General features: G+C 36.7%; 1 protein-coding gene across 2 annotated transcripts; it reads right to left on the bottom strand.

Annotated features, from left to right (window-relative positions):
* Positions 1 to 21,646: 21,646 nt before the first annotated feature.
* On the bottom strand, positions 21,647 to 32,372 carry LOC127085418 (uncharacterized). Of its 2 annotated transcripts, none has more exons than XM_051025934.1 (18): positions 32,066 to 32,372; positions 30,154 to 30,252; positions 29,121 to 29,203; positions 28,905 to 28,989; positions 28,723 to 28,809; positions 27,075 to 27,136; positions 26,739 to 26,932; positions 26,594 to 26,654; positions 25,992 to 26,169; positions 24,354 to 24,392; positions 24,184 to 24,245; positions 24,056 to 24,092; positions 23,543 to 23,592; positions 23,385 to 23,454; positions 22,551 to 22,626; positions 22,331 to 22,410; positions 22,165 to 22,233; positions 21,647 to 21,990 (listed from the first exon to the last, which is right to left on the bottom strand). In XM_051025934.1, the coding sequence occupies exons 1-18, from the start codon at positions 32,129 to 32,131 to the stop codon at positions 21,970 to 21,972; spliced, it is 1,419 nt and encodes a 472-aa protein (XP_050881891.1). In that variant the 5' UTR covers positions 32,132 to 32,372; the 3' UTR covers positions 21,647 to 21,969. The 2 variants fall into 2 exon arrangements, with proteins under 2 accessions (XP_050881891.1, XP_050881890.1); XM_051025933.1 differs by having other exon boundaries at positions 21,647 to 21,916; positions 32,066 to 32,371.
* Between the last annotated feature and the right edge of the window lie 39,717 nt (positions 32,373 to 72,089).

The following is a 72,089-nucleotide window of genomic DNA, read 5'->3' as shown; positions in this document are numbered from 1 at the left end:
AGATTTTTGTCGGAATGCTTGACTCCATTCTTTCGAATGAATCTATTATATCTCCTTACAAACAGTCCCATTTCCTCATCATCCGAGTCTTTGTCACTACTTGAATCATTGTCGCTTTGCTCTTTTCGTGAGGACTTAGAGCTAGAGGCCACAAGAGCTATTGGCTTCTTCTCTCCCTCTTTGTCTCTTTTCTTCTCTTTTTCCTTCTTACTTTTGTTCTCATATTTTTCAAGACTTTCCAATGCTTGCTGATGTTCTTCCAGCTTTCCAAACAAGGTTGTAATCGTAAGTCTTGTTAGATCGTTGGCTTCCTTGATTGCTGTAACTTTAGGTTGCCACTCCCTGCTAAGACACCTGAGAATTTTATTAGTAGCAATTTCATTGGAAATAGGTTTTCCAAGAGCATTCAATCGGTTAGTTAGATGAGTGAATCTCTTTTGCATGTCGGAGATGGATTCTCCTTGTTTCATGCGAAAGAGCTCAAACTCTTGATTGAGTGTGTTAATGCGGGACTGTTTTACTTCAGTAGTACCCTCATGGGCAACTTCTAAAGCGTCCCACATTTCTTTAGCTGTCGTGCAATGGGATACTCGATAATACTCATCAACACCAAGTGCTGAAATTAACATGTTTCGAGCTCTCCAATCACACGACCACTTTTTCTCATCTTTCTCATTCCAATCGTCTTCTGGTTTAGGTACTATGGCGCCAGCTGCATTAGTCATAGTAATTTGAAACGGACCGCTTTCAATGGCAGCCCATACTAACCTATCCACAGAATTTATATGAACTCGCATGCAGTCTTTCCAGTAGCCATAATTTTCACCGTTGAAAATAGGCGCTCTATTATACGCCCCCTTTGGTTCAGAATCCATACTGTTACAGGCAGCCACAGAGCACCAGCGAACCGGCGCTCTGATACCACTTGTTAGACGGTGTGGCTAGTGATCGAGAGGGGGGGTGAATAGATCACCTCTTTTAAATTTAACGGATTTGAAATTTTATCAGAGTTTTCAAAGTTGGCGGAAAAATCAGTCCCGAATCGACTTCCGTCTATTCTGAACCGCTACTAGAAAGCCGGACACACAAGTTTAATTGCTGGATTTTAATGAGAATGACAGAACCAATTCACACCAGAATTTTAACTAATTGAATGCACTTATCATTAAAGTCTATTTCCAATGAATAAAATCTAGCTAACCGTTTTATCAAACAGTTGGTGTGTATGTGATCGATGATAAACAGCAATGGAGTTTGATTAAAGTTTTCTTGCCACTGCTGTCTTGAAAAAGAAACAATCACCACACACTAACTGAAATTGCGAAAACAGTTTGAAAAACGTAAAGAGGAGTAAGGTAAGAGTACGATACGCAGAGATTTGGTAAGGAAGTTCCCCACGTCGTCCTCGCGTGTGGGTACGTCTCCCTCTCAATTTCAAATGAAATTGAGAACTTTGATTATCAATTATTGCCGAATCCGTTGATACAAGGTTATGATACAAAGACAGAATTCTAAACTCTAAGAACCTCTTCTTGTATGAACCTTCACTTGATCTGAGCACGATCAAGATTTTCCTGCACGAAATTGCAAACAATTCACCGGTTCCACGACCTGCTTGCGAAATCCCCCGATCTCCAAACGCAACGCTGCGGCTGAATATGTTCTGCAAACGTGACTCCCAAACCCTCAAGAACACTCCAGTTCTTGAAGGACAAACCAGTAGGTTTTTCCTAGAAACCCCCTTCAATCTTCGACTCAGCTAGATCCTCGATCGTTCCACTGCAAACCACAGCTAGATCCTTGATCGTACCACTGAACGTTATCTCGATGCTTCTTTAATCCAAAGAGCAAGAATGGTTATGTGTAAATGTTCTTGAAGAAAAGTGATTGAGAAGATGAAGAAGATGAAGTCTCTTTCAGGTTTCTAATTGCTCTCAAACAATTGCTCCAACACTGCTTTTGATCTGTGTTCAATTGTTTTCCCTCAATGAATTCGTGTTTTTGCACTGCTGTTGTAACCTGTCTTTTATATGCTGCAAAACAGTTGCTGTTATAACATGAAACAGCTTTATGTATTGATGCATAAGGGTGTGTATCGATGCATACTGTAAGTTATGTGAATTTTTGGTGAAATTTATTAATCATGTATCGATGCATAATTTGTGTGTATCGATGCATGTGATTATCTCACTGGTATGTATCGATGCCTAATGCGCATGTATTGATACACAGGCTGTTTCAATTGGTCATGTATCGATGCAGGGATCGTGTGTATCGATGCATAGAGTTTTTTGTCTTCCATGTATTGATGCATGACTCGTATGCATCGATGCATACTGAACAGAAAGGTTTTGTGATTTATCACATGCTGTATGTATCGATGCAGAGGCTTTATGTATCGATGCTTACTGACATAAAATGCATTTTAATTGTTATTTAAAGGGAAGTATCAATGTAGGTTTATATGTACAGTTATGCAACAATAGAGTGGGATGAAAAACATAATAAAACACACATGTATCATGTAATGCAATGCACAACCAACATTTGGATGATGATCACACAATTTGCTATCATTAAAAATTAATTCAAGGTAAAGAATTCTCTCACAATTGTTCAAGAACAAGGTGACCAAGCTGAAGCATGGAGGATCGAACATTCCAATCTAGCCGAGTTCGCCAACAACTTAGTGCGAAACATTCTTAGGATGTTCAAAAGAGTCGATGGCGTGGCAAACTTCCATAACACTCCCCAAGAAGTACTCAAGTTTATCAGGCTATGTGATGTCATGTTGAAAGAATTTAAGGCCCACTTGAAGAGGGTCATATTGGCACCACTCTAGTTTTAATTTTCTGTTGAGAATTTTTCTTTCCGTTTTTTTATTTTTTTTATGTATTGTTATAATTGGGGCATCACCCCCGTATGAACCTTTACTTTAGATTTATGAATAAAGTTATTTCTATGATATTTACAATCGTATTCATATTCCTAAAAAGGTGCGACAATGGATTTTGAATATTCCCTAAAGAAATAAAAACAAAATATGTTTGCATACATTATCATGCATTCATGCACACTTTCTTTCATATGCATTGAAAAGAAAAGAAAATCATTTTTCCTCATACTTTCCCAGTATCTTTGAACGTGACAACATGACTCTCCAAACTCGAACTCAACGTAAGAAGGCCATGGAGCAACTTGAACAAAACCAGACAACACTTAGTGTAGACATAGACTCGGTCAAAGGAAATATGGAGGAAATGAAGGACAAGATGGATCAACTCACCAGGGCTTACTTCTGACATCCAAGGGGTGAAGCTAAGGATGATGCCTTTCATCCTGAGGGGTCTACCCCAACTCTTGCTCACAATGGGGCATCTCGTCCCATACAAGTACCCATTCTGCAAGACAATTATATGGACCTAAGCCAACAATATGAGGAGGAAGATCCTAGGGGCATGGTCCAAGAAAGAAAACCAGTTGCTCACTCTACTACCATTATTGGGGAGACAAGAACTAAAGATAATATAAATTCCTAGAAGAGAGACTGAAAGTGATTGAAGGGTTCAGTATCTTTGGAGTTGAGGTTATGGGGATGTGCTTGGTGTCAGACGTCTCTATACCCCCAAAGTTCAAAACTCCTGACTTCGAGAAGTACAAGGGAGTCATTTGCCCAAGGAACCATATCAGGATGTTCGACAAAAAGATGGCTGCCTACGCAGCAAATTAGAAACTAATGATGCATAGCTTCCAAGACAGTCTAAGTGGGGCATCCCTAGATTGGTACATGCAGCTGGAAAGAACCCATGTCAAGACTTGGGAGGACCTAGCTAATGCCTTACTAAGACAATACAAATATAATCTAGATATGGCTCTCAATCGCATGCAACTTCATAATCTTTCCCAAAAGGACAGTGAATCCATCAAGGAGTATGCCCAAAGGTGGAGAGAATTGGCTTCCCGCGTACAACCTCAACTTTTGGAGAACGAGTTAGTTGACATATTCATGGGCACCCTGGAAGGCCCTTACTATAAAAAGATGATTGGTTCAGTATCCATCGGATTTGCTGATTTGGTAATAATTGGTGAAAGAATTGAGAATGGCTTAAAAAGTGGTAAGATTGGAAAAACATCCTCCAATCAACATAGTAACAAAAGGTACTCCAACAGTAACAATTCAAAGAAAGGTGAGGATTTGGACTCCTGAGGATTTTCCTTCAAATTAGTGTATTCACTTTTCATTTTCATGGAGGTTGGTGAAGGACCAGTCTGGTGAGATCCACCGGAGAAGAAGACCGGAGCTAGGACTCCGGTGGTGTGTTGGCACCCTTCCAACCATCTGATCATGTTTGAATGTTTTAATCATGGTCGTTAGTTCTTATTACCCACTTTGCTTCGCGTTTGACTCGGGTCCTTGGTGCACCTTAGCGCGTGGCCATCAAATCTACCATCTCAATTAATGAGGGAGATCTGACGGCCCTTGTTTTTTCAATTTATTTTATTAATTCTGATTTTATTTTTAATACCTTTATTTTGATTAATTCATAATAAATTCATTTTTAATCCAAAAAATATGGGACTTTCACCAAAAATCTTTAAATATTTTCCTCTCCCATATTTTGAATTAAAATCATTTTTTGGATTAATTTTGATATTATTATGAATTAATTAATTTTTAAGTTTTTTTAAATATTTTAAAATACTTCTGACTTTCCAAAAATTCTAAAAAACATTTCTAAGGTCTTTTGACCTTGTTTGACCTAGGATAAATCCCTTGGCCATTTATCTGGTGATATGAAGGGATTTGAGATTTTGTCCATTTAAAAATGCATTTTAATTCATTTTAAAATTGATTTTTTAATTGTTTAATTGTTTAAAAAATTTATTGAGCCATTTGATTGACCTTGTGATGTTTGACTTTTTGTTTGGCCTTGATCATGATTGATTTGAACTTTTATTTGACCAATACTATTGGATTTAGGGGGTTGATGAAATGTACATTTCATCCCTCAAAATGAATAGATAGTATTGGTCAGATGAATTTCCCCCTGTGATCAATTTGGGTTTCTATTTCCCCTTCCCTTTTCATCTTCATCCCTATTCTTCCTTAATTCCTCATTGACCAATGAATTCTTTTCATGTCTAATGTTAGCTGATTCATCAATGACATTGTGTCAGATGAATCAACATGAGCCTGACTGAGATAGGTCATTCCCACTTTATTTTTTTTTGTGGTATGTTTTAGGAGTTTGATTCTTTGTACCAAGTCTCTAAGATGCATTAACACCCATATTTTTATTTTCCGACCTCATATAGTTGTGACTTCTACTAAGTTCAATTACGATTGCTTAACATAAAGTTAAATTTGTCCCAAAATGCATAGCAATTCTTGTAAGTAAGATTGCAAGTCTCCCATTCTTCATGGCATTGTGTGCAAACTTGACATTTTTTTCCTTTCATGAGAGCTAGTGGCATACTTGTTGATTTATCCAAGTTGGGGCCCTTCTCATGGATGATGTCTTGGTTCATGTATTCAGACTTGTGAATGAATGGTTGAGTGTTCTCCAAAGAATGAATAAAAAAAATTAAACTCTTCACTAACCTTTGACTAACTCTTTATTAATATTGCTTTACTTTCAAGTCATTTACTTAATGCAATTTATTTTTAGTACCTTTATCATTCATTGCCATTTACATTTCATGCAACTTGTTTATGTTTCGGTCCTTTTCACTTTGCTCACTTGAGCCATATCTTGTGATTGTATATATTGTGTACTTCTGATTTTGTTTTGTTTATGGTCTTAGGACCTTAAAATACCTAATAACAACAAAACCCTAAAAAATATCTTGGTGGACTGTTGGATTTGATCTGAACTTTTAGACTTAGGATAAGAAACCTTCTTATGCTTTGAGGACTTGGCCAATGCCACTATCTGAGACTGGGTTATCTTTGACTGTGCCTTTCATCTGATGTAAACCTTGAGTGCTCCTGGTTCATCTGTCACTTTGTCTTTATGCTTGATTGTTATACTGTTATTATTGTTTATGTTTGATCATTACTTTTTCTGAGAATTGGCCAAGGAATATTTTCATCTGATACATTGGAAGACATAGAAGACTGCTAGTTATTGGAGTGCTTGCTTGGATATTATGGATATATTTGTTTGATGCCTTGGTCTTCATATGGTCTGCTTGGATGTTTACTTATGCTTGTTGCTTGCTCAAAAGTCTAAAGGAAAATGGGTTTCTATCTGACATTCTTGTCTTGTACATTGCATCCCATTGGTCAGATCTTTTCAACTCTTAACTTTTAATTTTTGTCTAGAGTAGTCTCTTCATCTCCTCCCACTTCTTTAATTTCAAAAATCTCTCCCTCTTTTCAAAACCTTCGTTGTTTGTGTTTTCAACTTAGACATGTTTTAACGATTAGAAACTTTGACCTTATGCCATTGAATTTTTAAAAATTTTCTTAAATCAAACTTGTAAACGAATTTAACCATATTGACTTTAATTTCAAAAAGACAAAGAGAACTAACAACCCCATTCAAATCTTTGGCCTTTTGTGCCCTTTATTTTAAACTTTTATTAAAACCAATTCACCAACTTCTTTAAAAAAATTACCATAAACTACGGAGTTTTTATCCCTCGTGTTTATGTTGGTACATAGGCATAAGACCGAAGGTCTTGTCAAACACAAGAATATAAGCAATGAATTCTTTTCTCACCCCCTCACTCTTTTTAGCAAACATCATTTTGAACAAAACATTTGCACACAAAAAGGGGCTCCTTAGGAGTACCTAGGACACTTTGGGTGCTAATACCTTTCCTCTTTGTAACCAACCCCCTTACCTGTAATCTCTGACATTTTATTAGTTTTGATTTGAAAACTTCTTATCTTTGGGTTTTATTCGTACTTTTTCCCTTTTCCTTTGGAAACAATAAAAGTGCGGTGGCAACTCTGGTTTTATTGACGTCAAGTTTATCTATAGCTTGATGGTCATGAATTTACTGCTACACATACCTACAGCATATACTCAGGTCTTGCCATACTTAATTCAAAATGGATTAGTAGAGATTAAACCTCTAGCATCTCCACCAAATCCGCTTCCCCGTGGTTACGATGTTAATGCCATGTGTGACTTCCATGTCGGATCACTAGGGCATACTACTGAGAAGTGTTTGACACTTAAGTTCACGGTACAAGACTTATTGGATCGCAAGATTATCTTTTTCACTCTATAGGGTCCAAATGTGAAGGGAAATCCAATGCCATGATAGTGGTCCAACTATAAACGCGGTAGAAGGACAAGACAACGCCGTTATGACCCAAATGGTAGATTGGATGAAGACTCCCATGTCAAAGATACATGAGAAACTTATCGACTACAAGGCATTCGAAGAGTTACATGCTAACTGTAAAATTTGCCTCGTCAATCCAGACACCTGCGAGAAGATGAAGGAGTGTCTTCAACAAATTATGAATGAAGGTTTGGTTCAAATCGGGTATATCAGGAAGTTAGAAGATGTCTCATTCATAGAATCGCAGGGACATACGCCTTTTGTGATCCCCTACCAGCAAGTGGAAACTCCAACACCATTTCAAATACCATTTCAAGTGTCGTCTCAGACATCAATACAAATATCGGTTCCAATTCCATCTCAAGTTCACTTTCAAATACCAGTAAAGTCAAAGGACCCTTTTGTCTTCCATGTTCCTGCATCGTTCCCCTTTGAAAGCACTAAGCATGTACTTTGGAATTACAACTCTATGGCATATGTAGGAGACAAACCTATAGTGCTAGAACCAGCAGTCACTAATATTGTTGGAATTGGGGGCATGACCCGGAGCAGGAAAGTGTTTTCTCCTGAGCTACAATTGAAAGAAAAGACACCTGAAAGTTCAAAAGAGAAGGAAGTTAAATCTTCCAAGAAGACCATACCTAAAGGAGAAGCCGAGGAATTCTTAAGGTTAATCAAAAATAGCAACTACAAGCTGGTAGACCAATTAATCTAGACACCATCCAAAATATCCATACTATCTCTATTGTTAAGCTTTGAAGCCCATAGAGAGTTCGTTTTGAAAATATTAAACAAAGCCCATGTTAATCACGACATAACGGTAAATCAATTTGATGATGTGGTGGATAATATCACCACTAGCAGTTGTTTGGGGTTTAGTAACGATGAATTACCACCAGAGGGACATGCTCATAACAAAGACTTACGCATATCCGTCAAATGCCAAGATAGTCTCCTATCAAGGGTACTGGTGGACACGGGATCATCTCTAAATGTCATGCCTAAAAATACTTTGGGAAAACTGAACAATGTAAGAACTTCCACGAATACTAGTACTTTGGTGGTCAAGGCTTTTAATGGTTCGAAGAGGATGGTAATTGGAGAAGTTGATTTACCAATAACTGTGGGACCTCATACCTTTATGGTCACTTTTCAACTGATGGACATCAATTCATCCTATAGTTGTCTCATAGGACGACCTTAGATCCATGTCGCAGGAGATGTAACTTCAACCTTACACCAGAGGTTGAAATTCATAATCGAAGATAAGCTAATAATCGTCGAAGGGGAGAAGGACTTGTTCGTTAGCCACCTTTCATCCTTCAGATGCATAGAAGCGGATGGAGAAACATTGGAAATACCTTTTCAATCCTTGGAGATTGTAGTAGTCAGTCAAAGAAAAGAAAATAAATATCCCCATGGGAGAAGATGTCCAAATTGATCGAGGGTAGAGATACCTAGGGTTGGGGCAAGTTGCTGGAGATACCAGAGAAAAAGGATCGACTCGGGCTGGGTTACAAACCACTAATGAAAGAATTCAGAAGATATACCAGAAGAAGCTTTATACACTTCAAGAAACCTTCCACATTGCGAGATATAGGGATAAAGATCAAGTGATTATGATTGAAGAAGAAGAAAAAGGGATGCCCGACTTGGTGTGTCATTATTCATCAAATATACCTCTCGGTAATTGGAAGGCCATCGAGATCCTGGAGATGATGTCCAGTTCGAAGTAATCTACTGTTTTTTTTAAATAATAATAAGTCCTTTGTTATGCCTAAGGCAAATGGACAAGCTTTTTAGGGGCCCCTTCGTTTCAATTACTTATTTATGAATAAAATTGCATTTTTGTTTTCAATCAAGATCCTTTCCGTTCATTTTAAATCTTCTTTACAAAAATGGCAATACCCTTCCATACTCTTTCATTTCTATCAAATTATCTAAAAAAAATAATAGATAAAAATCTTCCTCATGCAGATTAATGAATGAACCTATTGAAAATGACACTGCTATAATCCCTTATAACTTCGAGTTCCCAATTAACCAAGTGGAAGAAGGTGACTAGGATGATTGTGAACTGCTAGAAGAGTTAGCAAGACTGCTGAAGCGGGAGGACAAATAAATTCAACCTCATCACAAACTAGTGGATATGATCAATCCGGGGACGAAAGAAAACAAGAAAGAAGTTAAAGTCAATGCCTCTTTGAAAGATAAAGTCAAGAAAAGGTTGATCAAGCTCTTATATGAATACTAGGATGTGTTTGCTTGGTCATGCCATGGTTAGACACGATCATCGTCGTACACAAATTACCGCTCAAACCAGAATGTCCGCCAGTTAAGCAAAAATTAAGAAGAATCAGGCCAGACATGTCCCTCAAAATCAAGGAAGAGGTCAGAAAGCAACTCGATGTTGGGTTCTTAGCCGTTGCAAAATATCCAGAGTGGATGGCTAACATCGTTCTCATTCCAAAGAAGGATGGCAAGGTCAGAATGTGTGTAGATTATCGGGATTTGAATAGGTCAAGTCCTAAGGACGACTTTCCACTACTGCACATTGATGTACTGGTAGATAACACCGCTCAGTTCTCACTTTTCTCCTTCATGGATGGATTCTCAGGTTATAACCAGATAAAAATGGATCCTGCAGACATGGAGAAAATCACGTTTATCACTCCTTGGGGCACCTTCTGTTATAAGGTAATGCCTTTCGGATTGAAAAATGTTGGGGCAACATATCAAAGGGTCGTGGTGACCTTGTTCCATGACATGCTCCATAAAGAAATAGAAATCTACATTAATGATATGATTTCCAAATCACAGACCGAAGAGGATCACATAGTCAACCTATAAAAATAATTTGATCGTCTAAGAAAGTTCAAGTTACGTCTGAATCCAGCAAAATATACTTTTGGGGTCAGATCAGGAAAACTATTAGGGTTCATAGTCATCCAGAAGGGAATTGAAGTCGATCTCGATAAAGTGAAAGTTATCCAAGAGATGCCAGCTCCAAGGACAGAAAAGGAGGTTCGAGGATTTTTGGGGAGATTGAATTACATTGCTAGGTTCATCTCACATCTTACAGCTATGTATGAACCAATCTTCAAGTTACTCAAGAAAAATCAAGCCATCGAGTGGAATGAAGGTTGTCAAAAAGCCTTCGACAAAATCAAGGAATACCTACAAGAGCCACCTATCTTGGTACCACCAATTCCAAGGAGACCACTCGAAATGTACATAGCGGTACTTGACAACTCTATGGGATGTGTATTGGGACAACAAGATGAGATCGGAAAAAGGGAGCACACCATTTACTACCTAAGCAAGAAGTTTACCGATTGCGAATCCTGATATTCACTCCTGGAAAAGACTTGTTGTGCCCTAGTTTGGCCTGCTCGATGGCTCAAACAATATATGGTGTGTCATACCACTCAATTGATATCCCGAATGGATCCTATCAAGTATATCTTCGAGAATCCTACAGTAACAGTGAGAATAGCCTAATGGAAAATGTTGCTAACAGAATACGACATCCAGTATTTCACACAAAAAGCCATAAAAGGGAGTGTGTTAGCGGATTATCTCGCATATCAGCCAACAAAAGATTATCACCCTATACAGTTTGACTTTCCTAACGAATATATTATGGTAATAAAGGACTGCGAGACCCCAGGTCCCAATGAAGCACCTGAACCAGGATCGCGATGGAAATTGGTATTTGATGGTGCCTCAAATGCAACTGGACATGGAATTGGAGTCGTCATAACCTTCCCAACAGGATACCATATTCTTTCACAACTAGGTTATACTTTACTTATACAAATAACATGGCAGAATATGAGGTGTGCAACCTAGGGATTGGCAAAGCCATCGACTTAAGAATTAAGATCCTAGAAGTATATGGAGACTCAACTCTCATCATCAATCAAATCAAGGGAGAGTGGGGGATCCATAATGCTAAGTTAATCTGGTACCGAGACCGCGTTCGGAAAATGATCACTTACTTTGACGAAATTACCTTCCATTATATTCCTCGGAAGGAGAATCAACTAGCGCACGCCTTGGCTATGTTATCGTCCATGTTCAAGGTCAAATGGTACAACGAAGCACCAACTATAAGAATTCACTGGTTGGATGAGTCTGCCTATTGCATAGCCATAGAGGTAGAAGGGGATAATAAACCATGGTTTCATGACATCAAACAATTTCTTTAGAAACAAGAATGTCCTGCAAATGCCTCAAGTGGGGATAAGAAGACAATCAGAAGATTGGCCTCTCAATTTTTCCTTAATGGGGAGGTATTTTACAAGAGGAATCATGACATGGTCTTACTCAGATGCTTGGACGGGTATGAGAAAGACATGCTTATGAAAGAAATTCATGAAGGATCCTTTGGCGCTCATGCCAATGGGTATTCCATGGCCAAGAAAATTCTCCGGGCAGGGTACTACTGTAACACCCTTCTAAAATACCCCAATAATTAATTAAACACAAAATATAAATCAGAGTAGATATGCAATTTAAGGGTGTCACACTTGACACTTCACACCATTCACCAAAATAGTTTGTCATGCTCATTCAACAATCAAAATAAAATATTGCACAATTCGCAGCGGATATGCAAACCATGTAATCACCTTACATGTAAAACTGTTCAACAATCACAATTGAAAACAAGGTAAAACATCCCGTCCCGATGTTACATCTACCAGAGCATGACCCACTAAGGAACTACACTAGACTCCAAGCACTAGCTTCTACTCAATCACTGCTCGTTACCTGAAACATAGTTGTAAGGGTGAGTTCCTCAATCGATATAATAAGCATTATAAAATATCATGTAATGCTAAGTAATTTAACACATTTCATCACCCTAATCAGATCACACATTCGGTAACGGCAACACCAACTCATAATCACAATCATATTCAGCACAAACACAAAACACACGTATAATATTGGAATACATCCATTCATATTATACGCCATACATACATTATGCAATGAGACTCCATGCATGCGGTACCGACTATTCGTGAACATATAGTTCAACCTCACCGATCAAATCCAGATACGGCTACCAAGCTCACTAGTCCCACTCATTTGAGACCTAGTGACTCACATCACTAATTCCTCACCATGGGAATTAGCTACCACCCCAAGGGCTATGCTATGCACGCTAAATCACCTAGCATGCAAACATCAACAACAATCCACAATAATTCACTCACTAATTCCTCACCATGGGAATTAGCTACCACCATAAAGGCCATATTATGCACACTAAATCACCTAGCATGCAACCATCAACAATCCACAATGGACATATGCTCACACTCTAAGCCATAAACAGTCCATCCACAATTGCATACATAACCAATACATTCATAGCATTATGCATACCATCATACATCATCAGCATATTTATCACAGAATCATATTCATATCATGCCAAATAATAAATCACAGTATTAACACACTCTACTAATACCTATACTGCTCAAAACAACGGGAATTGACCCCTACTATATCATACACCAATATAGGCCAATCATCAAATATGTCCACAATATTTAAATATCAAATTTCCACTTTTCCAACAGTGTTAACCGGTTAACGCCCTGGGTTAACCGGTTAACGCAACACAGAACACGCTTCCTGGCACATTTTAACAGTGTTAACCGGTTAACACCCTGGGTTAACCGGTTAACGCAAGACAGACAGCAATTTCTCATAATTCATAACAGTGTTAACCGGTTAACACCCTGGGTTAACCGGTTAACGCAAGACAGAAAGCTGTTCCTGCGCTAACACGAACAGAATGCAGAATTACCCGCATTTTTTGCCGTTGGAGGACTTCCGGACCTCCGATTTCGATTCCGTAAACGGCTACACGTCCAGAAAATCACAACTCATCCAAATATAGATTCAATTACAGTTTTTAACATAACTTATTCATCATCATTTACAGCATTCCTCATCCCAATTAGGGTCAATTCAATGGCTTATTACTACCCATCACATGTTAATCCATAATACCCATTAAACGGCGATAAACCCCCCTTACCTGAGTTAATCCGGCAAATCCTTTAGCTTCAAGCTTTTCCCTTCTTCAACCCTCGTTCTCTTGTTCTTCCTCCTTGCCCTTTTCTCACTTTCTGTCGCTTCTCTGGTTTTCACGTGAAAAAACCTTTTTACCAAATGGAACTCTTTATATATATTCCAACTTATTATTCCAATAATAATAATAATTCCAAATAATATTCCAATTATTTAATTAAATTAATAAATATTCTATTAACTTAAATTAAATAATTATCATATTTTATCGGGGTGTTACAACTACTGGTTGACTATGGAGACCGACTAGTTCAAATATGTCACAAGTGTCAGATCTATGCGGATAAGGTACATGTGCCACCTACCCCCTTAAACGTTTTAACCGCTCAATGGTCGTTCTCCATGTGGGGTATAGACATAATCGGGATGATTGAGCCCAAAGCTGTGAACAGGCACCGATTTATTCTGGTTGCTATCAATTACTTCACCAAATGGGTGAAGTTGCTTCTTACACCAATGTGATAAGACAAGTGATTGCAATATTCATCAAGAAGGATATCATATGTCAATACAGGGTTCATAACAAGATTATCACGGATAATGGGTTGAATCTAAATAACAAAGTGATGGATGAGTTATGCGAGAATTTTAAAATTTAACACCACAGTTTGTCACCCTATCGACCAAAGATGAATGACGCAGTAGAAGCGGCCAACAAGAATATCAAAAAGATCATCCAGAAGATGGTGAAGACCTACAAGGACTGGAGTGAGATGCTCCCTTTTACACTACACGGCTACAAAACTTCCATCCGCACCTCGACAAGAGCAAGTCCTTTTTCTCTAGTATATGATATTGAAGTTGTGCTCCCTGTTGAAGTCGAAATCCCTTCATTAAGAGTCTTGATGGAGACCAAATTAGACGAAGCGGAATGGGTGAAAACCATGTTCAATCAATTAAACCTTATAGATGAGAAGCGCATGGTTGTGGTATATCACAGGCAGCTATATCAACGAAGGCTCAAGAAAGCATTCAACAAGAAAGTTCGTCATTGACATTTCGAAGAAGGAGATCTAGTGCTCAGGAAAATCCTACCCATCCATAAAGATACCCACGGAAAATGGACCCCAAACTACGAGGGACCATATGTCGTGAAGAAGGCCTTCTCTGGCGGGGCTCTTATTCTCACAACTATGGACGGAGTCGAGTTACCACGAGCTATAAACTCAGATGTAGTCAAGAAAACTGATAGGACAAGGAAGAAAACCGATTATGAAACTAACAAACAATGACCCAAAATGATATGGGTACCTAAAGTTAAGAACTAACCTTTTTCTTGCAGAAATGTTTTATAGTCTCAAATGCTAAATGGTAACTTGATAGCGATTGTTCAAAGCATATGATTGGAGACAAAACCTTATTCTCCACCTTCTTTCCCAAAGAAGGAGGATTGTCTCATAAGGAGATAATAATAAGGGGGAAATATAGGTTTTCGCACCATTAGTAAGTTCTCAAATCCTAGGATTGGGGAGGTCCTCTTAGTTAAATAACTTAAGCATAATTTTCTCATCATAAATCAAATTTGTGACAAAGGTAACAATGTAACATTTGATTTTTCTAGTTGCAGGGTCATAAAATAAAAATCAATTGAAACTCTATTTATTAGCTCAAGAAGTGAAAATACCTACACAGTAAATTTAATTAAAATACCTTCAAGTGATCTATATATCCTAAGCAACGAGGATGAATCTTGTTTATGACATAGGAGAAAAACACAGCTACGTGGACCACTTGAACAAGCTGATCCACAAAGATCTTCTAGATGGTCTGCAGTCAAAATTGTTTAAAAATAAAATAGATTAATTAATTTCGTGAGTAGACTATAATAGGGGAATTTTTTTTAAATAACCACTATTTTTAATTTAAATACTAAAATAACCAAATTTTCAAATTAATTACCAAAATAACCATCTTTCATTACTGATGCGCCAGCAACTGGCGCATCTAATTACCAAGCATCTGGCGCGTGTTGCAATGCTAATGGGCTTAGGCTCTCATGCATCTGGCGCATGCATACCTTGATGCCACATGCACTGGCGCATGCATACGCTACATCAGTGTATGCGCCATTGCATATGGCGCATGCACTTTCCATTTTTATTTTAATTTTAAATTTTTATTTTATAATTATAATTAATTAAATTAAATACTTAAATTAAAAATTATATTATATTATAAATAAAAATACATAAAATTGACAAGAAAATTAATGACCCGCCCGATTGAAACCCCCCCCCCCCCCTCCCATGTTCCACATTCAGGTGCGTTAACCTGTCTTCGAGGTCTCCCGTGATTTTCCTGAGGTGTTTGGTGTCTTTGAGTGCTGACATGATGCAATTGTGGCTGATGTGAAGATCCGGTGGAAGGTCCAGTGGTATTTGATATATTTGTTATCATTTGTCCCCAATAGCTGGGGGATTGTCGCCAATGGCGCTTCCATAATTGAGTTTGGTGCCCATGTTATCATAGTTGGGTCGTTGTGGTTGGGTGGATCGTAGGCGGTATGGTTGCCCGAATTGGGACATTGAATCGTTTTGGAAACAAAGCAATGGTTTATGTGGTGTACTAAAGTTAAACAATGGTTGGGTGTTATGGCGATGGGATGTTTGAGTGTTCATTGGTGGGGGCTACGATGGCATGACGTTGAATCATATGAATCATTTGGGCTATAGACTGTTGTGGTGGCTGCGTATGGTTGTTGGTTGTTAGGGTTTGATTCTTGGTTTTGAGTTTGGGTGTGTGGCAAGAATTGGTTGCAAGGTTGGGTGTTTGGTGGTTGGGTGTATATGGTAAGATGATGGTGTGAGGTTGGTCGTTGGGTTTGGGTGGGTTGACATTGTTCTTGGACGGGGATTTGTTGTTGGGTATATGATGATGAAGCTCGTTGGCATGGATCAATCAAATACCTTGGCTCAGACACAAATTGTGGCATTGTAACCGACCTAAACCATGCCATATAATGTTGAGTTGGTCTAGCACCATGTATGACTGGTTCGTTTAAGATGTGTTGTCGTCGATTCCTCCAATGACGACACATATCTTTTGCGAAGTCTCTCCAGTCGGAATAATCTCATTGGCAATCGACTCTTTGTCGATGCCAATCTCCCAAACACGTCGGAGGTTCTGGAATTTGTTGTTGCATGCCGAACTGCAGATTTACACGGTCACTCTGGTGCATTTCCATAATAGTGAACCGAATAATTGGTGTTTTTGTTGTCCAAACTGCAACATCATCATCGTTAACCTGATGATCAAGACCCAAATATGGCCTCCAGATAAACTGTACAAGAATATGACATGATTAGATGATATGTAATTGGATAATTTTTTTAAATCAAATGTAGAGTTATGTAATATTATTACATCGTCTAGTCCAATGTGGTCTAATAGATTGTGATAGACTACTACAACATGTTTCGGGCACCTGTTGTAGTTCATCCCTCTAACCAACCACCTAGATCGAAAAGATTTGAAAAATATTATTTATGATTAGTTGTAGTATAAAGTCTAATAAATTAGATGGTAAAATTTTAAACTTACTTTGTTGCAAAGGGGAATATGAACGGCTTCTCGGTGACCGGGCGGGTGACGACATTCTTGACCAACCCCATGCTTGTAGCAAATAGGTGCAAGAATAAAACGTACAAGTATTTTTTTTTGGAATTTTTACGCAACGAACTATATAGATGGGACAAAACAGTTGAACCTCAACTATATATGCTTATCTTATTTATGTTTCGTAACAACGGCAAATACATAATATTTACCGTATTACCAGTACTTTCAGGAAATAAAAAATTACCAAATAGAATCATAATATAACACCGAGCTTTAATTATCTTTTCATACTCGGTAGATTCTTCGTTTAATGTTATACTTGCATAATATTGTTTAAGATATTTTAAATTAATACCTTGATCCCTAGCTTGACCAAAAGTCTCTCCCGTAGTTGTGTCTTCACACAAAGGAGCACCTAACAATTCATCGCATATAGAGTTATCTTGGTTAACTCTATCATTTACGGTCTTTCCATCGATACGTAGACCTAACAACATGTATACGTCCTCGAGTGTGACGGTACACTTACCCAACAATTTATGCGAGAGATCAAAGACAAAACGTTGCGAAAGAACGTTGTCAACACAGGGTATGCATTAATAGAACCTTCTTTCAAACACTACCACGAAGGCATCAGATTATCAAATGCATATGCAGTACGGTGGATTGACAATATTCCATTGGAGAAGTGGATTAGGGCATACAACAACGGTCAACATTGGGGCCACATGACAACAAATCTTGTGGAATCAATGAACTTTGTCTTCAAATGCATTTGAAACCTACTTATAACCGCTTTAGTGCAAGCAACCTATTTCAGGCTAGGGGCGATGTTTGAGACCAAACGTTCCAAATGGAGTTTAGTGTTACAATCTGGGCAGTTGTTCAGTGATGCTTCAATGAAATTCATTAGAGAGAAAGTTGTCAAAGCTTACGCATGTGTGGTCACGGTGTTTACCATACTAAAGGTTGGTACAATGTTGTTGAGTCCATGGATCACAATAAAGGCATGCCAAGGGGACACTATAGAGTGGAATTAGATAGAGGTTGGTGCGACTGCAGAAAGTTCCAAGCCTTTCGTATGCCTCTGCCTCATGTTATAGCGGCATGTTCAAAAGGTTCGACGGATCCATCATACTTACTATCTGACGTTTACAAAGTCATAAGCCTCTCCAATGTTTGCAAAATTAGCTTTTCAGTGGTAGCAAAAGAGGATTACGGGCCTGCATATCAAGGGGGCATTCTCTGGTACAATGAAGTAATGCGAAGAAAGAAAAAGGATCGCCCAAACAACACCCATATTCGAACCGAAATGGATACGGCGAACAAAATGATTAGATTATGTAGTTCATGCCGTTAGCCCGGTCATAATCGTACTAATTGTTCTAGTGTTGGAACAAGCACAACAAGATAATTTTAATTATAACTCTTTTGTTTTATATTAAAAACAACATTTATTTCATATGATAACTTTGTGAGAAAATATCATCACAAACAAATACAACACATACAACACACAAGCAACATGTAAACAACAACACAATAAACTACAACAAATAAAATACGATTACTAACAAATACAACACTAAACAACATAACTATGTGATTACAACAACATAACTATGCGATTACAACCATCAAAACAATTTTGACCATAGTATACATCATCCTGTGAACGTCTCTGTCAGTCTTAATATCCACTCATACACGAACTTCTCCATTTTGGTTGAACGTGGACTTAAGTCATTCAATTCTTCTGATCCTTTCACCATCTGCAATTTCTCCATCTAACCAACGGTTCAACGTTCGATTAAGACGTTCGAATGTTTCTGTATTCCAAAGTTGAATCTTTATCGGAGGCTACACTGCTGAAAAGATTAAATCGGCATTTTTCTTGTGAATATATGAGTATTGAGACACGGTTAAAGAAAAGAAAATTGAAGGAGATTGAAGGAAAATGAAGGAAAATGGAAGGAGGGTAAGAAGTTGTGTGAAAAGTTATGGGAGATGCACAGTGTATTTATAGATCAACACATATGCATACGCCATGGTCCTAGGCGCCACACGCACATGGCACATGCATGCGCCAATGCCCTAGGCGCCACACACATATGGCACATACATGCGCCAATGCATGTGGCGCACACTCACAAGTACACATGCATGCGTCAGATGCATGGACGCCTAAGCCCACAAACATTGCAAACATGCGCCAGATACTTGGGTGCCTCCTTTAAATGGTAATTGGATGCGTCCGATACTTGTTTTATTTTTTATTTTTTTGAAAAATTATTTGTTCCACGTAAGAAATAAAATATATATTTTTAATAAAATAAAAGATAACCAACTTTCTTTCATTTTTTTCCTAACAAATCAAATATGTATTATTTTTTCATACACGATAGCGTGTTTCTTAATTTCTACTATTCTCTTTTAATTGTTGATCTTTTAAAAGATAATTATAAATTTTAATATATATACATATGTGTAATTTAACAAATTGAAGGATGTGATCCTCGGTAGAGTAATGGTATTCTTCCACCCATAATGTTACAGCAATACTTATAGAAAACACTATTCACCATATTTATACGGTGAACAGTATTTTTTAACTAAAATAATATTAAAAAGAAATTAAAATAAAAAAAGTTATTAAAAAATTAAAATAATTAATTTTGTAACAAAAATATAATATTTTTTATTAATCAATTTTATTATTTCATTAACCACGTAAATATATGTTATTAACCATTTATTTTTCTGATAATCACAACTTCATTAATCAATAAAATACATAATATTAACCAAGTTCTGAAATTAATTTATAATTTGATTAATGAATTTTAAAAATTAAAAACTATAAATAGTAAGATAAAATAGGTCAATATTATATAATGTCAGAACTTGCTCAATATTAGATATTTTATTGGTTAATAAAATAATAGAATTGATTAATAAACTATCCGAAAAAGATGGGGTTAATAACATATTTTTGTGATTAATACAATAATACAATTGATTAATAAAAAATATTATATTTTATTAATTAATGCAATAATATAATTGGTTAATAAAAAATATTATATTTTTGTTACAAAATTAATTTAAAAAATATATTTTTAAATATTTTTTATTTAAAATAAAATTTTAATATTATTTTATTTAAAAAAAATATTGTTCATCATATAAATACTGTGAACCGTGTTTGGTATAAGTATTGGGGTAGGATATTGGTGTAAGAATAACATTACTCTACTATAAATGTTCAAAATAAAAACAAAATCCCTCCTGTATTTTTGTTGTTCTTCATATTTTTCTCTTCCTTATTTATGGATTAATGTAAAGGTTTGGATTGGAGCAGGAGACAAGACATTTAGTAGGATGACGATGTATGACAGTTGTTTATTTTTATTTTTTTGTATGCACTTTAAAACAAACACTATATTGTATATTTTTAAAGATTGCATATATATAAAGAATTTTCCAGAATCATATACATTATCTATTAATATCATTCAATAATCAATATAATTATCCTTCCAAAATAAATGTCATGATTTCTGCATGGATTGCGGTAACAAGAAAACCACCAACGTTAATGCAATTCTTTTTATTTCAGAAGAGTAATAAAAAGTACCGCGATCAATGATGTGTTTAGATTCTTCATTCTTTATTTGAATTTTCTCCCATCTTTATGTTTGAAACTGAAGCTCCGGTGGTCATTATTTTATATATAATAAAATTGTTATAAAAATTAATTTAAATTAAATAGATTGAGAATAAAATTGTGAACGAATCATTTTTTTTATAGTATTTCAATTATTTTCAAATTGTCTTAGAGTTTATATGCAGGAATATTCTGGATGATTCGTTTTATACTCGAGTTTGCACAAGATAGATAAAAAAATTGAATATATAAAAAATGAAATTTAAAATTTTATACGAAGAGGATAGACTTTTTAATATGTTTTCTGAATTCGAAATGGATAGACTTTTTAATATGTTTTCTGAATTCGAAATGCTTAATTTATAGATCAAGTTAATCTTGTTTCATAAGGTTGCGATATTTGATAAAACACACACTTTCAACAACACTTTTGCTAATATACGATGTTTCACCTACAACAACACTTTTCAAAAGTTGCATTGTTTCGCCTATAACAACTTTTAAAAGTTATATTATTTCAGATTCTGCAACACTTTTGAATTAAAAAATTAATATTTACTTCTATATCTTTTTATCATTTTGAAACACACTCAAGATTATTATCAAGATTATTAGTATCTTCAAAAAAAAAAATCACATAATTGACATAAAAACGAATAATTAGCCTACTACTAAAGTAAGCGGATATGGATATATCCCCTATGGTATCCTCCTATCCATATCCTACCATGTCATTCCTACTTATATCCATATTCTTGGAGTAAAATGTCAATATTTTAAATCAAAATTTTAAAATAACTTTAAAATTCATATTCCTTCATTAAATTTAAGTTATCCATATACCTTCATTAACTTTAAAATTCTTATTTAAAATATTTACACTAAATGGCTATTTATAAGAATATTTGAGTAAAATGTGTTTTTATGCAAGAATTTCTCCCATCAACCATTACAAGGGGAGCTTCCAATTACAACAACTTCTTGGCCTGCATAACTATTTAAAACTTTAAATCAACGAACATTTGTATATATATCAGAATGAGGATATCCATGTAGTAGTATATTAGAACAACTGGGTTCAACATTATTTTACAACAAAATTATCCCTCATAAACAGACATTTAAGAGGCCAAAAAATATTTGATTGACTTGTAAATGAATTTACAATAAATATTCAAATTGCAATAGTAATGCTAATGCTCCTTATATTGTCTTTTACTGAATTCTGCAGCCTTGTTCCTCTGCTCGAAGAAATATCAGGCCTCGCCTAATTCTCTAAAAGAAATGAAGGAAGAACTTGTTATTCTCTCTAAAAACATCACCACAGTTCAACGTTTTTCCCTACTAGTCTGAATTAACAAAATAACTACTGTACATTAGCCCCTAGTAGGTATCTATTCAATCAAAATATACTATTATTAAATGTATACAAGGACTAAGAATGAAAGCAGATTTTGTACCCAAAACAATGACTGTAATTTTGAATGCGACTAAAATTCAACTTTCTAAAAATGACTCCATACCTCTTTGGTATCTCTAATGCGTAGAAGATCCAATCTTTCTGAAGGCCTCCGATTGGAGAGGGTAGCCAGCTGTAATCATGATTAAATTAGTACATAGCGATAAATACAGCAAAAGCTGTTGTTTTTACCAACAAAGCAAAAACTTTAAATCACATGTAATAATCACCCAAAAACTAAAGCGCTCCGGGTCTCTTAGCGGGGGTATCATTCCTTCAACATTCACAAATTTCTCTAATCTTCTTTGATCTGTAAATGATATACTTCTTTAGTTTAGTAATGTGGAAGTATTTTCATTTGTAAACGTGAAAAAAGAAGAAAGGTAAAACAAACTATAACTCAATGACATGAACAAAAAAATTTAGGTGAACAATGGTTTAGTGTTTTACCATGTCTTGCTGCTTCTTTAGCTCTTCCTATCCATGATCGTGCACTTTCTGCTGCATTAGTTATCAACTCCTGCAACTATCATAGTATACAAATAAGTCATTACTAGAAAGTTAGAAAGATGAAAATTTGTTACAATAGTAATGCGTTCAACATAAATGGTTATTCGACTTATAGGTAAAAGCTTAGCATTAAAAAAATAAAGTGTTGAGGAACTTCACTTTTGTGGAACATTCGAACATCAAATTTTTCAAGATTCCCTATTTCAAATTTTGGCAAGAGTAAAAAGCATTTCTTGCATATTTGTGCTAAGGAATAAATAGCTACCTTTTGCAGCTAAACTGTGGTCCATAAAAACATTTTAAATTACAAGCAATACCCAATAACGAAACTTAAACATTTAGCATTCTTTGATTACCCAAGAATAAAACTTAAACATTGCAGTCATTATATAATAGCATTCTTTGATTAGTACTACTGGTAAAGAATACTACCGGTCAATATCACATGATACTAATACCTCCATCCCTATTTATAAGCCCTTTTTACGATTTTCACATATATTAAAAAGAGTGGATAGTGTATTTAAGGTGTCCATTTTGTGCACAGGTGTTCCTAAAGTATTCTTTTTTCTTTAGAAATGTGTTCAATTTTGACTTCTCGTCTATCATTATATTTAAGCCCCTTAGTTTTAGTAGTATTCTTTAGTTAAGCCCATCACAATCTATGCAGCCTACATGGCTTCAAGCTTTATATGCCTAAGGTCATAGAAATTAGAATGCTCTCCAAAAGCATGGCTTACAAAGATGTGTATGCCATAATTAAAGTGAACTTACATCCTCTCTTTCTTTTGTCCCTTCCGGGGGCATAATATCTTGTACCCATTCAACTTCTGCCACACGATACCTGAATTAAACATTAAGATGTAAAGGCAAAATTCCACACAATAAAACAAGAGGTTTTATTGAACATAACATCCAGAGAGACAACTCACCCATCTTGATCCCAAGAACGAAGGTTGCGAAATCTCCTACGACCTTCAATCTGCATGTAATCATTTTTTAAAGTAATCAAAATTTGTTACAAATTGAAATGTTATTAAAAAAATGAAAGAAAAAAAAGTCTATTTCAATAGAAATTTCTTATGAACTTTAAAAGTATATCCTTGAACCATTAAAACCAACCCAACACTGATGAAAAGTATAAGGAGAAAAATCATGAACACTGACTTTTAACTTGAACAACTCGCCAGTTGTCAAGAAATTTTTAAGACCGTCAGAAATATATATAACAAGCAAAAGTTGTAGTTTTAATAAATTTCTTTTTGGATTCATTCAAATATCCTAAACCAATTTTAAAGTTTTCAAAATTGCATTTTGATTTCCCATCAAAAAGAAAGAAGGAAAAAAGTGTCCCAAAAAGTTAACTCTCAAACCTCATAAACACTAAGTATCATAAATAAGCAAAAAGAAATCCATATAAACAAAGAAATCAGTTAATCTTTTACCTCTATATAAAATCGACCATCTGGAAGCGGTTCACACCTACAACATGGAATATAATTTTTTTAAGCAAATGTCATAGATAAGTATTTGAGACTATTTTTTTCAGGTGATATAAAAGTCAAACACCTACTCTGTGATTTCCACTTCACAGCCAAACTCTGCCAATGAACCTGTTGAAGAATCTATTATAACCTAGAAGATCAATAGACAAATCAAACACAGTAACAGATGGATATGGTCAATGCAATTATATAACTTAAGCAAGAAAAGTGAAAGAAAAGGATAACCAAAATAACCTACCATTCCCATCCGATGATTGCCTTCCATTATTCTTCTTACCTGTTTTATTCCCAAGAGGAAAAAATATTCAATAAGACATATGATAACATTCAGAGTTTCAGACAATTTGAATATAAATATGAACACCTTTTATCGCTAAAGTCAATGCAATATTTGACAAATTAAATTATTAAATAGGTCAAACAATTTTGAAATTAGTGTTTATTGACAGCCTTTATGAAAATTTCAAAACAATGTTAAAGTTCATACACAATCAATATTCAGCCGTCCTCTCGATCCTCTCCAAATGCTGCATGCTATAAATAAATGGTCTATTAGCTTAACCAGAGCCATTTGAAATCTTTTTACAGAATCCTACCAGGTCAGGCAACTTGTGTATGAAGAGTATGTGGACTATATATGAAGAACACAAATTGTCCTCTGCCATGAAACTATTTTAAACTTAGAAACAAAACCAGAAATTTTTTCTCCAGCTTACTACAGAAAATCTGAGTAAACAGTATAGCCTGCATCAGGGTTCTCACTGATTGAAAAATTGATACTATTTTACTGCTCTCCCAACCCACTCTTCATTTTTGAAAAATTAATCAAATTTACATGTCGCATATGAAGATTCTGTCTTACTTAAAACATTATAAATACAAATAATTCAAAAACTATGCCGTTTTCTCTATAATAATTAGTATACTTGTGTTATCTTTAATGAAGGAAATAAATATTCTTTAATTCAGATAGCCTTACTTCTAGAGAGGAGGGTAAAAAAAACTCATACTACCGAAGAAAAGGAGAATATAAGGTAAAAGAAACTGCTAGAACAGGAATCAATTTCAAGAAAGAAAAGAAGCAATAATTGCAAACAATAGAACAGACGGTGTTTGGAAACGAAGTTTGGCCAATTCTTCCTACGTCCCCAATTACGGAGCAGATTACAGTGTACAACTTGTGAAAGATTAGGGTTTATAGTGTACAACTTGTGCTTAAATACGACTGTCCAGATTACACTAACAAGGACACAAATACTATGGTAGATGGACTTGGATCGCATGATATACCTGTCAGAGAAGTGTGGAAGAGGGAAAGAAAGGTAAAAGATGAATCACAAAGCTATTCAATGAGATACTGAGGTCTAATAGCATTCTGAATAAATGGAAATGAAGCACATTAATACTTATCTGTAAGATGACATAAAAACTATACAAATTATATGAAAATTTAAACTCATGAATCATACTACGAAACTTGGGAAGAGTGATCACGCAGAGATTAAGACAAAAGGGTAACATCACAAAATAATAATCCGGGTTTATGTCGAGGAGAATGATCATGGTGTTAGGATATCCAATTTCTTGGGTTCCTAACACAAGGAAACTATATACTTGCCAAGAAGATTGATAGAGATATGTTTGAGGGATCAAAAAGACCTACATGTGATTTTTATTGATTTGGAAAAAGCATATGATAGAATGCCTAGAGAAGTGCTATAAAAGGTTTTAGAAAAGAAATGGATCGGTTGAAAATACTTGAGCAGTGAAAGATATGTACAAGTACCATAAGAAAAACTAGTCACCAACTTTCACATTCAAGATGTATTTTAAAGTTAAAAAATTCTGGTGACCGTCAGAACGCTGACTAACTCACCATAAGTCTATAACGAGGTTCAAATATATTTAGTGGAAACCTTTGACATGGTAAGACAACATCCATGACAAAAAGAGGGAGCATATCTACACCAATGTTGACTAAACTGTCATGTTCTTGTTTCCTTTCAGCATATTCCTCTGCAAAGTTTTTTTGTATGATGTTCTTCAGTGTCACACTAGCAACAATTAATAGGAACATGAAACATGAATTAGAAGAGGAAAAAAAAGTAACAATGAATAAAAAATAATAGAACTTTTTATGTGATCATGGCATCTGACTCTGAGATTAAACTGAATTGAGGTAGACAAGTAGCATTTGCCTATAAGATATGCCCACTGTAGCCTACTAAAGGGCTTCCTTCAATCAATAGAAGGATATTGAAAACACGCATTTTTTCTAGCAATTTGGGCCACGACAATGTCACAATAATGTAACTTGCCACTGTGTGTATTTAGCACACGATCTTTCAGCCTAATATCATTTAAATGAGTGAATAACCATCCCACTATAAACTATAACAAGAAATGAAGTAATTAATTCAAAGCTTTGATGTGGTTGTTTATCTAAATTACATTTGTGACATCGTAAGGACAACTCACCTAACTGAACATGTTCTGGGGTTAAGGAGGAGAACTGTCCTGCACAATGGGCATCTGTTCCCTAACAAATGAGAGCAATAGTCAAACCTAACATAGAACATATGTTTTCCTAAGGAAAATACAAACAATGTTAACTATCACTAACCACGATCCATTGATTGAAATAGACATGAACGGCAAAAAGAATGTCCACAGGGGGTTGTGACAGGTTCATACAGCAACTTCAAGCAGAGAGTGCAATCAAAGTCATCATTGCGATCGGGTTGTACATGTGAACTCCTCCCTGTTGAATTAGATGATACTCTTTCCACTATTTGAAGACATTCCCGAAGGGAATTACTACATGATATCAAATGCAATGAAACAGCACTCAGAAATAGAACTGTAAATGACTGTAGAAAAAGCTCTACATTCAGACATTCCACCTTTTTTCCAAAAGGGGTAAGATAAAAATAAGACAAGACTTGTAAATGTACAATACCTAAAAGGATCAACTTGAAGTCCTGAAAGAATTACATCCCGAGCCACGTCATATTTCTCTAACTGCCATACAATATCATATCGAGTTACATTCAATAGACACCTACATTATAATATAAAAGTAGGCTAGCGAGGCAAGAGTAATAAAGATAAGGAGGATGCACCATTGACAAAGGTCAAAATCAAGGTGAAGCAATTTTGTGAATCAGAGAACAGTGCAAAGAAAAGAAAGTAAAAAGTATGGAAGAGAGTAGAAAAAAATGTTCGGCAATGTAATGAACTATATATAGTAGTCACCCACTGTATGCATATATTACTAAGTCAAAAGTGCACTATAAAGTACAATAAGGCCAAGCTCATTCATACACGTGCATTTTAATAACTATTTAATATATTATATTAGGTAGAGCTTCTCGCATGAACAATTGTATTAACAATTGAAGATAGAGAACATATCAAAAGCACATAAAATATAGAAATGTGAAGAAGCTTCTTCATAATCACAGTTGTAACCATTTGTTTGGTTCATTTTTTAAATCAAAACCCAAGAATCATTGTAAAGGTGACTCCTATTCAAAAGTATTTCCAAGGATCACCAGCAAAAACTATAAAATTTGTAAGAACAGGTGTTAGGTTTTTATATTGGGCATCTTTACAAAAACGGCTTGTAAGCGGCTTGTAAGGGAAGGGTGTCACTCTTGATTAACTATTTTCATGCTTTATCTTTAATCTATGTCAGACTTGGGTTATTCTCAATACACCCCTCATGCCCCGTACTATTGGGCTCGATGAGTGGATGTAAATGCTGACTGGCCTGAATTGGTATGTGGAACTTAATTTGTGGAGGTAAATGGTTTGTGACATGAACTAATATGTGGGACTTAATTTGTAGGTGTAAATGGTGAGTGCCCCAAATTAGTATGTGGCACATAATTTTTCCAATACACCCCCTCGCGCCCCAGCACTATTGGGCTTGGTGTGTGGATATAAACGGTGGCTGGTCCAATCAATAGACTTTGATACCATCTTAAAATCTGGGTTAAGTCTATCTCAATCTTACAAAACCGGCTTGTAAGGTGAAGAGTGTCACTCTTAGTAAACTCTTTCCATGCTTTATCTTTAATCTATAGAAGACTTGAGTATTTCCAATAATGAGATACGTGAATATTGTGTCAAATGATCAAACATAGGTAGTAGTTACAATCACGAAAGAAATCATTTTATAATCACAGATGATAAAATCAAATCCTTAATTTGTGTAACTATATCTCTGATTGCTAGCAGCAATTTTCACATACGAACCACAGGTTAAATATCTATCTAACAACATTTTTTTGACATCCCCTCATTATTCTCTTGAATCACTATAACATAGGCCATGTCCAACTCCACACCCACTTCATTCAAAAGTTCCCCATGAATTAAGTATAGACCTGGAAGAATTTTCCTCAACTAATGACATGGGTTAATATAACGCATATAATTAAAATAGGGAGCCTTCAAAGGAGAAAAACATGTGAATCGCCTAGCAAAATATAAATCAAACCCCCACCTAGAAAAAAAATACATTTTCTAAAACAAAAGGTATGCTACCCCTGCCCCATAAACTAATACAGAGATCAACTGAGAAAAAGAGATGAGTATCTTACTAGAATAAGAGCATTGGCCTTCAAAAGGTATGCTTTTACTGAATTACACTGGAGTTCAATAAGCCTTGTAGCGTCCTTCAAACCCAACTGAATAAGATGTCAAGAATCAACTTAGTATGTGCAAATCAATTTAGAAATATGATAGTATTTCAGCATAATAAAAATGATCCAATAGAACATACTTCGGCAAGCGTTGTGGGATCAAGCCCACTCAATGGCCTTTGTTCTGAAAATGATGATGATCTGTGCATTAAATATTGGCTAATCCTGATTGAAAAATATTGTCGTTGCCATGAGAACAAAAAATTTAACAGATCTGAACCAAAACTATTAGGAACAAGATTAAAAGAACAGTTTGTAATAACTAATTTAAAAGAAAAATGTTCAATATGCCTAACCTAATATAAGCCGCACTTCGATTGCTGAGGATGATTGGATCACTAGATTTGATGTTATAGGCTCTTGAGTAAAAGCTGATTGCCTAAATAAATAATCACAAAAAGTATAAGAATCAAATTTCCCTGTATATGAAATAACCCCTTGATATCTCTGTAAAATTCTGCAAAGTGAACAGACTGGAGTATGACATATTGGTTAAACAAAACAAACATAATGTTTCAGAAGCAAAATATGCATTGGAATGAAGCAGCAACTCAATTGTTTGTCAAGATAATAGACAATAAATGTGTTGCTTATGGGCAACACCAATTCATTTAGCTTCCATCAAACAGACCAAGAAAAGACATGTGAATCAAACTCTAAAAAATTTAACAATTATAGCAAAAAGCACTGCAATCATATCATGACTTTAGTTAAAAATAAAACACAAATTTCATCTAAAACAACACAGTCTATGTGATATTGGATTGCAACAGCATGATTTACTTGGTAAACATGGCAACTACAAAAATGATATACATAACAGGGCTATACAATTATGCAAATAATAAAGACCTGTATTTCGAATAGAATGATTAAATAAAGGCATGAACGAAGGAGTGAGTAATAAAATTCCACTACACTTGGCTGCATCCAGAACAAAACTGTTGTCACACAAGATCCCTTTTCCAAAAATCTTGACATCTAGCTAATCCAACAAGAAAAACTAGTATAATGAAAAGAATAGTTCTACATCCTCACAATCTGTTCTTTTATGTTTCCATAACATTCAATGTACTTTTTCATTATTAAGTATAGGGAGGATACATGATTACTCTACAGATGAATACTTACATTTTAATCATAGAAACTATACGTACTAGATTGATAACGTAGATGTATCGCTACTCTAATGTAAAACCCAATATTATACATTTTATGAAAGAAAAAAGAATAATATAGGTTGCAAGCAATAACCACATATAAATGGACTGCACTCAGAAGAAGAAAATTAACAGAATAGCCAAAAAGAAAGCACACTATTTTTATCACCTCTTCCATTCTGTTCTCTCGAAAAGCCAAATTGCCCTTTTGTACAAGCTCGTAAACATAATGAAATGCGTCCCATTCCAATCCTTCCGGTCCATTTGCCTGCAACCAAACCGAATTTCAATGTTCATATTTCTACGTTAGATTCTCAATGAAAATATTGATTTGTTTCATACGGCTTTTCACTATTCCTTTTGAATGTTTCAAACAAAATGGGACTGGATGCATAAATTCTATCATCTGTATTGCTTAATACTCTCAATTCAGGACTCCAACAAATAAAAAGAGAAAGAAGAACATTTCATTATCCACACTGTGTTACTACGATAGTTTTTGTAAGAAAAGTAGCCACACACTGAAGATTGTGAGGAACCAATATTATTTAATTACAAATTTAAGTCTGTTCTATTGAGTGAGCATATGACATAGGTGACTCTGCATGAACTTGACTCATGGTTTGTAAGTGAAATCAAATTAAGTTTAAAGTAACAAAACATTTGATTTTTACAAAAATCGTGTATCATGTCGGACGGGGGAAACATAAATTCTGACACTCTCCATTGTGAGTCAGCACAGACACTAAGCCATTTACAATGACAATAAGAAAGCTACATTCTCTTTCAAACTAACAGCTGAGCATACCTGAAAAGCCACAGCTCATGATACAGAAAAATAACACACAAACAAACAATAACAAGAAAAAGAAAACATTGAATCGCATTTAGACTGTCACTTTCTCTCCTTGGATTTCTCACCTAATGATTAGGAGTCAAAGGAAAAGGAAGGTAACAAGAGGGCTTGTCTTTTCCCATATTCATATGTAAAACCAGAAAGACAAAGAGAGAAACAAAAGGAAGACACAAGAAACAACTTTGAAAGAAAAAGCTGTGCACAGCTGCATAGTAAGAACAAGCACTGCAGTTTAACAAAACCAAAAAAAAAAACTGAAAAAACTGAATGGAGGGAAAAAAAATTCATTAGGTTAATTTAGTTTTTCTAATGAATGACCATATCTTCTAAAACACGTCAGTGTTGTTATACATTGGCAAAAATTGATTTTGAATATATTAATTTTATAAAATTATTTTTTATAAATTGATTTATATTTGAATCCATTCCCAATCAATTAATTTAATTTAAGATCATTTTTTTATAAATTGATTTATATTTGAATCAATTCCCATTCAATAAATTTAAGATCAATTGTATAGGCAAAATCAAGGTTATAAAAAACGGGCCGCTACTGCAAATACGGAACCGACGAAACTGTATCCGATTATGTTATTCACACTTTTTATGACAAAGAACAAATTGGGCTTAATTAAACCACGACAACCGCAATCTGTTGCAACACCCGTTTGACCGAAATCGCGAAAGCCTTTATGCGGGTGGTTACTTAAAACCTTGGGCAAAAGTACCAATTCCCTAGGCAAAAAAAATAATACTACCCTGAAACATGGCTCAAACGTGTCAAAATCAATTCTATATTTCTAGAATCACTTATATCCCCTCAAAATTGATTCCAAACATACATTTGAACATGAAAAAATAATCCAAATCAAGATTTTAGAAAAATGTCCACAACCGTGATTATGGAGGCAAAAGCTAGCAATTGTATCAGAACATCACCCGAATTCGAATACACTTACTCATAAATATTAACGATCGCAAACAGAATCACAAACAAGGGTTTAAAATCACAATTGTTAGAAGAACAAAGAAAAAGAAACAGATTTGAGAACTCTCTGTACTAAAAGAGTAAAGCATAAAACCAAACAATTCAAAAAATTCAAGAAAAAAATTCAAGAAAAAAAATCAATGTGTAGAGCAGTGTTTGGTGCTACATTTGCTCAGGAACGAAACGATTCAGAAAATTAGCGAAACAAAAAATGGAGAAGAGAGGAAGAGAACTGACCAAAACATAGTCGTCGACGTCGGGAAGGGAATGGGCGAGAGAATCGGAAGGGGTTTGAGTGGCCATTGAGGGTAGAATGGGAAATAATAAAAGTATGAAGAGAGTGTGTGAAATTTTTGAAGATTAAGAGGAAGAGATTGAAGAGAAGAAGGTTGTAAGGAGCATCGTGTTCGCCCCTTGCTCGTTCATTGCATACACGGACCAAATTCCATTACGTCTTTGTTTCTAGAAACTTCAAATCACTCTCTCTCTCTATGTCTTCGCCCAATGAGAGAACTTTAAATAGTGAGCCAAATTGACTTGACAAATTAACGAATCCAATCCATTTAAAATAAAATGTTTTAAACTTTGCCTAAATACACAATTTAATTGAGAAGAAACAATTGAATCTAACAATTTGGTGGCCTTTAGAGGTAGGTAAGCCTTAATCAATCATGTCTACGGGGTCTATCCATTCTTTCGTTTGTCTTCTTATTTAAGACTTAGTGACCTAACTTAAATAGATTCGAGATTGGTTCAATTCGAACTAGATTCATCCAAAATCTTTAACTAGCAAAGGCAGGTTATGATTTGTCTTTGATTATGTACGTCTTGAGTCGTTAGTGATTAAAGGCGTCAATGATCTCTAATTATCAAAAAAAATATATTATTAATTCAACGCTTCATTAAGTTAGTTTGTTTTGAGTTTTAATGTGTTTCGATGCGCGTGCGCTTTATATGCCACGCTCTCTTTTACGGATTTAGGAACCCTTAGGATCTTAGGATCTAGATACTATATCAATTTTCACCATACATGAGACTCCAACTCTTCCTTAGGTGGAGCCTTACTGCTCAAATCATATAGAGGAGGATTTAAATTTATTGAATTCATCACTATAAACACCTATTAATGGCCAACAACAACAAAGCATGTATAAATTTATTATGGATGTGTAAATTTATTGAAGGATTGTTCTACAAATCTTGATTCTATAAATTATATGGTAATAATAATGAATACATCAACCAATATAGAAACACATACAACCCATCATAGAGAAATCACACAAATTTCTTATGGTTACTCAAAATCAGTTGAAACCTCAAGTACCACATGGTTTTTCTGTATCTGGCGTAAGTGTGGCAAACAATGGAAACGGCCAGGTGGAATCTATTTTGAAAACATTCATGCAAGAAACAAAGGCATTTGTTACTGAAGCAAAGAATCAAATTCAAGCTGATAAGGTGAGTTTCAAGAACTTAGAGACTAAAATGGGAAAATTTCCACAACACTTAGCTCAAGAACAAAGGTTGATTTTTCTAACACCACTAAAACTCATGTCTTAACTTTGAGTACCAAGAATAAAAAAAACTTGCAAGGTTATTTCCTTGAGAAATGGCAATGAGTATGAAGTACCAAGTATAAAAGAAGTGAACCATGAAGTTGTGAGCAATGAGCCTACTGAAGCGTTAATATAGATCACTCGTAAAACACAGTCCGAACTAATCATTCATGTCACAGAAAATGTTGAAATATCAAGTCCAAAATCTCTGAAAAGGAAGTCATATGTCACGTCACCTATCATTATAAAAGTGTCAAGTGAAGTGTCAGGAGCCCGTTCATCCAAAAACCCCATCTCCTCCATTTTTTTCAAAGAATTAAGAAGGCCGGAGAAGATTAATAATTTGAGAATTTTATGGAAATATTGAAACAACCTCTCATTCTGCCAGGGTTTTCCAACCTCTTCATTTGAACGAGTACTACACTTACTTGGCTAACCTTTCGGGGGGTATTCTGGAGGAAGAATTGGGTACTTTGTCTTGGTATACCTTGTGTGCCTCGGCTACTTTGGCCCTTGGTGCATCCGGTCACTGGGAGGCTTTTTTATCTGACTGGCATTATGCTGAAAAGCAATGGATGGAGGACAGCGTCTGTGATATGAGGCTTCAGTGGGATAGGTACCTACAATAAGTAAAGAAAGTTTCTACATCCCTTTTTTGGTTAAAGTATACTTTGCTTCCCTTAAATCTTGATGGTTCTCTTTTCGACCAGGTGGTTGATATGGTGAGGACCCTGGCGATGAAGGACTAAGCTTTGTCTACTGTTCGTAGCATTTTAGGGTTTTCAAAACAAGAATTATAGTTCTTGTGTTCTCATAATGCTTTGTTGATAAAGCAGCTGGATGACTATATGAGTTTCACTCTTGAGGCGGTTTCACATTCATTTGAAAATGCTTTGTAACAAGTGGAGCACTTCCACCGCCATTTGACGCTTTCTAGTGAGCAAATCCATCTAAATCAAGCAATTAAAGATGGGGAAACTATTTCTTTGTGGAATTAGACCTACCAGGGTCATTTGTGCTCATTGTTTTTTATGTATCGTTTGTATAGTACTTTGTAATGGAATAGTATGTAAAAATACTTTTTGTGGAATGAAATGCTTTTTATTAACTGCTTGAGGTGTATTTGTGTAATCCTGAGTGCATGCCTCTAGATCTTTGAGAACTTATGAGGTCTTCACTCAAAGTTAATTGGACTTCACTAGGGCCGTTCCCAGCCAAATGTTGGTTCCCCTTCCCCCTACCAGATGAAAACTCAATCAAAGGTAGATGTGTGGCTAACCCACCGTGGTATTTCTAATGTCTAACTTCTAGATAGTGTAGGTTGTTATTTCCTGTAGGGAATTAATTGCTTTAGTAGGACGTGCAAAACGTCTCTGTCAACATCCATGACTTTAGGTGGGTAATTAATTGTGTTAGTCGAATGTAAAAAACATCTCTGGTAACACCTCTGACTTTATATCTGGAATTGGTTGCTTTAGTCAGACGTGCAAAGCGTCTCTAATAGTACCCCTGACTTTATGATGGGATTTTATTGCTTTAGTCGGACGTGCAAAGTATCTTCGATAACACTCCTGACTTTATGTGTGCGTCGAGCATTGATATCCTTGGTCATACCCCGTATTTCATGTCACTATGCATAGTCATAAATAAAAGACTATTTCATAAAGCATCATTTTATTTATTATTTCCAAATTTATACTCATACAAGAGATAAATGGTACAAGCATAATATTCTATGTGATTAAAGAATATGAAACATGACCAAGTGAGCCATTTGCCACTTATTCCTTCACTATATTTGGTCTGTTTAGCCACTTTTTGGATGATGGATGCCCATCTTTTTTAGCTTCCTGGTGAGAGGCGACATTGATCTCCAAGGTTATACCTTCACCCTAATCTTTCTAGAGGTTTTAGTGAGCAAATCCATCTAAGTCAAGCAATTAAAGATGGGGAAATTATTTCTTTGTGGAATTAGACCTACCAAGGTCCTTTGTGCTCATTGTTTTTTATGTATCGTTTGTATAGTACTTTGTAATGGAATAGTATGTAAAAATACTTTTTGTGTAATGAAATGCTTTTTATTAACTGCTTGAGGTGTATTTGTGTAATCTTGAGTGCATGCCTCCGGATCTTTGAGAACTTATGAGGTCTTCACTCAAAGTTAATTGGACTTCACTAGGGTTGTTCCCAGCCAAATGTTGGTTCCCCTTCCCCCTACCAGATGAAAACTCAATCAAAGGTAGACATGTGGCTAACCCAACATGGTATTTATAATGTCTAACTTCCAGATAGTGTAGGTTGTTATTTCCTGTAGGGAATTGATTGCTTTAGTTGGACGTGCAAAACGTCTCTGTCAACATCTCTGACTTTAGGTGGGTAATTAATTGTGTTAGTCGAATGTAAAAAAGGTCTCTGGCAACACCTCTGACTTTATATCTGGAATTGGTTGCTTTAGTCAGACGTGCAAAGTGTCTCTAATAGTACCCCTAACTTTATGATGGGATTTTATTGATTTAGTCGTACGTGCAAAGCATCTTCGATAACACTCCTGATTTTATGTGTGCATCGGGTATTGATATCTTTGGTCATACCCCGTATTCCATGTCACTATGCATAGTCATAAAGAAAGGACTATTTCAGAAAGCATCATTTTATTTATTATTTCCAAATATATACGCATACAATAGATAAATGGTACAAGCATAATATTCGATGTGATTAAAGAATATGAAACATGACCAAGTGAGCCATCTGCCGCTTATTCCTTCACTATATATGGTCGGTTTAGCCACTTTTTGGTTGATGGATGCCCATGTTGTTTAGCTTCCTAGTGAGAGAAGCGACATTGATCTCCAAGGTTATACATTCACCCTAATCTTTCTAGAGGTCCTAGTATATTCTCTTTGCTCCATATAGGTCAACATTATTGGTGGTCGGTGATCAGGGCATTTTGATGCATATTCTTCTATATTTATACTTATTCATTTCCATGTTTTAGTTTGGTTATTTTTCCCTTTTAATGTGTTTTTATAATTTATCTTATTTTTACACTTATTTGTTTTTCGCAGTTTATTTTCAGCATTAGCAGTCTGCACGAATAAATTCATAATTGGAGCTAGGAGTATCGGATAGAGACATGCTACCAGTCGTTGGAAAGCTAAGAGAAAGAGCTACGACTTTCACGAAGAAGTCAGAAGCTAATTCGGACTGTAGCATGGTTGAAAATCCGTTGAAGCCTTCAGCACTAGATTTATATTTTGTGTTGGGTTATTTAGTTTGGGCCTGAGTTATGTTTTGACAAAATTAGGTTTATTCTACTTTTTCTATAACCTAGGCAGCCGAACAGAGTACACGATATCACTATTCACGAAAATTTGAAAGCTGGTACGAATTTCATGGAGAATTAATCCCTCTGATCCGATCTGCCGTAATTCAGGTTCCAAAACTTGAGATTATTATAATATTAATTTTAGTTTAATTCCTTTCAATGATATTTTGTGTTCTTGTATGCTTAATTCGATTGCATGAAATATATTGATTCAATTTGGTTGATTGTATGATCCTAATATAGGCACATCACGTTTGCTTAATTCGTTTTTGTGTCTGATCAATCATGTTTACTTAATCCATGAAAACTTATCCCGTTTGCTTAATTCGGACAATAGGATCATACATCTCACAAACTTTACCGCGCTTGTCATTGAGTTTGTATCCAAATAAGAATAGACAATCCGTTTAGGGTATTAAAATTATATTAATTGATGATAGTAGGAACTGAATCGGTAGATTGAATTATTTCATAATCACTTATTTCATAACAGCTTATTTCAAGAATTGCTTTTAATAATCATTTTTTCTTAATCGAACACCAAACCAAACAACCCTCCCCCTTAATTCGATTTACCTTTGGATAATAATAATCAAGAATCCTTCTGAGAACGATATCCGAGTTAAAATTGTCGTCGTACTACGTTTTTAAGAAACACTCGTTTTGACCCGCGCGCGAGAGCGGATCAAATTGGCGTCGTTGCCAGGGATTCTTGTGATTATTAATTAATATTAGAGTCATAGGTTTAGTGTTCTTCCGTTTAGGCCATAGGTTCCTCGCGGTTTTGGCCAATTCGCGTCTAGAGTCGGAAAATTCGGTTTTTGGAAAAATTGAGTCCGACCGAAAATTTGTTCCGTCTATTAGGAGTAGAAAATTCACCAGATATTTTGTCCCATACTACAAAGTAGTATCGAGTTTCCAGCCTCAAATCGCCAAAAAACCTTTTTTTTTCTATTTTTAATGAATTTTTTACTATTTTCATAGAGTCGAAAAAATCCAAAAAAATTCTCAAAATTCTAATTTTAAGTCATTAGATTAATTTCGGTGTTAGTTTATTTTTCTGAATTTATTTTAATCATTTTCCTTCATTGTGTTTGTTTTTGACTATTAGGGATATTGTTGGCATTTTCACAATTGTTGTTGCATTGCTGTGCATTAGTCCTGGCTACTAGGTCTTCTTGTTCTGAGCTTTTTGATTTTGATCCTGAGGTAGAGAGAACTTTGCACACACAACGTAGAGCAGTCCAGGCTAGTTCATCACCCACAATTGAGTCTGATTCTGAGTCCGACTATTTGCATAACTTGTTTGCTTCTGATTCTGAACTTGTTTTTGAAATGGATGACAATAGAACCTTAAGGCAATTGGCTGCACCTGATGTGAATTATAATGGCTTGTTTATTGAATATGATGTTGTTGTTGTTCCTTTTGAATTAAAATCGGGTTTAATACACTTGTTGCCCAAGTTTAGTGGTCTTGCAGGTGAGGATCCACACAAACATTTGAAAGAATTCCAGGTGGTGTGTTTTACACCATTGAAGCCTGAAGGGATCACTGGATATCACATCAACCTTAGAGCTTTTCCTTTTTAATTGCAGAGTGCAGCAAAGGATTGGATATATTATCTCGAGCCAAATTCAATTGCAAGCTGGAATGCCCTGAAAAAAGTGTTCTTGGAGAGATATTTTCCTACCTCCAGAGCTGCCTCGATAAGAAAGGAGATTTGTGGTATTAGACAAGGTAATGAGTCATTGAATGAGTATTGGGAGAGATTCAAACACTTGGTATCCAGCTGCCCTCAGCACCAGATCACCGAGCAAGTACTCATCCAGTACTTTTATGAGGGTTTGATACCGATGGATAGGAACATTCTTGATGCTGCTAGTGGTGGAGCACTTGTTGATAAGACTCCAGTTGCTGCCAAAGCCCTTATCGAAAATATGTCCCTTAATTCCCAACAGTTCACTACTAGAGACAATTCTGTGCAAAGCAAAGACGTGAATCAAATTCAGGTTTCTTCCAACAAAGCTTTAGAGACCAGAGTTGACGAGCTCACTGCCTTAGTCAAACAGTTGGCAGTAGAAAAACCTCAAACAGCTGGCAGTAGCAAAACCTCAAACAGCAACAGTGTGTGGTATTTGTACTTCTCATGAGCACCTGACTGATACTTGTCCTATTCTGAGAGACGAGTCCATTACTGAGCTGCCTCAAGCTTATGCAGCCAACCTTTACAACCAAAACAGGTATAATAATACTCCTGACCTGTCCACCAACAAATACCATCCCAATTGGAGGAACCATCCCAACCTTCGATATGGAATCCCACAACAAAACCCACCTCAAGTGGCTGCCCCTGCACCTTCCGGACCATCCTTAAAAGATCTTGTCAAACAAATGGTCGCCAACAATCTCCAATTCCAACAAAGGACCGATTCTAGCATTCAGACCTTGAACACTCAAATGGGACAACTTGCTACTCAAATAAATAACATGCAAGCCCAAGGGTCGAACCAACTTCCAGCCCAAACAGTTGTCAATCCAAAGGATTCTAATGCTAATGTGAGTGCGATTTCGTTGAGATCTGGAAAGGATACAGAAACAGCCCCTGAAAAAAATAAAAAAATTATTGAGGTAACATCTGAACCTGAACCTACTCCATTTGAACCTGTTTCATCTGAAAAAATTAAAGAAGAGGAGTATGTGCCACCAGTCCCCTTCCCACATAGAGTTCTGAAAAATAAAAGAATTGAGGAGGGAGACAAGGAAAGAGAGATATTGGATGTTTTTAGAAAAGTTGCGGTAAATATTCCGCTTCTTGATGTAATTAAACAGGTTCCTAAGTATGCAAAGTTTCTGAAGGATTTGTGTACAAATAAGAGGAGGATTAAAGGAAGTGAGAGAGTTAACTTGGGAAGAAATATTTCTGCTTTTATTCAGCCCAAGCTTTCATCTAAAAAAGTTACAGGCGAGAAAAATGTTTCAGCCATCACTCAGCTCTTACCACAAAAGCAGAAGGATCCGGGAACTTTTATTGTCCCCTGTATCATCGGGGATAGTAAATTCGAGAATTGCATGCTTGGTTTGGGAGCGAGCATTAATGTTATGCCTACTTCTATTTATAATAACCTTAATCTTGGTCCTTTGCAGCATATAAGTTTGATCGTTCAACTGGCGAACAAGAGCAATGCACGCCCAACTGGCGCAGTGGAAGATGTCCTTGTCCAAGTTAACGATTTAATTTTTCCTGCAAATTTTTTCATTCTGGACATGGAAGGAGATACTAAGACAAGCAGAGTTCCCATCATTTTAGGCAGACCGTTCATGAAAACGGCAAAGACAAAAATTGATGTTGATGATGGAACCATGTCCATGGAATTTGGTGACATTGTCGCAAAATTTAACAATTTTGATGCCATGAAACACCCTTGGAAGAGCATTCCGTTTTTCATATGGAATTGATATCTGAGCTGGTTGAGGACACTTGTTCTGATTTATTTTCACTTGATTTTCCATCTTTATCTGGTTTCGATGATATCTACTCATGTGTTGATTGTACTGACATTAACCTTTGTGTTGTGTGTGTTAAGATTGATGCTGCCTTGCAGCCTGATACATTTCCTACAGGTGAAGTTGTTGCCGATGAAGCTGTTTTTGCAGTTGATGCTCTTGACATCCCGGTTGCCCCAAGCATTCCATCCATCGAGCAACCCCCGTCTTTAGAGCTGAAACAGCTCCCTGAAAACCTGAAATATGCTTATTTGGAGACTAATGAAAAACTCCCTGTTATTATTTCTTCTAATCTTGATTTCGATCAGGAAGACTAGCTTTTGCAGGTTTTAAAGAAGCACAAGAAGGCAATCGGGCGGACATTAGCCGACCTCTCAGGTATTAGTCTGTCGATGTGCATGCACAAGATATTACTTGAGGATGGAGCGAAAACAGTAAGGCAGCCCCAAAGGAGGCTTAATCCTTTGATTCTTGGTGTTGTGAAGAAGGAGGTAACCAAACTCTTGCAAGTAGGTGTCATTTATCCTATCTCTGACAGTAAATGGGTAAGCCCGATGCAGGTTGTACCTAAAAAATCAGGACTCACAGTGGTAAAAAATGAAAAGAATGAACTTGTTCCCACTAGAGTTCAGAACAGCTGGAGAGTTTGTATTGATTATAGGAGATTGAACCAGGCTACGAGAAAGGATCACTTTCCTTTACCGTTCATTGACCAAATGCTTGAACGACTTGCTGGTAAATCACATTACTGTTTTCTTGATGGTTTTTCAGGTTACTTTCAGATTCATATTGCACCGAAAGATCAAGAGAAGACCACCTTTACTTGTCCCTTCGGTACTTTTGCTTATAGGAGGATGCCTTTTGGTCTTTGCAATGCTCCTGGAACTTTCCAGCGATGCATGATTAGCATTTTTTCTGATTTCATTGAAAATTGCATGGAAGTCTTTATGGACGATTTCACTGTCTATGGTTCCTCTTTTGATGCATGCTTGAGCAGTTTAAGCTTGATTTTAGAAAGATGCATCGAAACTGATCTCGTTTTAAATTATGAAAAATGCCACTTTATGGTTGATCAGGGAATTGTATTGGGTCACATAATTTCAGAAAAAGGAATTTCTGTTGACCCTGCTAAAATAGATGTGATTTATACACTGCCTTACCCTTCTTGCGTTCGCGAGATTCGTTCTTTTCTTGGTCATGCAGGTTTTTATAGGGGTTTCATCAAGGATTTCAGCAAGATAGCTCTTCCGCTGTCAAACTTGTTGAAGAATGATGTCACTTTCAACTTTGATGACAAATGCAAACAAGCATTTGACTTCTTGAAGAAAGCATTGACCTCCGCTCCCATAATCCAGCCACCGGACTGGACCCTCCCTTTTAAGATTATGTGTGATGCGTCTAATTATGCTGTTGGGGTTGTCCTTGCACAAAGGGTTGACAGGGCTGCCCATGTTGTTTACTATGCTTCTAGAACTTTAGATTCTACACAGTCAAATTACACTACCACTGAAAAAGAACTGCTAGCTATTGTTTTTGCTCTTGATAAATTCATATCATATTTGCTAGGTTCCAAGGTTGTTGTTTTTACTGACCATGCAACATTAAAGTACTCGTTGAAGAAGCCGGATGCAAAACCGAGATTGATTCGGTGGATGTTGTTGCTCCAAGAATTTAATGTAGAGATTAAAGACAAAAGTGGAGCTGAGAACTTAGTGGCTGACCACTTGAGCAGGATAGAGAGATATGCAGATCCTTTTCCTATTCAGGATGACTTTCCTGATGAGCAACTTTTCCTTTTGCATGGGATTACACCTTGGTTTGCTGACATTGTTAATTTTCTTGTTGCTGGTGTTTTTCCTACAGGTGCATCTAGATCACAGATTCACAAACTCAAGAGTGATGCCAAATATTATGTTTGGGATGATCCATATCTTTGGAAGTTTGGTAGTGATCAGGTAATTAGGAGATGTGTCCCTAACTATGAGATTGAATCCATTTTGAAATTTTCTCATGCATCTCAAGTCGGCGGACACTTTGGTCCGTAAAGGACTGCAAGAAAAGTCCTTGATTCAGGTTTCTATTGGCCAACTGTTTTTAGGGATGCTTATGAGACTTATCACACTTGTAAAGAGTGCCAGATAGCAGGTACAAATATCACTTGCAAGAGTGAAATGCCTCAGCAGCCTATGCTTTCTGTGAGGTATTTGATGTATGGGGAATCGACTTCATGGCTCCCTTTCCTGTATCATTTGGTTTCCTTTACATTTTGCTTGTTGTTGATTATGTTTCAAAGTGGGTGGAAGCTATCCCCATTAGGACTAATGATTATAGAGTTGTTGCAGATTTTTTCAGGTCTGATATCTTTTGCAGGTTTGGAATACCACGAGCTATCATAAGAGACCAAGGCACTCATTTCTGTAACCGCACCATGGAAACTTTGCTCCGGAAGTATGGAGTTGTGCATAGACTCTCTACTGCATATCATCCACAAACTAATGGGCAAGCTAAGATCTCAAACAGGGAGATCAAATAGGTTTTAGAGAAAATGGTGCATCCAAACAGGAAGGACTGGAGCCGTCGTCTAGAAGACGCACTTTGGGCCCAAAGAACAGCTTTCAAGACACCCATTGGGATGTCTCCTTATCGACTTGTTTTTGGTAAGGTATGTCATCTTCCTGTTGAGATAGAACACCTTGCTTATTGGGCAGTGAAAAGTTGTAATTTGGAGATGCAACAAGCAGGTATTAAAAGAAAACCTCCAACTGCAACAGTTGGAAGAGCTTAGACTAGAGGCTTATGAAAACTCTAGGATTTATAAATAGAAAACTAAGCACTTCCATGATAAAATGATTTATAGGAAGGAATTTTCTGTGGGCCAACAGGTTTTACTGTTTAACTTCCGCCTTAAGCTTATGGCTGGGAAACTTCGATCCAAATGGATTGGCCCTTTTGTTATTACTAATGTTTTTCCTTATGGTGCAGTAGAAATAAAAAGTGCAGGTACTAACAAGACTTTCAAAGTCAATGGGCAGCTCTTGAAGCTATTCCATGAAAGTTCAATGATTGAAGATGTCAGCATAGAGGAGCTTTCTTTGGAAGCACCTAACTACCCTGCAACTTGATCATGGAGTCTTTCTTTCCTTCTCTTTACTTTATTAGTAATGTCTTTTCATTGAGGGCAATGCTTATTTTAAGTGTGGGGGAGGAAAATCATTTGTTTCGTTTGTTTTCCTTGTTTTTGTTAGTGTTTTGTTTGTTTTCAGTCATAAAAAAATAAAAAAAAATGCATCTTCTTGAAAGTTTTAGGCTATAGACTGACTAATTTGAGATTAGTTTACGGAGACTTGGGAAAAATTCACAAGATCGGTATCGTCTTAACACCGTAAGTCTCTTGCATATGGAAATTGATTCGAATTCTTATTATGTTTTAGCCTTAAATTCTCATTCTCTGACAACTCTTGAGTAGTTTATTTCAGCAGTCAGCACCATCTCACACACACTCTACGCAGGGAAGCCGATGAATATAAGTGAGTGTTCCGAAAAAGAAAAGAAAAAAGAGAAATAAAAGGGAATGCACCTTCTAAGTTTGGTGACCCTCACCCGGTCACTTAACCCAACGGATGTAGAACCTTCAAAAAATTGAAAATAAGACACGTTGTCAGTTGGTTCAACGGTTTCTGGTGCTGAACTTGGTAGGACGGATTACGATCCGATCCCCCGCAACTACAACTAAGTAAGCAAAGGGTTATGTCACGTAAGTACTAGAATCCCGTGCAAAAAGGATCAGAGTCACTAACCGGTTGCTTGCTATGGGTGTGTGGAGATAACGGGCTTAATGTGATTGCGCCTGAATGAAAAAGAGCAAAAAGAAGGATGAGTAAGTTAGGCTTTAACATAATAACATGATTTGAGTTGATTTGTGTATTTAGGAGGTTTATGACTGCACAATTGTGGATTAGTGTTCCTACGATATCCTTAGTGTGCAAGATTAGTACCTATCGATGCAAACTTAACCGAAGAAGACTTGTAGCCTAGGATGAGTAACTAATGATGTGTTTGTGTTTTCTTTGTTTAATTTTAAATTTTGCTCGGAGTGCAAAAGTTCAAGTGTGAGGGGATTTGATCAGTGCATTTTGATACACATTCTTCTATATTTATACTTATACATTTCCATGTTTTAGTTTGGTTATTTTTCCCTTTTAATGTGTTTTTATAATTTATCTTATTTTTACACTTATTTGTTTTTTGCAGTTTATTTTCAGCATTAGCAGTCTGCACAAATAAATTCATAACTGGAGCTAGGAGTATCAGCTTGAGACGTGCTACCAATCGTTGGAAAGCTAAGAGAAAGAGCTACGACTTTTATGAAGAAGTCAGAAGCTAATTCGGACTGTAGCATGGTTGAAAAATTCGTTGAAGCCTTCAGCACTAGATTTATATTTTGTGTTAGGTTATTTAGTTTGGGTCTAGGTTATGTTTTGACAAAATTATGTTTATTCTACTTTTCCTATAACCTAGGCAGCCGAACAGAGTACACGGTATCACTATTCATGAAAATTTGAAAGCTGGTACGAATTCCATGGAGAACTAATCTCTCTGATTTGATCTGTCGTAATTCAGGTTCCAAAACTTGAGATTATTATAATACTAATTTTAGTTTAATTCCTTTCAATGATATTTTGTATTCTTGTATGCTTAATTCGATTGCATGAAATATATTGATTCAATTTGGTTAATTGTATGATCCTAACATAGGCACGTCACATTTTCTTAATTCCTTTTTGTGTTTGATCAATCATGTTTGCTTAATCCATGAAAACTTATCCCGTTTGCTTAATTCGGACAATAGGATCATACATCTCACAAACTTCACTGCGCTTGTCATTGAGTTTGTATCCAAATAGGAATAGATAATCCGCTTAGGGTATTAAAATTATATTAATTGATGATAGTAGGAACTGAATCGGTAGATTGAATTATTTCATAATCACTTATTTCATAACAACTTATTTCAAGAATTGCTTTTAATAATCACTTTTTCTTAATCGAACACTAAACTAAACAACCCCCCTTAATTCGATATACCTTTGGATAATAATAATCAAGAATCCTTGTGAGAATGATATCCGAATTAAAATTATCGTCGTACTACGTTTTTGAAAAACACTCGTTTTGACCCGCGCGCGACAGCAGATCAGCCGGTTCTCTCTACAAGTAGTGATATTTGAGTTTATGGTGCACTGACGAGGCAATATTGTCCAAAGTGACAGCAAAGGGTAGTCCCAGGATATAGTTGTAAACACTCCTATAAGGAATAACAGGAAATTGAGAACTTATCGCTTGGATGTCCTTTCCAAACCGCTTCCATCTAGCCCATTTTTGTCAAACAACTTTGAGTACATGATGTCACAGGAGTTACCACCATCAATGAGAATCCAAGATATGTCAAATTTTGACACTATATCAATTATTACAAGGGGAAAAATTATTGGGCATGCCTCCAATCTTATCTGAGTCTCAGAATCCTAACATAGGTTGGTTGGGGACTTTTGTTGATGGACTTTCTTCCTTGCAGCAGACAACCATCATTTTTGCGATCTTCTTATTCATGGTGCCTTTGGAGAGGATACTTTTCCATGACTCTCTTTCAGTTATGGTGGTTATGTAGGGGTATTTACCTTTAATATCCTACTTACTTCCTGCATTTATACCAGCCACTGTGGCTTTTGAGGGAAACTTACTTTAGGTGATTCCTCTATATTCCAGCGTGCGCCTTTTGACATATTCACATAGTCGGACCCTCTTGGTTATTGTTCGCGAGATTACGAGTCTATCGGATTAACTAACTCCAAGTGCCCAGTCTATCGCGTAGTTTTAAAAGATATCGATCCCACAGAGACCAGTAGTCAAATCTACCGTTTCTAATTGTTATGGTGTTTATCTAAGGCATATGAATTAAGAATGGAAAAGATGAAATAATAAACTTTAATAAATTCGGACAAGTAATACTAGAACGTGGTTCACATCAATTAACAATACTCTTGATCGTTTCTAATAGGATTATTGTATGGAGAAATATTTTCTACCTTGAAAAGAATTCAATTAAACAGGAATTGTCGCTTTCGCGTATTCAGAACCAGATTTTAATCCTTAATTTATACTGTTCATTGTCACATATGACCGACGCTTATTGTGTCAAAGTAGTAAATCATATTTTAACGAATTAGACTCTTTACTCAGTTGAAAAGTAATTTTGATTGGTAAGTTTAAATAAAAAGGGTCACCAGCTTCCGCTCAGGTGACCGGGTCCTAACCTTATAGGCGCGCACGTCCGCAAATAGTTTTAAAACCACCTTCTAGAAATACTAAACCTCCTAGATAATTAATAAAGTGCTTTCGCGGTATTTACTAACAAAAATAACCAATTTTAATCTTTAGTGTCAGACGACTTTCAATCTTATCCGATGTTATCATTATCCTACGTTTGTAGTGACATATCAGATTAAGTTTGGAAAAATTGCGTTAAAACCAAAACAACCCACAACTGTAATCCTAAAGAAATAACTGACAGAGTACCGTCAATTAACAGTCTTCACATTCTAGTACGAACAAATTAGCTAGACATGATTATGGCAAATAAAAAGGCATTGGGTTTGGATTTAGAATTAAACATAATGACGAATTTAAATAAAGCGGTTTTTAAAGGCAAAGGCGAGGAAATTAAATTAGGGGAAATAAAATGCGAGGAAAGTAAAGCAAGGAAACTAAATAGACAAGGCAATTAAAACGTAAATAAAGTTGAATAAAATAAGAACCTGCTCCAATCGGAGACTTGAATCTGGTACAACGCAAGTAGATAGAAATAACCTTTGACGGAATATAAATGCAGGAAGTTAATAACCTCAAAATAAAGGTGCTTCAAACTTGATACACGAACAAAATGCGGCAACCCTTTGATGTAAGGAGTTAAAGCTCTATGATACTAAATTTATGGCTTATGTTTGTGCTAAGCTTGGATACCTTGAAAAGGAAAATAAAATAACTATTTATAATGATTCTAAGCCCTAAAATCTCATGTGAAACTTTCTCAATTCATAGGAGGAAATATAGGGAAACAAGGGTTGAGTGGAACACCAAGCAAGGCCCATTTTCAACTGCATCGCAAAACAAAGGATGGTGAACACCATCCCCTACATGGCGAATGCCATCTTTGCAACATGGGCGCGACCGAGTCTTTAGACCATTGAAGCATGGAACACGTCATCTTCTTGGCGGCTACCTCCATGGTGCCATTCAGGTCGCCTTGAGTGCAAATTTCCATTTTTTCTCTTCGTTTTGCATCTGAATTGCTTCATTTCTTTGCACATGGCTCCTATATAGTTAAATACCTTAAACACAGACAAAGTACCCACATAACACTGGAAATAGAGGTAAAACAATAATAAAACATGTATGAAACAAGTCAAAATAATGGTATAATTTGGTGTTATCAAACTCTCCCGCACTTGAACCTTTGCTCGTCCTTGAGCAAATATTAAGAATATGAAGAAAAATAGTGTTGCTCTTGTAACTATTCTAGGCTAAAGACTCTAATTCTCTCAAGGTCATACAGATAGGTGCTAACTCATAAACTAAGGGTATTGTAACAACACATTCCGCATTTGCAATCATAAATCTCCTTCCTATATAAACCAATTTGCATCATGTCATTATGCCAAGGCCTAACTTACTCATCCCATTTTTCGACCTTTTTCATTCAGGCGCAATCACATTAAGCGTGTTATCTGTTCACACACGGAAGACAAACCTATTAGTGACCATGATCCATATTATGTCAAAAATTCTGGCGCATATGCAATATTTTTATAGGTTTCACGGCCGTTAGGCAAAATGACCGGGTGTGGGTCACCTAACTTAGAAGGCGAATTCCTTTTCTATTTCTTGCTTTTCCAGATTTTTCTTTCTTTTTCTTTTTCTTTAATAAGGGATCATTCACCTAGTTGCACCGGTTCGCTTACTCGATGGTAAATCAGATGGTGTTGAATGCTAGGATAAACTACTCAAAAACTTATTTAGGGGCGAGATTTCAAGGCCATGGCATATCAAGTATCCAAATCGATCTCTATAATTAGAAGACTTACGGTGTTAAGATGATACCGATCTTTTGGGGGTTTTCCCAAGTCTCTATAACCTGTCTGTACTTTGTCTAATAGCCTAAAATTTCAAATTAAGCACCTGATTTCTTTTTCAAAAAAAAATTCAATGGCTCATGAAATGGAAGAATTAATAAACAGCAGAAGAACCATGCATAAAGACTCGACAACACATGAATTGACACAACAGATAAACTAAACCAGTGAATAAATAAAATCCTTATCAATAAAACTAAAATAGTAAATCTAACTAAAAATGAAAGTAAATAAGAAAAATGAAAACAGTAAGGTTCCACTTCCACACTTAAACTGAATATTGTCCTCAATGTTTCGATTAAAGGTAAAATAAAGGAATGGAAAAACCTAGAGGAGATGTTATTGATGGCCCCCACTGCCTTCTTCTGACTGGTCGGGATGTCGGGGATGGCGACTTCGGCTCCAATGGCGTGAACTCTGGGATATCTGGAGTTGTTGGACTCGTGCTGAGAGTAAGGTGTTGGATGCCTGGAGACTCAGAAGGTTCCCTATTATAGATGTCTGGTTATCATGCACCATGGCTAGGTCGCATGCCTGTGAAGCTTGCAGACACATCTGTTGGGCCGTCATGGTGGTTTGGGCTTCCCCCACTGATCTTAGGGAGTGATATGTTTGTGTAGCGGGGTATTCGTTACCATTAGAGATATTGACTAAATCCAAGGTAAACCATACAAGTCGAGTCGCCACCGCACTTCTATTTATCCAAAGGAATGGTTAGAAAGCGAACAAAAACCTAAAAGTTTTATCGAATAAAAAACTAGTAAAAATGTCAGAGATCTGGGTAAGGGGGTTGGTTATGTAATGGGAAGGTTTTAAGCACCCAAAACGTCCTAGGTACTCTTAGGGAGCCCTTTTCATAAGTGTTGTTCTAGTCTAAAGGGTGTAGGTATATCTAAAGTACTATTTACTAAAAGGAAGGTTAAAAGAAAATGACTCGTAAGGATCTCACATCCACTGCCTACGTATCTCATATGAGTATGAGAATCAGAGTCTCCGTAGCTCGGCTACCTATGGGTTAAAGAGAAGTGTGCTCGATAAGACGTCGCGTCTTATGCCTACGTATCTCATCTGGAATGAGAATCAGAGCAAAACGTAGTTCGGCTAACTAGGGGTTAAGGATTGCCACCTGAACATGGACTTACAAAAGAGGACACCAGTTGTGTCAAAGGAGGGTGGGCAGTGTGTTCAACGTCCTAGCAGTAGGTGTCGTAACTCGCTGAATCGAGTCTTAGGCAGTTACCTCTTTGCAATAGAACGGACTGACATGCCATAAGATCGGAGACGCACAGAAGGTCTAAAAGTGGGGAAGCTCTGCTCTAGAGTTGTGATGCAATATGGACCTATGTGTTAGGATTTACAAAGGGGAACATCTACCTAGTGTTAGCATGCAAAAGAATAAGGGAATTCTACCTATGTTAGCATACAAAGGGTTCTACCTAATGGGTGCTACCTAAACGGAACAAGAGTCGACGGATGGAGCGCGGAGAGGAGTTATGGATAAGGGTAGATGGCGATACCAGAGGCAATCGACTTACAGGTAGATGGTGATGCCTGAGGCAATCGACTTACAAGAGGATGGATGAATGCGTGCAGGTTCTGTTAAGTTTTGAAAATGATTACTCGACGTTGGATCGAGCTTTTGATCTTATTTTGAAATGGTTATCGGATGTTCGTTTTAATTCTTGTATTAACACGTGACTAAAGAAATAAAGAAATAAATATTATACACTTTATGGGAGAGGGGTACATTTGTTATGAATGGGGATTGTTCATGGCAAACAAACAATAAGAATATATGCCTCATACATCATACAAGTAAGCAACAGTTATCAATCAGATCGGATAAATAAACAATATATAATCAAACCAAAGAATAAAATAATGGAGCATTTAAACAATGCATGGTAGTATGAACATGTTAAATAATCAAGCAATAGAACGCACGAATGATAGAAACAAGTATAAAAGATAACAGATGAATCAAACAAATGAAAATATGCACACGAAGGGTCCACTGAATAATTTAATCAGGAAATGAGGTAAGGACCAAATAAAATCAAGGTAAAAGGCCTCTAATACATGACATATGAGATGAACAAGGGAGGATCAAAAGATCTCTTAAATTGCCATAAGCAATCCCTAAGTCAAACATCGATCATAAAGAAGTCAATTAAAAATTCAAGTCAACTTAAAAAAATAACAAATAAATAGCAAATTAATCAAGAAAATTATGAAAAATTAAACTAAATAATGTGGGGTCATTAGATAATCATCCCCCAAAAAGATTTTAAAAATAAAGAAAATTGGTACATAAATTAATTAAAATAAAACTGAGGTCAAACCAAAAGTCAATTAATAAGATTAGGTTAGAAATAAATCAAGAATAAATAGTAAATTAATCAAGAAAATTATGAAAAATTAAACTAAATAATGTGGGGCCAGGACATCATCATCCCCAAAAAGATTTTAAAAATAAAGAAAATTGGTACATAAATTAATTAAAATAAAACAGAGGTCAAACCAAAAGTCAATTAATGAGACTAGGTTAGAAATAAATCAAGAATAAATAGTAAATTAATCAAGAAAATTATAAAAAATTAAACTAAATAAGTTGGGGTCAGTACATCATCATACCCCAAAAATATTTTTAAAATAACGAAAATTGGCATGTGAATTAATTAAAATAAAATAGAAGTCAAATTAAAAGTCCACCAATCAAACTAGGTCAAAAATAAATCAAGAATAAATTGAAAATGCGAAATAAAATTCCAAGAAAAGGTCAGGTTGACCATGAGACAATAGTCAACCTTCATCCCAAAAATCAAATGCTAACAATAATTTTAAGTCATAAAAATAAAATCAATAAAAAAAAGTGTCTTAAAACGGACAAGTTAGAATAAATAATTAAAATAAAATATTAATATTTAAAAAATACGAAAATAAAAATTATATAAAATTAAATAAAACGTTAATAAAAGTGAAAAATATTTTTGAATAATTTTATGGATGAAGAAAATATTTTAAATAAGAAAAAGAAATACGAAAATGGAAGGATTAATGGTGATGAACATGGTAAGCAAGCGTAGATATATCAAAACATGGTCATGGAAGAGATGAATACCTAATGAAAAATAGAAGTGGAATGGAATCTGATATGTGGTGAAGCTTTGCCTCCTTGCCATGAAATTCCAATGCCCCTTTAGGGTTAGGGTTTCAGCTTCTTAAATAGGGTGAATTAGGTGTTCTCATGGGCTTTTTAATAAGTGATTTATCCATAAGAATAAAAGTGTGAAGTGAGGTGTAAAATGTTGTTATTTTGGGCCAAACTTAAGTGAATGTATGTCCAATGCATGGCCAAAAGAGGTAAAAAAAACGTGACTGGTTTGTGCAGCATTCTTAGAAAATCTGATTGGGCCAGCCAGACCCAAAATCTGCCTAGAAAATCAAGTCATGGTGCCCACTTTAAATGAATGCATCTCTCAAACCATGGATCCAAATGAGATGATTCCAAAAGGATGTGAAATAGGACATGGCAAGGTACAATTTTTGTGAAGAAAGTATTTTCAAATAATGCCTTGAAGTGCAAGAAAACTGGCCAAGAAGTCTTAACAAATTTTGAAGATTTTGGACTTAGAAATTTTTCTAAGTGTCCTAAAAGAATGTCTCACTTTGACTAAGCATAACTTTCTCAATTCTAATCCAAATGGAGCGAACTTTATATCTCTAAAAAGCTTGGAACAAGAGGAACAACTTTCATGTTGGAGAAATTTTCAAATGGAGCTTTTATCTTGATGAAAAATGGGCTTAAAGTGAGTGCAACGATCATGAAAACTTGCCCTAAATGGAAAGTCAACCATTTCCAAATTAAGTAACTTTTTCAATTCCTGATTAAATGATGAATCCATGATCCAACCTTGATCAAACTTCACATGTAGGATCCCCTAGGCATGGATTTTGAGATTCCACTCTCAAAATGTAAGGAGTTGACTTTTCTGACCCCACAATTGACTTTTCCCAAACTGTCTGACTCTCAATTCCATTGATCAATTGAAGCACTTCTAGCTCAAATAAAGAGCTGATTTTTTGTATGTAGACCCTTGTGGACATATGGAGGGCCATGGAAAAGAGTTTCACCTAAAGAATCAAAAATAAACTGATTTATACCAAACCCTAGTTTTAGGGCAAAATGATCAGGAACTGATTGCACTAATTGCCAATGGATCTTTCTGAGATAATTGTGAATCTTCCTAGGCCAAGATGCCTATATAATCATGACATGGATGAGCTTCTCTACTTCCAACCAAACATTTCCTGTTGCAGGTAGCCATGAAACCCTAATTTCTGATTAAATCCAGATGAACACTCTGATAGCTTTGAATCCCTCACTAATGAACTGAGGACCATAATAAGATACTTGGACCCCCCTGAGACCCTTGAGACTTGTATACTTAGAAAATGAAGTCCAATTCTCAATTTTGCTTTGTGTGGGCTCCTTCTGTTAAGGAGTGATCAATCAAAACCTGATCTCCATGTCACTAATGCAGTATGCAATGAGTATGACCTAATATGATGTTAATGAAGTGTAAAACATAATCCCATGCTTCTAGGAAAAATGAAGGGTAAATTTTGGGGTATTACAGTTTGACATTGTGATTCCCGCATGAACTCCATCATATCCTGTTGTTGTTCATACATGGCATAAAATAAGCCATCACGCTCTGCTTCATGTGCCATTTGATCTCGGTACATATCCTCAGTGTAAATAAAACCAGAAGAGGTACATGCAAAAGGGTTAGAATAACCAGGTGCAGTGAGTGCAGGTCTGCGAGGGGCATCATGAACGGGAGACATGTGTCTCTGCTCATACTCATCATCAGTCTCATCATCCTCGGTATTGACATTCTGGGGAATATCCATCAATATTAGGTCGGTGTAAGGTGGGGCCTGCAAATCAAAAGTCTAGTTGGCCCTTTGACGTACATCTATACGGGCGGGCCATGACAAAACAATACTTATAATTTCATGGTTTCGGACCATGAGGTGGTACCCTTCTTCTCTACCTACCTTACAAAGCCTTATATGCCTCATAAGATTAAGCTCCAAAGTAAGAGGTAGTAAGGGTTCTAGCGTAGCTAGCTCAACATCAAGCCTTATAGCATGGGTGATGGAGGTAATCAATCCTCCAAAAGAGATGGTCCCCTTTTTTTCCACAACATCACACATGTGAGCTATCACGAAAGGGACCGAATTCAGTAGTCATTATGTCAGAGCTACCTGCAGGTAAAGAAATTCTTTGGCATTTAATTTATTATAATTCTTCCGACCGAATATAACATCTTCCAACAATTGGCGGAAGACGCGTATGGTTGGGTTACGGATATCAGATGCCATATTTCCTTCAAAGGAATCAGTGGTGAGACCTGTCAGATCTCTCCATAATTGGTATGCCTCAATTGCTCATGTAGTATCTTATGGTGTCTCATGTAAAACACCTTCCCCGTCGGGAAATCCCAACAAACCTGCAAGTTGGTCAGTAGTAAATTCACATTCCATATTGAACATGTGAAAATTAATTGTGCATACGGTGCTCGCAATGTTTGGTCTAACATCATACACGAGGGAACTCAAAAAATCCCTAGTCAGGTTCTCATAAGTGTTGTCTTTATGGTTAAACAAGTGTTGGAGACTTAAGTTCTCTAACAAATAGTAAACATAATGGTAAATGCCTAAACTATATACGCAGTTGTTGTCGATATACCTTATGGAGAAGACTTCATGGGTCAGCAATTCTTGATATTTCTGCCTCTGTAAATTCCTAAACTATATATGCAGTTGTTGTCGATATACCTTATGGAGAAGACTTCATGGGTCAGCAGTTCTTGATATTTCTGCCTCTGCCTGTTGCCATCCCTTCCCCCGTGGAAGATAATTCCTTTGTCTCCCATGGATGCCATTCTTGTGAAGAAATTAGGGTATTTTGGTGAAAATTGAAGAATGGGAGTTTTGAGGGTTTTGAGTGGAAAAATGGGGTATTTAAGAATGAGGAGTGGATGGATGGGTGGGGAAGGTAGTGGGTATTAAAGTTTTTGTGATTGAATATGGGTAAGTAGGATTTGATGTGGGTTAAAGATGAGATAAAATGAGTTGTATGAGGTTAAAGATGAGTTGAAATTGGGAAAAATGGGGTACTTTTAGTTCTGTCCCGTGTTTTTACCTTCAGACCCCATGACGGACGCCATATGGATATGGCGAACGCCATCTTCACAAATTGGGCTTTTGGGGCTTTGGTTGCTGATTTGGGCTTCTAAGGGGTGTTTTGCTATTTCGATCCAAACGGTTGATTGGTTAGCACAGATTAATCTTGAAGTATACATATTAAAAATAATATGACACACAATATAAAAAAATTAAAAATATGTTAAATGATGCAATATGGTAAAAATAATTGGAAGTAACAAAAAAACTGAAAAAACGATAAGTAGGAATAACACTAATAGTAATGATAACAATAGAAATAAATTTTTCTTCCATCATGAATAAGTCTGCGGTGAATCTACAATGGTTTTCCTAGAATCTGGGGTGGTCTGGATGTCTGTGCTGCAGTGATTTGGCGTTGAAGGTTATGAAGCTCAATGCATAGGAAATTTGTCTTCGCGGGATGAGTGGCATTAGCCACTTCCATTTGTGAAGTGAGGTCGCGAACTTCTTCGTGAAGGGAAACTATCTCATGGCGCATGAAATTGAGCTCATTGTCAGCATTATGCCTTTGTGTTGGTCCTGTGGAGGAAAACGCAGTGGACCTATCTGGGAGAGGTGATGGATGGTATTCTGGAGTGGGGGTGGTGGGTTTGGTTGATGTCTCTCTTTTTCCTTCCAGATCATATTTCTAGTTCTCCCTATTACAAATCTTGGTTCTCTCTGGGTTTGGCAAGGTAAAGTGGTGAACCACCTCATTATTAATTAGTAATTTGTACTCGTTAGTCCTGAAGTACACTCCTTGTACCAAGACATGGTCTAAGGAATACCCTATATCGAGGAGGGTGAATCCATAATATGGGACTAGGTAGAATAATTGGTTTTGGAGTTTTAAGGCATATGTTATTTGCGTTATGGTTCCTCCCACATGGATTGGGCCTTCCGTAGACTTATCAGCACCTTTAAGGTTGGCTATTAAGAAAGTTCCAGATTCAAATGGTTCTGAGTCGACGATGTGACAGAGAAACAATAATTCTTCTACACTAATAAGCTCACTACCCTCACTCCTACCAAAGAAGTTTTAGGCTAAAATCATTTGGAAATACCTAAGTCTTGGGTTGTGGATGTATATGGAGAACTGGGTGGATGGGCCAGGATCACCTTCTGCGGTAATAGCTCCCTAGAAAGTATCTAGCTTATCTTGTGTATCCTTATCATAAGATACTTCGGCTACAACGGTTGGGCCATACTAGAATCCTAACAGTTTTACAAACTCCCTATGGTTATAGGTATATTCATGTCCAAATAATCTGAATGTGATGTTTCCTCTGTTAAATCCACGACCACTATAAGGCTCGTATGTAAGTGAACTCAGAAACTCAAGAGTAAGGTTCCAGTACGTAACATTTTTGCTCTTTGAATACTCATCCCAATCTAACTGGCTACACGTGGATCTGATGTTAGGCTCGACCCCTAGGGTCTCTAGGCAGTGAGAGTTAGTGTATCTAGTAGGTAGCATGGGTCTCTCAGATAATTCCACATAGCGTTTCTTCTGGGCTTCATCTCTGAAGTGGACGTGCATATCATCCAAGTTTTGCATCCTGAAAGTATGGTTAGTATGAACAAAGAATGCTGAGACCTGGAATGAAATCAACCAACAATTAGTCTCGTTGGTAGGAAGAAAATAAATCATTATTATATATAAAGAAAGAAAATATGCATAATAAAGAAAATGAAAATGTGGGTTGCCTCCCATGCAGCACGTTGTTTAATGTCGGTAGCTCGACAAAGCTGAGAGATATGAATGCTCATAGGTTTCTTTAGAGGGTAATTCCTCAATTGAACTTTCAATAGTCTTTAGTTTCCATGACCATTTATCGAGTCATCTCTCATATCCTTCACGTTTTCTTTTTTCTTTTCTGCAAGGTGGTTCAGGTATGATTATAGGTGTAAGACCCCAATTTTGGGCCCTAAGATCCCTCATGGCCCATATCATTCATATCATGGCCTCAAGGATCAATGCATGCCTTTGCTTTCCTCTTAGTGGGTAGATTGCCTTGTGGGTTTGTTTCTTGATCACCAAGCATACTTTGCATTTGTATATCTTTGCTCTTCATATGTTTATCACTCAAAAAAAGTACAAAAATATTGTCAGTCTAACCTTTTTGCTTGCAGTTGAAGCAATCATCAGCAATTAGGTCAAAGTCAGTCATTGATCAGTCAAAACAATGGATGGTGGCCATTCTTGCAGAATTTGGGCACCATGATCAATAATCAAAAGTTCATACATCTTGAGACATCATTTGAAGTCAAGTTCTCAAGGAATTAGGGTTTGGAAATCGTCAGAAGAGGCTCAATCATTCAAAACCCTAGAAAAGTCAAACTTGGTCAACTGTTGATTTAATCAAGGATTTGATGGATATAATTGATTTGAAAGAGCTCATTCATGCTTGTATAAGTCTCATCTATCATGTTCAACCTCATCATGGAAGTAAATCAAGCGAATCAGAAATTTTCCAGAAATAGCAAGTGGACCTGTAATTTCAACTGCCAAAAATGGAAACTTCTTGATCTTAAACTTACATCATGATACAAGCTTCAAATGAATTTTTTCCCAACATGAAAGTTGAAGATCTTGTCTTCCCATTTTCAAAAAGTCCAAGAACACCCAAATCCCATGTGTGGTTGTCAAGATATGATCAAATCATTTTCACCAATTCTTGAGCTTCACAGAGCCATATCTCTCAAACCATAAGGCCAAATTTGGTGGGGTTTTTTCCTACAAACCACATTTTTCATCCTCTTTCCAAAAATATAAATTTCATTCATTAAAACCCTACCATTCAAAATGGCATTTTTGGACCTTTTGCATTTAAAATCAAAGTTTGACCAAACTTTGACTTTTTGATCCTTTGACTTTTTCTTGATTTTGCCAATTGGGAAATATTTCATATCCTATTTGTGACTTGCCTCAAGCTTAAAATCATAACCATATCATCATTACACCACCATTTGGGATTAAAATGCAAAACTTGGAAATATGCAAATTACCTCATTTGAGCAAATCAAGTACAGCAGTACATGAGCAACATCAAATAGCATTAAGCCAATGTCCTTCTGCAGCTTTTCACAGGCCCATTCGACCAAGCCATCACACCCCTTCTTTCACTTATTGCAAAATGGACAAATATGCAAATGGTTTCAAAAGAGCAAAATAAAGTACAGCCTTTCATGTACAACAACAAACAGCAAACATATTGGTTTGTGCAGCCTATTTGAGGCCCAACTCGAGCCAGCTTGCACCCTCCATGTTCCACATCCTTCCACTTAGCAAAAAATGCAAATGAGTTCATTACAACTAAACAAGTTTAGCATTTGATTAGTAGAAGTAAAACAGTCATATATAAGCATTTCTTCTGGACATTTGAACCCTAGTTTTGCAGCAGCCACAACCAGAAAACCTCTCATTCTCTCATCCTACACTTTGGCCAAAAGAGTATTTCTCAGCAAACCCTTTAAACAATCGAGCAAGCTTGTGATCCTTCCTCATCTGGACATCAGTTGAGAGCCTTTTGCAACCTCAAAACCTTGCTGGAAACCACATTTCGTGCTCTGGTTTTTTCTCAAAGAACAGTCATGGCAGAAGTTGATTTGGTCATATCCAAGCAAGTGTGAGCTGAAACAAGTTCATCATCCATCATTTAGAGCTAGAGTCTTCACCTGTTTCAAGCTATCACACACAAAGAGCCACTGATTCACTTTTTCTTCACAACCAAGTAAGTTTTTCGACCTTCCCTTTCCTTCAATCCATGGTATGTTTTTGGTAGAGTATGCATCACTGAGTCTATTGCAAATTACATCATGTTAAATGGCTGATTCTATTGAGAGAAAATTGAATTTCATTTTTCTGTGTTCATGGTAAACTCTGCTCGATTTGCTTGGCTGGAAAGGATTTAATGAAATTGTTTGATGCATGTTTGTTGTTTGATGTATGTTAATGCTATTGATATGCATATGGTTGATTTCTGGGCATATCTGTTCATGTTGATTTTACATGATGATGATGAGTACTGCTGTTGCATAATCCATGGTTCTGTCCAGAAATTCATGTGATGTGTGTGTTTGGTTGTTGCTAAATGTTGTGGCCTGAACACCAATGCCATGTTATTGTATGACTTTGTTTGAAGATTGTTTTATAATGATGAACACATGATGTTTGCTGTTGAAACTCTAGAGCCATTTCCCAGTTTTTGTTGTTAGCTGATGTTGCTCTATGTTGCTCGAATATCATGTTTGTGGTACCATGTTGGTCTGCATGATTTTGTTTGAAATTTGTTTGCCATGATGATTGTTTGATGCTTGGTTGAAATTATGTTTGTGGATTACATAAAATGCCCTGCTGTGTGAAACCTACCATGCCCAGAGTTTCCTATGATTGTGTTTTGTTTTGTTGTTGATTGATGTTACTGCATGATGACAGTACTTCCTTGCCATGCTTAATTGTTAATGCTTTTGACTGCTTGCTATGTGATCATTGCCATGCCGTGTGTTTGATTCAATTCGAATGTTGATTGCTTAATGTTGGATGAACATGAGTGCTGCTGTTGTTGAAACCCTGCTGTTCCCTTCCAAAAATCATGCTTTTATGTTGCATGAACATTGGCTATTGTTGTTGCTCATGTTGCATGAAGTATTTCAATGCTAGGCTTTTGTAATTGCTGGTCGAATTTTTGTGTTGCTGTTGATGTCATATACCTTGCTGCAGTTTAAAACCTTATGAACATGCCTAGAGAATCTATATGAGCCATGTCGAATGCTGTTGTTGTTTGTTGAATGAACATCACCACTGCCATTTTTCTGTATGATGCTATTGAATTTCGATTTGATGATGAACATTGATGTTGAACACATGGTGATGCTGCTAAAACCTTTACTGCTGTTAAACTACTTGCTATGCCCAGAATCTTTTTGTCATGCTTGTGTTGTTTGATGTTTATGACATGAAGCACATTGAAGTTTTCCTGCTGTTTGCTTGATGCCTACATGATGATTGCATGATGTTGTTGCTTGGTCGAATTTTGCATGATGTTGATTGCTTGAATGTTGGAAATGCCTTGGCCTTGCTGTGTTAGAAACCCCTAGGGTTTTAGAAAACTCAAAAATTCAAGTTGGTTGGCTCATTACTGTTTTATTGGCTGAGAGCCAATCAAAACATTTCGTTTTGCCTTGTCAAAACGCAGCACTTCAATAAGTGACTGCAGAATTACACAAATGCCACCGTTGACTTCATGTTGACCCCACATGCCATGTATTTTGTTCATACTTGCCTCCATATTTCATCCAACTTCAATAAATTATTTCTCATTCAATTTAATTCAAAAAAATCCTGAAATTTTTTCATCATGATCACAATTGAGTCTAGTATTTTATGGTGAATTTTAATTAATTTTCCATGTTCTGGATTTTAAATGATAAATGATTTTTCAACATGTATGCCAAAATGATACATTGTGCCATTCCTTTTGTGAAATTCTCATATTGTATCCAATGAGCTTGAAATTTTTTGTGGTGAAACTAGACACATTGACCTTCATTTCCATATAAAGTTTGTGCATTTATCATTTGTGGATTGAGAGTTATGATTTTCTGAAGTTATGTGTTACATTTGGTGCTATACCATGATCATGTATTTTCACAAATTTTGTTCACACACTTCCCCACATCCAAATGACTCCAAATTTTGCATGAATGATCCCTTGTATGTCTAATTGATGTATGAATTTTCTTGGAATTAATCTTGCTGTTTTCCATTTGATTGAGAATTTTCTTCCATATTTGGTCATTTGTTGACTTTTTGTGATATGCCTTGCCAAATCTTTTGTGAAATTCTCAAATCTTATCACATGACCATGAAATTTCATATGTGATAACTAGACATCTCAAGCTTTGCATTGGTATTAATCTCATTCATTTCTCTTCTGTTTTCAAATTGATATGATTTTTTGAAGTTGACCTATGCTTGTTGACTTTCACCATGCCTACTTGAATTTGGTTTGACTTCATGATTTCTGTTGACTGCCTTCCTCTCATCCAAATGCCATGAAATTTTACATGTATACCATGTTAGATGTTAGGATTGAGTGTGATTTATTTCATAATTTTGAGATTGTTTGAGTTGACTTTTGAATGAAGTCTTTGCTGTTGACTTTTGTATGCTTCTCTTGCCATGCTTTGCATCCTTTTGCATATGAAATGACCATGATGCATGTTTTTATTATGAATCCAATTGAGAATGCTTCTTGAATGTTTAAACTTGGTTTGGGTTGACCTTTTCTTGCTGCCTTGACTTTTTCTTTCATCTTTGACCCTAGGCTAGTCCTAGTGGTCTTCTAAGCTTATGTTGAGTTCATCTGTTTCAGGTTGAACACCAATGCCCCAAAGACCTTTCAATTTTGATTGAGTTGGTTTGTTTATCATGTGATAACACTTGTTTTGTAGGTTGACTCATAGGCTTGAGTCTTTGTGCCTTGCACAATTGATCCCTCTGTGGTTGACTTTTGTTTATCCATTTGTTTTTGATTTTGACTGTTGAGCTGTTTAATAATTGGTCTGACTTTTGCAGGTACTTTAGTTGCTTAAGTTCTTTGAACTTGCTTGCTTGCTTTGCTTTTTAGCATTTGCTTTGAGGTATAAATACTTCTTCTTCATGTAGTCTGGAGACCCGGTCTGTTATTTGACCGGGCAAACTGTCTGAAGTCCTCCTTAAGAGGCAATGCCTGTGTGTGTTTATATTTGTCCTAAGCAGGAAAAGTCCTTCAAGTAAGGCAATTGGTGGAAGGTAGGGATAAGCAATCTATCCCCCACTATTCAGTGTGTCCTCTCTTTGCTCCCAGTACCTGGTTGAAGCAATGAGATAAATACCCAAGATCTAATCGAGTCAATAATGTGGAGAGAGTTCCTACTTTCTGAACTCCCACACTTTCTTTGATGCTCTCTCTGATCTGAGATAGAAGCAATGAGGCACACCCCTCATCTCCTTTTCATCTGCTTCACCTGAGCCCCTCAATGGCCAGGTTAAGAGCGACCTTCACCCATTACAGTGGACTTTTAAAGTCAAACCCTCTTGTGTGAGCCCCCCATTGTTTGGCTATAGAGTGTGCTGTTTGATATTCATTGATTGATTGATTGCTTCATGTGCACTTGCCTGCTTATATGTTATGCATCTATCATCATCATCAATTGCCATTAGTGCATGATCATACCACTTGTCTGTGTGACTTTTATCATTGTTGTTTGCCCATTGAGGACAATTGTAAGTCCATTGCTTTGGCATTTGCTCCTGTGATATGGAAGGATAGAGTGTAAGACCTCATTGGTCACTCATATCTTCTGTTTATCTGTGTGTATGTGAGGATACAGTTATAAGTCCCTGTAAGTTGGCATCTGTTATCCTGTGATCATAATTTGATCTGTTTGATTTGTATGTGAGGTTGCAGTTATAAGTCCCTGTGAGTTGGCATCTGCTTTCCTGTGATCATAGTTTGTTTCATCTGTTTGTATGAGAGGTTGCAATTATAAGTCCCTGTAAGTTGGCATTTGCATTCCTGTGATCATATTGTTGCCTTTGTTCTTGTATGTGAGGATCCATTGTAAGTCCCTGTGATGTGGCATTGGATTTCCTGTGAGCATACTGTGGAGTTAACCTAAGTCCAGATAGATTGGCAGTTGACTTCCATAGTTCATCTTTGTTTTTTCTTTCAAGGAGATTAGTGTAAGCCCATTGAGTGGCATCTGATACCCATTTCTGTTTTAGGAGACTGGTGTAAATCCATCTATTGGTATCCAGTATCCGCTTTTATTTCTTTGCCTGTGGAGATTAGTGTAAGTCCATTGAGTGGCATCTGATATCCCGTTTTGTTTTAGGAGATTGGTATAAGACCATTGATTGGCATCCGATATCCGCTTTGGCTTGCTTTGTTTGTTTGTTATTATTAACTGCCATTCCAAAAGACACACTTGAATCATCTGCTATATGATTTCAAGAGGTGAACCTTCTAAGAAGTTTTACTATCCATCCTCATCCATTCATCATTCATTATGTCCTAAACCTTTTCACACTTTATCTTTCAAACTTGACATAAGTGTTGTGCAAACATCTTCATGTTTCCAAACTAAAAACCTGGACCCCAAGTCCTTGACTTTTTTCAAAACTTCATTTCATAATACTTATTTGAATTGATCTTAATTATACTTTGACTCCATTTTCATAATCATAATCAGTAACTTCACTCATTCACTTGTTTTGGCTTTGTCCATTAATCCTTTCATACATGAGCTATAGGTTTGATTTATCTTAGTGGTTGATGTTAATCTCACCTTCTGTCTTTAGTGATTGAATTGTAAGTCTTCCTCGCCTATTATAGGGTTAACCCCTCCCTGGCCAGTTGAAGCTGTTCTCACATGGTGGACGTTGTTGTCTGTATAAGGTTGAGTTTTCTCCCGTGGATAACGTAAGACCTAGGGTTTGTGTTTAAAATTGAACCTAACCCACTTTTTGGAAATCTTTTAGCCGAACTACGGCGTTCTGATCCTTACCTTTGATGGAAGGTACGTAGGCAGCGGGTTCATCCGTTCGAACACAAAAATAAATAAAACCCAATAACAAAATAAAACTTGTATATTCTTTTCTCATCATCCCAATCATGTTTGCACAATACTTATGTCATAACAAATAACAATTTTATACAACAAGTGTGAAAAGGGCTCCCTAGGAGTACCTAGGACGTAGTGGGTGCCTAACACCTTCCCATTGCGTAATTTACCCCTTACCCAGAATCTCTGATCTTTTTATTAGTTTTCTACGTGTAAAACTTCTTAGGCTTTTGTTCGCTTTTTAGCCAGTCCTTTGGATAAATAAAAGTGCGGTGGCGACTCGAAATTTCAATGTATCTCATAGCTTATGATTTAATCGATAGATCATATAGCGACGAATACACCGTTACAGAAAAGTGGCGACTCTGCTGGGGAACACTTCATCCCTGGTTGGTATTGCCTACTTTTCACCCTTGTTGTGATATATGTTATTATTTGTCATATCTGACATATTTTTGTACGATTTGGGATAACTGTATTGATTGTAATGTGTGAATTGCTTGATATACAATTGCTGTTTGCTTTGGTGATCCGTGAGATGAGTTCTATACCCGAACTCGAGTGCTCTCTAGGATAGGAGAATGGCATAGTCTTGTCGACTGGTGTGGAGTAGTCCTTAGCCAGTTGACTTGCGAGTCCATTCACTTGGTGGAGGTCATGTTGAACTAATAATGTCACACAAGTTATTTGTGGTTAGGCATTATTCTTTCAATCATGTTCCGCAGAAGCCAAGGACCTTAGTTTACCAAACCCATCTTGGCCTATTTTTAGGACCGTAGTGCGGAGGTCGTTCAGATGTCAGTTCTGATACGATTGTTACGCGATACTACACTCATAAGAGTTTCTCTTGAGAATATTCTTGGAATACGAGTATTCGTTCCTCCGATAATATTCGAAAGATGGAACGATGATTATGGGAACCTCTGATAGAACATGTCTGGCAGGTTTAAACCCTAGTACACTCCCTTTGGGTGGTTCTTAACCGAGACTCCATGCTCGTGACTCTCAACAAACCCGTGATTCGTGGTTGAGTCGTTCAAACATTGTTAATATCAATGGATCCCGGATCAGGTGTAAAAACCTAAAATCCATCAAAGCGGCTGGTTGATATTAGGAATGTTTGAACCGGTTCATGTACCGTTAATATCAATGGAACTTGGGTGTCGATAAGGTGAAAACCTAAATCCACCAAAATGGATGATTGATATTAGGGATACATAGAGCTTTCCCACGACCTTTGTTTGGCGTGCCTTGCTTGATCCTTGAGTGTGTTTGTTGCATTCATGCATTCACGCATTCATCCGCATCCATATCATCAGAAAGAGAAAATTTTCAAGGAACTCAAAGGAGTTTATTTGCAAAAATTTTCAAAACATGAAAAAACCGGGAAATTTTTTTTTTCACCTGATATATCTGATGAGATATTTTCATGTATGATCAAAATGCTTAATATTTCAAAGTTTGCAAATAAAACCCTCGGGTTCCTTTGATAAAAAACAAGCATATGCATAAAACACTTCATGCATCATTTGCATCAGCAGGTGTTTTGTTCCGGTCTCCCGTCCTGTGGTCTGACCCTGCGACCTTCATTCATTTTGAAGACGCACTTTGCCGGTATTATACCAGAGCCAACTCTGCCAGATTGATGGATCATCCTGAGCAAGAGAGTTGTGGACTCCGAAGAGGATTTTGCCAGCCTTAGTGCTTTTGATGGATTTATGCCTGTTGATGGATTTATTCCTGTTGATGGATTTATTCCTGGTTATCCGATCCCGGGCTGGCATTGGCTACTGTTCTGGGGCACTTAAGGAGCAAGGTTTGTTCGCAAGTGGAGGATTCATCCATGCTGATCAACCTGAAGAAGAGGCCGCTGCTGCTATCTTGGAAGAATATGCAGAAGACCTGAACAATTTCATCATTCCTGGTGGTGTCTGCCACAATTGGGTCGCTGTGGATGTTCCTACGGTCATTCATAAATCAGCGTGGTTTGTTCATTTTGTTTAAAACCCTTCTCCCATGCCAAAAGGAGAAGTGATGGCATTGTTGGCAGCATTTTAATACAATGATGTTTTCATTCAATTAATGCATTGTCAAACATTTGTTTTTCCTTTGTTTTCACTTTTTGCTCTTGCATGAAATCAGTGATCACAAAAAAAAAAAAAAAAAACCTTGAAAAACAAGAACAGCTTTTTCATCTGCATAAATGATTTGCTTGTTAAAATTCAAAAGCTTTTCATTATCCAGAATCATTATGCAGGGATTTCTAAACCCATTGAACATAATGATCCAACGCCATCTCCCAATCTTGAAGTCCTTGTATTTGAGGCAGAAGAAGATGATGTTGAAGGGGATTCCTGATGCGATTACTCGCCTTCTTGAGCACAAAAGAGCTCATTCAGCTGTATCATGAGAATCAGCAGAACAGTCAAACTGGGGCATTATAAATGCAAGAAAAAAAAAAAAAAAAAAAAAAAAAAAAAAAAAAAAAAAAAAAAAAAAAAAAAAAAAAAAAAAAAAAAGAAAGAGGGTGAAAAAAGAATGAAAAATTAAAAATCAGGAAAATTTTTCAAAATTTTTTCAAAAGGAAAAAAGAAAAATTATACCCTCAAAGTCCCTAGTTGACTGATGCTGAATGGATTCAGAGTCGTTACGACCAACTGAATTTAATCGAAGAGAAGCGATTAACTGCCATGTGCCATGGTCAGTTGTATCAACAGAGAATGAAGAAAGCATTCGATAAGAAGGTCAAGCCTCGTGTGTTCCGAGAAGGTGACCTTGTGCTCAAGAAAGTTTTGTCTTTCGCGCCCGATGCCAGGGGCAAGTGGACTCCAAACTACGAGGGTCCATATGTTGTTAAGAGAGCCTTTTCAGGCGGAGCTTTGATGCTTACAACAATGGATGGGGAGGATTTCACTCGTCCTGTGAATTCAGATGCAGTTAAGAGATACTTTGCCTAAAAAAAAAAAAAAGAGTATATGCAAATGAAAAAGAATGAAAAAAAACAGAATTGCTCGCTAAGTTGAAAACCCGAAAGGGCGGCTTAGGCAAAAATGAGCGTCTCGGTGGAGAACCCGCAAGGGTAATCCAGGCAAAAATTAGAGACTTGAAAAAAAATAGACATATTTGCATCCCGCTAGATTGAGTACCTCACTCTGGGGCAATCTAGGCAAAAATTAGGGATTTGGCAAGTAACTGCATCCTGACAAGACTTTCTGGTTCATCAGTCGTCATTTCGTCAGAAGATTCTCGATTCGTCGTCAACTGAAGCTTCGGATACATCGAGATTCAAATTGGTAGAGAAAGGATCATTATGTTCAATGTAGCCCTCTTCCAATATATATCACTGATTTCAAATTTGTACAGATCTATGGAGTCTTGCCATTTGCAGACTACCATTCTATCAAATCAATTTGAGCTTTTTATCCAATTATTTGCACTCTTATTTGTTTCAATTCAACAAATGTTTTGCATGTTTTAAATTGATAAAATGTCATTGTTTTAAAATCAAATTTTTCAAAAAAATTGTTGTTTTATACAAAGTGAACATTCACAAGATTGAAAGGATACGCAAGAATATCTCAGTGCTCTCCCGAGGGTGGCATGATTCCCAACAGGTAAGACATGTGTTCATATTCCTGGTTTGGTGGTATCTTCTTTCTTCGGACCTTTGTTGGGGTTGTTCCTCAAACAAAGTTGTTGGTGGGGTCCGTTCCCCAGTACAATCGCAAGCAGTGTTTTGTTGTTGAAGACTTTGTTCTCTCCAGCAGCAGTTTTCCCCTAGCATGGGTGTTTTCTTGAGAAGTTTCGGCGGTTGATGGTCTGTCATTTTGGTGCCCCGTCACTTTCTCCAGTGGGTCGACATACCCCAGACTTTATTTATCTCCTCAGCAGTCATGAGTATAGCCATTGACTGATACTCCCCTCGGAGTCGCGAGTAGAACTGTTATTAACATCCCCACCATGGTTGCGAGTAGAGCTGTTATTAATATCCCCACCAGAGTTGCAAGTGGAGTTGTTACCGCTTTTCCCCGTGCAGTGTGCCAGCAGGATCTGTCTGTTTCCTCAACACGTTTGTTTTCTTTTGAAGACTCGGTAAGTCAGTGGTTTGATACCCGGTACTTTACCTCTCCCCGGCGGAGTCGTCTGCGGAATTGTTGCTATCTCTCCATCAGAGTTATTCTCTTCAGCAGAACAGGATTTATTTTCCTACTCGATGTTTGATTGGGTTGGTATCTCAGTATATTTCAACCATCTTTTTCCTCAGCCTAGTCTGCAGAATGTTCGTTGTGGCAGTTTCGCCTGTTGAATACCCTTTCAATCCCCGTATGGTCGGATGATGGCTCTAGCCTCCAGTGAACGGATTTATTTCCTGACTGTTTGTGATCCCCAGTAGAGTGGCTTATATTGCAGAATCTACTTGTTGTGATCAATTTGCTGTATATTCTCCCCAAGTGGAGTGGTTCGTTGCAGAATATACTTGTTTGATCTGTCCTCCCTCAGTGGGTTGTTCCCCAAGAGAGTAGCCGACAGTTTTCCCCGATAGAGTTGCTTACGCAGCCAGATTCTATTTGGATGATATCATTCTCCCTCAGTGGATATTCCCCAGCGGAGTTATGTGGATTTGCTTCTACAGCAGTTTGTGCTTGTGCAACGCACTTTTTGTTTCTCAATTGACACTGGGATCCCCTGCAGATATACTTTGGGATTTCTCTTGTTCCCCTACAGATTTGTCTTGGTGGCTGTCTTGCCCGTTGTGACTTTCTGTACCTTGATTGGGTTGTTTCCCGATATCTCTGATTCTCTGCTTCTTCAGCAGTGCTTGCAGATCTTTGCTTTACAGCATATGGATCTCCGCAGATTGGCTCTCCAGTTGGTTGTTCCCCTGGAAGTATAATACCGGACGTTTTGTTCCTGAACCTGTTTGTGTTAGAATTGTCTGTTTTGTCAGCATTCATCAAACATAAATCACGCATATTCATGCATATTCATAAAACATTCAGATATTCATGTTGCATTTCTCGCCATGTATCTTTTGTTTGTCGTGTCTCCTGCGGCGGGTGATATAGATCTCTTTACAGATCTCCCCAAGCAGATGTCGGGTTTTAAAATCTCTCCATATAGAGTCAACCCCATAAGCAGAAAATGCGTCTGTCTTTTCTTCTGCAGTTCCCCACTGAGATATATCCTCGTGGATGACGGTTTCTTCCGTTTCCTCCCAACACATATATTGGGATGGATGTTCCTATTTGAGTTATATCCTCATTAGGACGTGTCTTGATTCAGTCTGCCTCTTCGGATTATTCCCGAATTGGCTATTTGTCAAATATCTTGTGCTTCCCAGTGGGTTGTTCCCCAGTGGAATGTTTTTGGGCCTCTGCCTACAAATCAGCAGTTGTAAGTCCTACTTTTCCTGGCTTTCTTGACAGAATTTGTGGTTATACCCCTTTTATTCTCCAGCCAGAGTTTTTGGTTTTCTACCTCCTACCTGGTAGTTGTAAAATCCTATTTTTCTGCTCTCCAGCAGTTTGTGGTTTTGTTATAACCCTATTTTGGTTTCCCGTGCGGATTTGTGATTTGTTCTATCCCCACGCGGAGTTGTTGGTCTTCTACCCCGTATTCGGTAGATGTAAACCCTAATTTTTGTGTTTATCTTCATTCAATATTTTTGATGATGATTTTCCTTTTGCTTGTATAAGTTGCTCAGATCAGCACTTATATCCTCAGCAAGTCTTTTGTGGATAATTGCCGTATGCTAGCAATTCTATCCCCAGTGGGTCTCTTCACCGTATGCTAGTGATTTGTCCCTGGATCATTGATTCTTTATCAATACATCCCCAGCTAGTCTTCTGTCGATAATTGCCGGATGCTTGCAATTTATCCTCAGCAGATCGCCTTTCATTTACCCTTCTGTTGGTAATGTCTGTTGCTCCTTTTGATTGGTTATCATTATATACCTAGTTTGGTATCCCGATGCCTTTCTGTTCGGTCGATTTATCCTTTATTAACCCAGTAACCGGTTGTGGATAATCTTCCATGCGAGTATATTATTCACGGTCTGCCGGTAATGAATAATATATCTCATGCACTCTTCAGTCGAAGCCTTTTGTGTTTCCCCAGTCGAGTAAGATTCGTTATTTCCCTTTGCGGAGTCGGATATTTTCTTGTTGTTGGATAATTGCCGGATGCTTGCAATTTATCCTTTGAGTTGTCTTTCGTTTACCCGTATGCTTGGTATCGATCGTCTCTCTGTTTCGGTTAGTCACCTATTATATACCCAGTAACCGGTATCCCTGGTGTCTTTTCCCTTCGAGTGTATTATTCACGGTCTGCCGGTAATGAATAATATATCTCATGCGCTCTTTAGTTGGAATCCTTTGTTGATTTTCCCCAACTGAGCAAGATTCGTATTCTTTGTAGAATCGAATAGCCATCCTTTAACCAGTTTGTGTTTCGGATGATGAGTGTTTTGGAAGTGAAAACCAATACACGTTTTCGGTAGATCACCTATTATATGCCCAGTAACCGGTATCTCTGGTGTTTCTTACCATGCGAGTTTATTATCTACGTTCTGACGGTAATAGATAATATATCTCATGCGAGTTCTTATCCACGGTCTGCCGGTAATGGATATTATATCTCATGCACTCTTTGGGTTTGTGTCCCCATTTGAGTAAGATTCGTTTTCCCGTTGTGGATTCGAATGCCCATCCTGTAAGTCGATTTGCTTTTTCAAGCCCTCCTTTCGGATGATGAGTGTTTTGGAAGTGAAAACCAATTCACGTCTTCGGATTTTATCCTATAACAACCCAGTAACCGGTTCAGGATAATTTTCCTTTCGAGTATATTATTCACGGTCTGCCGGTAATGAATAATATGTCTCATCTGAGTATTCTATCCACGTTCTGACGGTAATGGATATTATATCTCGTTCGCTCTTGGGTCAATCTTTTGTTGTTTTCCCCTCAGAGTAAGATTCATTTTCCTTGTGGAATTGAATGTCCATCCTATAAACAAGTCTGCTGTTCTAGCTTCCTTCAGGATGATGAGTGTTTTGGAAGTGAAATCCAATTCACGCTTTGGTCGGTCACCTATTATATACCCAGTAACCGGTATCCTTGGTGTTCCCTCCTTTCTGCTCCCTATTATGACCTCGGTCCCCCTGTGGAGTCAGATTTTCCTGAGTTTGTTACCCGTATGCTTGGTAACATCTCATTTTGCTTGTTACTTCCCCAGTGGAACTTTTTGTTGCTTCTCCTCAGGAGTCAGCTTGTGTCTCTCCAATGGATTTATTTTCCTTTGGAATTCTTTTCCCCAGTGTGAGTCCTTCACTCCCCAGTGAGTTCTCCAGTCTGTTTTCTGTTATTTCCTAATCAGAGTCGTGTCTTGTTCACGTTATGTCAGTTTTATCTTCCCCAGTTTGGAGTCGTGTCTTGTTCACGCATTTCTTTTTCTGTTATTATCCCCATAGAGTCTTGTTAGAGTCTCTGTTCCTGGTGAGTGTATTACTCCGATGGATCGTCTTTTCTTCTGTGTGAATTATATTCCCCTCAGAATCTGTGTCTTTTGCACGCATACATCTGCATCATGAGGTCTCTTAGGGACCAAAATTTGTCTCATTACTGTTATTTAAGTCCATTCTACCGCGTCGAGATGAAGATTTCTAAACTTCACTTCTCCGGCTAGAATGACCTTAAATAGGGGCATCTGTAAGACCCCAATTTTGGGCCCTAAGATCCCTCATGGCCCATATCATTCATATCATGGCCTCAAGGATCAATGCATGCCTTTGCTTTCCTCTTAGTGGGTAGATTGCCTTGTGGGTTTGTTTCTTGATCACCAAGCATACTTTGCATTTGTATATCTTTGCTCTTCATATGTTTATCATTCAAAAAAAGTACAAAAATATTGTCAGTCTAACCTTTTTGCTTGCAGTTGAAGCAATCATCAGCAATTAGGTCAAAGTCAGTCATTGATCAGTCAAAACAATGGATGGTGGCCATTCTTGCAGAATTTGGGCACCATGATCAATAATCAAAAGTTCATACATCTTGAGACATCATTTGAAGTCAAGTTCTCAAGGAATTAGGGTTTGGAAATCGTCAGAAGAGGCTCAATCATTCAAAACCCTAGAAAAGTCAAACTTGGTCAACTGTTGATTTAATCAAGGATTTGATGGATAGAATTGATTTGAAAGAGCTCATTCATGCTTGTATAAGTCTCATCTATCATGTTCAACCTCATCATGGAAGTAAATCAAGCGAATCAGAAATTTTCCAGAAATAGCAAGTGGACCTGTAATTTCAACTGCCAAAAATGGAAACTTCTTGATCTTAAACTTACATCATGATACAAGCTTCAAATGAATTTTTGCCCAACATGAAAGTTGAAGATCTTGTCTTCCCATTTTCAAAAAGTCCAAGAACACCCAAATCCCATGTGTGGTTGTCAAGATATGATCAAATCATTTTCACCAATTCTTGAGCTTCACAGAGCCATATCTCTCAAACCATAAGGCCAAATTTGGTGGGGTTTTTTCCTACAAACCAAATTTTTCATCCTCTTTCCAAAAATATAAATTTCATTCATTAAAACCCTACCATTCAAAATGGCATTTTTGGACCTTTTGCATTTAAAATCAAAGTTTGACCAAACTTTGACTTTTTGATCCTTTGACTTTTTCTTGATTTTGCCAATTGGGAAATATTTCATATCCTATTTGTGACTTGCCTCAAGCTTAAAATCATAACCATATCATCATTACACCACCATTTGGGATTAAAATGCAAAACTTGGAAATATGCAAATTACCTCATTTGAGCAAATCAAGTACAGC

This window comes from Lathyrus oleraceus, chromosome 5 (genome assembly GCF_024323335.1).
Source record: "Lathyrus oleraceus cultivar Zhongwan6 chromosome 5, CAAS_Psat_ZW6_1.0, whole genome shotgun sequence".
NCBI classification, from domain to species: Eukaryota; Viridiplantae; Streptophyta; class Magnoliopsida; order Fabales; family Fabaceae; genus Lathyrus; species Lathyrus oleraceus.
This window is presented reverse-complemented; position numbering and strand designations above follow the sequence as displayed.

Bases quoted from the DNA above. Each gene is read 5' to 3' on its own strand.
- LOC127085418 (XM_051025933.1), bottom strand. From the start codon at position 32,131: ATGGCCACTCAAACCCCTTCCGATTCTCTCGCCCATTCCCTTCCCGAC. The intron at 28,990-29,120 runs GTTAGGCATATT...TTTTTCAATCAG, and splicing joins CGAAGTGCGGCTTATATTAG to GATTAGCCAATATTTAATGC. The intron at 21,917-22,164 runs GTATGGAGTCAT...CATTTCTTTTAG, and splicing joins GCATTAGAGATACCAAAGAG to AGAATTAGGCGAGGCCTGAT.